Here is a 62763-nt window from a genome sequence, read left to right as displayed (position 1 = left end):
GTGGCTCAGAATTTTGCACAGTACTGTATATACTATATACACTTAAAGTATGTATATCTGGACTTTTGCGTGCTTGAGTTGTCTCTACTGCTGCACCAATGCTGCATGTTTGGTTTTGTCTTTGCCCAGTAAAACACACACACACACACACACACACACACACACACACATTGTATATGTGTAACAATTTTTGTCCTTAAACCCTTCCCCAGTACCCAGATGTCCCCATCACTGTCATTTTTGGGAAAAGACAAAACCAAACACACAACATTGGCGTAACACACAAAAGTCCAAAAGTCAGTGAACTATTAGGTTGCCCAATCTTATCAGGGGCTTCTGTCTGCATGTGTTGTTTGTTTAATTTTCTTTTTTTAAACACCCTTTTTAAGTTTGAGATTTTGAGTTTAATTATTTCCTTATGATTATCAATGGTGATACAGATCTGTCAGAACTACGCCTATTTCCTGTACAAAGATAATCAGGTTGAGTGTCACAATTCGGATGGTTGAGCCAGAAGCAGATGCAGACGCAGATGCAGATAAGGACATTTATTTAAAGAAACGTACTAAGAAACAAATACACTATGACAACCTTGAAACACCCTGTGGCAAGAAACAAACATCGAGACATGAACAACGGGAGTCTAAGACAACGAAAGACAAACTAATGGTGCAGACAAGGACTATTTACCCATGAGTGCTCATTAACCAAAACATGAATCAGGTGCAGGTGGTCATGTGACAACTAGTGCAGTGCAGTGGCTGATGGGAAGTGGAGTCCAGAGTTTCCCGATATGTGACAGAACCCTCCCCCAAGAGCGCTACTCCCGGAGCGCCCAAAATTATACGTCCTCCATCTGGTGGTCCTGGCCCCCTGGAGAAAATGTCCCCCGCAAAACCAGGAGGCCGGGCGGCTTCTACAATGGCACAGGGGGGCTGAGATATTTCCTCAGCAGAGCATGAAAGCAGCGCGATGTCCCCAGCTGAACTGGAAGGCCGAGAGAAGTCCCCCGTGCGGCCAGGAAGAGGAGCGTGGGTCTCCTCGAAGCAGAAGGGGGGAACGCTAGTTGCCATGGAGCAAGCGGGCTGAGCGACGTCCGCAGCCGAACGGGGAGGCTGAGCGACGTCCGCAGCCGAACGGGGAGGCTGAGCGACGTCCGCAGCCGAACGGGGAGGCTGAGCGACGTCCGCAGCCGAACGGGGAGGCTGAGCGACGTCCGCAGCCGAACGGGGAGGCTGAGCGACGTCCGCAGCCGAACGGGGAGGCTGAGCGACGTCCGCAGCCGAACGGGGAGGCTGAGCGACGTCCGCAGCCGAACGGGGAGGCTGAGCGACGTCCGCAGCCGAACGGGGAGGCTGAGCGACGTCCGCAGCCGAACGGGGAGGCTGAGCGACGTCCGCAGCCGAACGGGGAGCCTGAGCGACGTCCGCAGCCGAACGGGGAGCCTGAGCGACGTCCGCAGCCGAACGGGGAGCCTGAGCGACGTCCGCAGCCGAACGGGGAGCCTGAGCGACGTCCACAGCGAACAGGGCAGCGGGACAGCCTCCTCGGCTGTGCAGGGCAGCGGGACAGCCACCTCGGCTGTGCATGGCAGCGGGACAGCCTCCTCGGCTGTGCATGGCAGCGGGACAGCCTCCTCGGCTGTGCATGGCAGCGGGACAGCCTCCTCGGCCTGTCCCTCTGAGGTCGCCATGTTGACCTCAGGTGAGAGCTCCACAGCTGAGACCTCCCCGTAGGCCTCAGGCTGGAGCTCTGCTGTCCTCATTGCCCCCCCCAAAAAAATTTCTGGGCCAGCCTTCACCTCTGGACTGTGCAGCAAGGTGTGCCTCCCCTGCAGTGGAAAGCCCCAGATGCTCAGGTTACTTTGCTGGCTGTGTCGCAAGGCGGACTGTGGCGTGAGCAGAGCTTGGCGATGCGTGTCGGCGGACTGTGGCGTGAGCGGAGCTTGGCTGTGCGTGTCAGCGGACTGTGGCGTGAGCGGAGCTTGGCGGTGCGTGTCGGCAGACTGTTGGCGCAACGTGGCAAAGTACTCCACTAACACTGGTGGCATCCTGATGCCCCAGATATACATCTTGGCGCTCTGCTGCTCCTGATTGTGGGTCTTTCGTTCTGTCACAATTCGAATGGTTGAGCCAGAAGCAGATGCAGAAGCAGATGCAGACGCAGATGCAGATAAGGATATTTATTTAAAGAAACGTACTAAGAAACAAATACACTATGACAACCTTGAAACACCCTGTGGCAAGCCACAAACATCGAGACATGAACAACGGGAGTCTAAGACAACGAAAGACAAACTAATGGTGCAGACAAGGACTATTTATACCCATGAGTGCTCATTAACCAAAACATGAATCAGGTGCAGGTGGTCATGTGACAACTAGTGCAGTGCAGTGGCTGATGGGAAGTGGAGTCCAGAGTTTCCCGATATGTGACATTGAGTGACTGTAGAAAAGAGTAATAATATCATGTAAAGGTAAATGTACACTTAAACAATATTACTGTCTGTATCATATCTAAACAAACATGGACATGTGTGATGAGGAGAGAATTTCAGGGAGAATTTCAAAAGCATCTAAAACAAAAGAAATTTCTTCACAGTATTACATGACCACTGAAGATCCAAACTGACTTATGTATGCATAATATGGTAGTGCAAATACCTATGTTAACACATAAATAGAATTTTTATGTGATTAGATGTTAAAATGGCAATTGCCAATAGAACACAGTCAATCCATATCTGTAATCTGAATTCATCTGCTTTTAACTTAAAAAATAACACCAGAATACACTCACAGTTCCAAAGAATCATATCATATGGTCACATCTCCTTCAGGAGCACTCCATGAGTTTCATGTTTGCTGAACCTAAAATTAATATTTCTTAATTAATCAACCTTAATGACAATTAACCAAATCTCAATTATCAGAAGCCCCTTATTGTCATGTATATCAGAGAAGGAACTCTGAACTACAGTTCTCAGCAGCCACTGCACCTCACCACATGTTCATAGCTTCTTTTGTTATTAAACTCTTTATCTGCACTTGCATCTGTCTCCCTCTCCGAATCGTGACAGAATGTAAGAACTCAACATGGATGTAGCAGAATTTTCAAGAGTCCAAAAGGCCCTATATGAAAAGGAAAACCGAGGTAGGAGAAGATGGGAAAATACTCCCTAATTAAAAACAATGGCTTGACGTGATGTACTCCATTATGGGGTATGTCAAAGGGGAGCCTTCCACCAGGCTGGAACCATCATCACCCCCCCCCCACTATGGATCTGGTTCAGCTTGCAGAGTCGATGGACAACGTTGCTCAGTCTCCCTGCTCATCTGAGGATGGCGCTCAGCATCCCTGTTCAGTTGAGGATGCCGGTCCGCATCTCTGTTCAGCTGAGGACGCCGCTCAGCATCCCTGTTCTGCTGAGGACGCCGCTCAGCATCCCTGTTCAGCTGAGGACGCCGCTCAGCATCCCTGTTCAGTTGAGGACGCCGCTCAGCATCCCTGTTCTGCTGAGGACGCCGCTCAGCATCCCTGTTCTGCTGAGGATGCCGCTCAGCATCCCTGTTCAGCTGAGGACGCCGCTCAGCATCCCTGTTCAGTTGAGGATGCCGCTCAGCATCCCTGTTGTTCCACCTCCTAGTGCAGCCAAGAGCTCTACTTTTCTTTCCTGCTCTGCCTCGGACGTCACTACGCCAGGCTCCGCTTCAGACGTCGCTCCACCTTCCTATTCGGCTGAGGATGTCGCTCCTCCTTCCTGCTCGGCTGAGGATGTCACTCCTCCTGCCTGCTCGGCTGAGGATGTCACTCCTCCTTCCTGCTCGGCTGAGGATGTCACTCGTATTTCCTGCTCGGCGGAGGATGTCGCTCTGCTTTCCTGCTTGGATGAGGATGTTGCTCCTTTTCTTTGCACCGTATGTTGCTCCCCCTTTCTGCTCCACGGATGACATCGCTCCCCCCTCTAGCCTCGCAAAGAACCTTGCTCCCCCCTCTGGCCTCGTGGAGAACATCGCTCCCCCTCTCTAGTTTCATGGGGAACGTCACAGGCTCCACCTTGAGCTTCGTTCCTCCCGTTGGCTGTGAAGTAGCCATCGCTCCGTATTCAAGCCAGGCCAGGGATATCATGTTATCTCTCTGTGGTGCAGAAGAGACCGCTCCACACCTGAACCAGTTCCTGTCTGAAGTCGAAGTCACGGCCGACCAAGTTCTGTTCACGCCAGAGTCTGCTGAAACGGCCGACCGAAGTTCTGCCTTCCTGTTCTGCTGAGGACCTCGCTCTGCCTTCTTGCCCTACTGAAACTGAAGACCCAGCTTCCCACGCCTGGGTGTCTAGCGACCCTGGCAAGCCTGCCTCAACCTCAGGCCTGCCCTGCGGCTCCTTGAGGAGCCTGCTATCTGTTGGACAATGCCTGACACAAGATCCTGTGAAGACATTTTGCCCAGATGGCCAGGACTGCCAAGGGAGGGGGTGTTTTCTGGTGCTCCGGGAGTAGCGCCTTTTTGTGTGTGTGTGTGTGTGGGGGGGACTTCTGTCATGTATGTCAGAGAAGGAACTCTGACAGTTCCTCAGTTCCTAGCAGCCACTGCACCTCACTGCATCAGTCACATGTCCACTTTCACCTTTCACTCTTTCTTGTTAATGAGTACTCATGTGTATATAGCCACAGTTTGCACTGCACTCCTTGTCTTACATTTGTTTTTCTTTGCCATTGTCTCTGTTGCTATGTTTATGGTCTTTGTTTCACGATTAGTTTTTGCCTTGGTGTTTTGCTACATGTTCATAACTTCTTTTGTGTTTGTTTTCATTGTTATTAAACTCTTTTTATCTGGACTTGCATCTGTCTCCATCTCCAAATAGTGACACTTATAACTTTTCTACAGTACACAATTAGAGGTTTTCTTTTTATATTTCTATTGGAGTCAAAGTACAAAAACACTTGTAATTGTAATTAGGTATCAGAAAGAGTTATTGCAGTTAATAAACATTTATCAATCAAATTTGAAAAGACCATGATTTGCAAACCTAAAAAATAGAGCGATTTTTCAGAAAGCATTTTTCATAAAAGTAGCATTTTTTTGTGTTTATTTAAAGAGATTACCATTGTGGTGTTTGGGGAAAATAACTGTAATCATTCAACTACCATAATGAAAACCAGCTAGTGCATTGCATGTTTGCATGTCATGCTAAGCACCCCTAAAAGTCTGATCATTTGTGTTTCTAAACTAAGCTTTAAATGCTGCAGTTTATACATTTACCCTCTGTAGGGCTTATTTTTTTTTACAGAGAAGTGAAAAGAACAAACGTATGGTTGCATCTGTGGTTTTTTAAAATTCAAAGCTTTTAACCAAAACCAAATGAAGAGTTTCTAGGAGGTGGTGGAGATCCTATGGCATCTTACATCCACACTCAACTCTGGTCCACAGTTTATGGTCAAAACACATTTGCTCTAAGGAACCTTTTGTTTGTTCCATTTGTTATTCAATTCAATTCAATTCAATTTTATTTGTATAGCGCTTTTTACAATAGACATTGTCTCAAAGCAGCTTTACAGAAATATCAACATGGTATACAGATATTAAAGGTGTGAATTTATCCCAACTGAGCAAGCCACTGAGTGGCGACGGTGGCAACGAAAAACTCCCTAAGATGTTTTAAGAGGAAGAAACCTTGAGAGGAACCCGACTCAGAAGGGAACCCATCCTCATCTGAGTAACAACAGTTAGTGTGAAAAAGTTCATTATGGATTTATATGAAGTCTGTATGGCGTTAGGAGCAGCCGTAGTCCCAGCAGTCTGGAATTAAAGAAGATTTGAGCTCCATCCAGAGGCAGAAAGGATCTGGATCTCTAGTATCTCCATAAATTCGTGTGGGGCTCGGCAAAAGGAGAGAGGGAGAAAAAAGATAATTATGACTGTGAAGTAGTAGAACAGAATCTAGTCAGGGTAGGCTTGAGTAAACAAATACGTTTTAAGCTTAGACTTAAACACTGAGACTGTGTCTGAGTCCCGAACACTAATAGGAAGACTGTTCCATAACTGTGGGGCTCTATAAGAGAAAGCTCTTCCCCCTGCTGTAGCCTTCACTATTCGAGGTACCGTCAAATAGCCTGCATCTTTTGACCTAAGTAGGCGTGGCGGATCATATAAAACCAAAAGGTCGCTTAGATATTGTGGCGCAAGACCATTTAGTGCTTTATAGGTTAATAAAAGTATTTTATAATTAATGCGAGATTTTACTGGGAGCCAATGCAGTATTGATAATATCGGTGTGATATGGTCGTATCTTCTAGTTCTAGTTAGGACTCTAGCAGCTGCATTCTGGACTAACTGGAGCTTATTTATATTCCTACTGGAACATCCAGACAGTATGGCATTACAGTAATCTAATCTAGAGGTGACGAATGCATGAAGTAGTATTTCCGCATCATGTAGTGACAATATGTTTCTTATTTTAAGAAATATTTCTGAGATGAAAAAAGGCTATCCTAGTAATATTATCTACATGAGCATCAAATGATAGGCTGGAGTCAATAATCACTCCAAGGTCTTTAACTGCTGTACATGATAAAACAGAAAGTCCATCCAGAGTAACCATGTGATCAGAAAGATTACTTCTAGGTACACGTGGGCCTAATAAAAGTATTTCTGTTTTATCAGAAAAAAGTAGAAGGAAGTTAATTAACATCCAATGTCTAATGTCCTTTACACAATCCTCAACTTTACCAAGCTTCTGTCTGTCCTCTGGCTTCGCTGAAACATACAACTGTGTATCATCAGCATAACAGTGGAAGCTAATTCCATGTTTACGAATAATTTGACCTAGGGGTAGCATATATAAAGTAAAGAGCAGTGGGCCTAAAACAGAACCCTGTGGAACTCCAAAAGTAACCTCAGTACGCAGTGTTATGACAACCCCCAAATGCAGTTGACCGTGTCAGCAGCTGTAGACCTCATGTCAGATGAGGAAGGTGGAAGTAAAGATGAATAGTCAGTGTCTATCACTGATGAGTCCGGAGTTATCTGCACTGTTCCTCAAGCTGCAGTAAAGACTGAAGGTTGCATCATGTTGGCCTGTCACGTTTCAAGGTTGGAGTTCGGAAGCAATCACAGATTTTCAAAATAGTTTATTAAACGAACAACAAAACAAAGACACTAAGACAACTTGGAATAATATTGTGGCAAAACTAAACATAAACTAACAAGATAAAGAAACATGGTAACATGGAACACAGAAGTCTACGACAAACGAAAGACAGAAACAGTGTAGACAATGGCTATATACAAGTGTGCTAATTAACAAACGTGAATCAGGTGCAGGTGGTCATGTGGCATGTAGTGCAGTGGCTGATGGGAACTGAAGTCCAGAGTTACCTCCTTGATATATGACATGGCAAAAATAAGTGTGCAACATATGAGTTCATTTATTGTTTTCAGCCTTTTTGAAGCCCCAAGGGCACTTCTCCTGGAGCGCCCAAAAATACACGCCCTCCATCTGGTGGTCCTGGCCCCCTGGGAAAAATGTCCCCAGCAAAACTAGGAGGCTTAGCGGCGTCCACAGCAGAGCAGGGAGGCAGAGGGATGTCCTCGGCGGGGCAGGAAAGCAGAGTGATGTTGGTGGGGCAGGATGGCAGAGCGACGACCTCAGCCGAGCAGGAAGGCAGAGCAACGACCTCAGCCGAGCAGGAAGGCAGAGCGGCGTACTCAGCGGCGCAAGAAGGCAGAGCGATGACCTCAGCTGAGCAGGAAGGCAGAGCGACGACCTCAGCTGAACTGGCAAGCACAGCGGCATCGAGTGAGGGGTTGTTGAACAGAGGGGAGTACTTGGGTATGTCAGGACACGGAGCAACGTTTTCAGCCAACCCTGGTGACTGAGCAGCATCCTCAGCTGAACTGAAAAGCTGAGCGGCGTCCTCAGACAAGCAGGGACGATGACTTTCGTTCTCTGCTGACTCCGTTTGCCAAACTAGATCCATTATAGGGGAGGGAGGGTGGGAGATAGTACTAACCCCGACCACAGACTCCTACTTGTACCCAGACTCCTCCTCCTGTTGGCGTGGCATAGTCCTCTGTGAACATAGGAGGTAAGTTGAAGCCCAGATAATTCCTGGCGACGTGCTGCTTTCGTAGCACCGCTTGGTAATCCTCCACCTGTTGGCGTAGCATAGCAAAGTATTCCACAATCATCGGTGGCATCCTGACGCCCCAGTTCTCCATCCTGGTGATCTGCTGCTTCCAATTGTAGGTCTTTCGTTCTGTCACGTTTAAAGGTTGGAGTTTGGAAGCAATCGCAGATTTTCAAAATAATTTATTAAACGAACAACAAAACAAAGACACTAAGACAACTTGGCATAATACTGTGGCATAACATGGTAGTCTAAGACAAACAAAAGACAGAGAAACAGTGCAGACAATGTCTATATATAAGTGTGCTCATTAACAAACGTGAATCAGGTGCAGGTGGTCATGTGACATGTAGTGCAGCGCAGTGGCTGACGGGAACTGAAGTCTAGAGTTACCTCCTTGATATATGACACGGCTAAAATAAGTGTGCAACATATGAGTTCATTTATTGTTTTCAGCCTTTTTGTTTTTTTTCTCACTTCTTAGGTTATTACAGTGTATTTTCATCCCTAATAAAAGAAAAGATTACATTTTATACAACCAATCAAATGTATGGCCTTTGCCAGACACCCTTATCCAAAGCAACTTACATTTATCTCATTTATTCAACTGGGCAGTTGAGGGTTAAGAGCCTTGCTCAAGGTCCCAACAGTGGCAGTTTGGCAGAGCTGTGATTTGAATTCATGACCCTTTGATCAGTAGTCCAACATCTTAACCACTGAGCTAAGATTTCCCATTGCTGTCATCTGAAAGTAATGAGTGGCCCCATAAAAAGCTGTTGAGTAGAGGTGGGTTAAACTTGAAGGTATCCAATACAGGATGAGAGAAAGGACCAATAAGGGAAACTCTTTAATCAGCAGGGTATCACAAAGGTGAGTAAAGCAATTGTATCTCAGGTGTCAAAATGCCAAGGCAGAATACCACAGGGGATTACTCACTATGGTAACCAATGCTGTTACATGGGAGTTTCCTCTTCAGTATATGTCCTTCTGTAAGTGGTACATAAGACCTATCTAGAGCTTTGCAGACCCATGGAATTAAGAGTTTCTGGGCTACAAATGCCTGGACAGCACTGTAATTTAGCGTTTACAGGTCCAGAAACACCCCTTTTCATGCAGTGCTCCAAATAATATACCAAATAATATATTTCTTAAATATACTTAAAATTTGGCAAAGAATTGCAAGTACAGTAACGTCTGTAGAAAAGCATTTATGCATTTAAAAAAAAGAATTTCTCTAAGTCATGAATTTTTGGGATTTCTTTGTTTTTTTACCAAAAACACTGATATAAAATGTACAAGACTAGTATCCACTTGAGCACACTGTATCAGTGATTAATATCAGAGACACCAAATGTAAATGTTTTATTTTGAATTTTAATACAGTTATTGGTATAATTTGTTACTCCACATGATGAGAACATGCATAGTTTAAAAAAAAAACTATGAACAACTACCCACATATGGCAGCTATATAACTTAAGTAGATAAAAGTTCTTAGAAATGAACAAAAATCGACATGCTTACAAACAATTTTAGAGGTTTCCAATGTTCTAGAACTTTTTTCTGTTTAATTATTTGCAATATAAAAGTCTCAAAATAGTTGCACTAGAAGATGTCATAAAATGAGCACCTTTTGTTAGTGTACTATGAAATAACTATAAATGCAAATGCTTGGCAGTTTTGGTCACTAATTAAAAATACTTTTGAAATGATAACAAATATGGCAAAAATAAAATGATTTGGAGCAATTCTTGTTAGAATCACAGAAATGGTTGGATATTTGTGCTCATTTGTGCAATTATCTAATCAGCTAATCATATGCTGCGACATGCAAATGGAAGGGCCAGAATAATGTCAACATCATAAATCCATGGACATCAGCTTGTTCAGGCTGCTGCTGGTGGTGTAATGGTATGAGAAATATTTTCTTTGTACACATGGGGGCACCTTAATGCCAACTGAGAATCATTTACACACTGATCCCTTTATGGTCACAATTTACGCATCTTATCATTGCTACTTTCAGCATGATAATGCACCACGTCACAAAGCACAAGTCATCTCAAACCGGTGCTATGAGCATAACAATGCGTTCAGTGTACTTTAATGACCTCTCCAGTCACCACATCTGAATCCAACAGATCCCATTTTGGAGGTGGTAGAACAAGACATTCAAAGTGCAACTGACAAATCTGCAGCAATTATGTGATGCAATTATGCTAACATGTATACCAGAATATAAGAGGGATGTTTCCAACACTTTGTGGAATCCATGCCATGAAGAATTGACACTGTTCTAATGCAAAGGTCGGTCCTACTCATAATTCATAAGGTGTTCAATAATAAAGTGGTTGGTGAGGATACAAGTGATGTGTATTGTGTTTTATTACACATTTTTTTTTTTTTTTTTTTTTTTAAATATCTATTTTATTCTATTAGTACTCTTATCTTTTTTTCCTGGCTTAGACTGTTCTCTTTAAAGCTGCTGCCCTCACCAGCACTTCCTTTCTGCAAGGTCAGCATTTCAAGTAGAAACACAGCCAAACAAAATGACTCTGACACAGTTGAAGATTGGGGTCAAAGAAGAGGATCGGTCTGCTCTAGCTGAGGCCCATGGACAGAGATCATGTCATTTATACATCTACCTTGTGCTGAGGACACCATTTTTTGATTTGAGCCACTTCCCTTCAGGAAATGTGAAAGGAAACAAGCTGCCCTGGACCAGTTGTACTCCAAAGATAAGTTTCCTGTTTTTCTAATATTTAGGAATGCTCTTTAGACACCTCTTCACTGTTCTCACACGTGGCTGTTTGTTTTAAATATATTTTGAGAGGACACTTTATTATATATATATATATATATATATATATATATATATATATATATATATATATATATATATATATATATATATATATATATATATATATAATGTATGTTAATCTGCAGCTATTTGTAACTGCTTTCAGGTATTATATGTAGTTTCAACCCTCTTTTCTTTACCATGGATTTCACCATGTAAACAGTCATCTTCTGTAGAACTGGGACTGCTTTGTATATCTGCAGTGTTGTAAGGGCAGTTTTTATTGCTGAGTCAGGTATTTAAATTGCAATTTGAGTGATTTGACATCACATGAAGTTCTATTTTTTTAACTAATCACTGCATATCACAGTAAAATACAATCAAATCCATAACAAAACCCAGTTTCACAATTCAATCAAAAATCAATTTCTGTATAACTAACAACCACACAAAAGGTATTGCTATTTCTATTTCCTTTTATCTTATAGTTTAAATCCCCATGGTTAAATTTTAATAGAGACCTACTCTCACAATAATCATGAATTTTGACTAAATCCTATATAATACGATATTTTCCTCTTTAATATTCTCTTTACCCTTCCTGGCATTTCCTGACCCCTCCCCTGACAACTAGGATGTGTAGTAAGCATATCAGCAGAAACTGGACAGGAAGGATAGGAAGGATGGACAGCACACAGATAGAAGAAGAGAAAATTTTTTCACCCACCACGAACAAACTGAATTGCATGCATTATGTTTTTATATTCTTTAGACTAACAACAATAATTAATAAGCTGAGAAATCTCCAAAACTTAACTTATGCTGAGGTTTTTGATCCTTAAGAATAAACATATTTATGAAAATATAGGTACACATTAAAACAACTACATTATGGGTATTCTGTGGGGTACATTATTTGTACATTAGCACAGATTTGGACGTAATGTTGCAGTGCATTGTGGGACTTAATAAGGACGTGGTATGATTGTACAATATCGTGTAGTCTACTTACATAAAACGACTAAAAGGTGTCCTTGAGCTCGTTGATAGCCTATCATTTAGACTGCTTGTACTCGTTATTTATAGAATTTCTCATGGTTTAAAATTGATCATAGAAAGCTTTTTTTTTTTTTTCCAGGAACAAATTTCTGTCGATTAATTTGTTATAGATCTGATGCATTCAATCCAAATCTGGCAACCAAACAACTAGCCCTATTGCAGCCCTATAAGTACGACACCTGTGGGGGGAGGCGTCGAGTCTTCAAATCAGTGCATCTGGAGGTGTGGGTTAGTTGGGCAAGGTGTCCTGATCTGTGGAAGGTGGCCGTTTTCTGGGTCGCAAACCAGTAATTATTCCATCTGGGTTTGTGTAGCAGCCATCCATTATCATCAGTGTTATATGGAAGTCGGAAACGCCTAAAACTCAACAGGTAAATGGTGTTGCGGCATCTCTGCTACCTTCTTGTAACCGTTTATTATTTTATAAGCGTTAAATTGAGTTTTGTTAAATGTTGGACGTATCATGTGTCAGGTATGTCCTAAACTTCTGCAATGCCACAGTTCAACATGAGTGATTTTAAAGGGGTCCAGAGTGCTTAAGGACTCCTACATTTAAACCAAAGTCATTTCTTTTTGTTCTTGTTTTTTGCTCGCCTGAATTCAAGGTTTCATTAATTCATTACTAATTTCCTCCGGGTATTTCTAACATGCTGGTTTTACTTCACATTTAGTGTCTTCCTGATAAACTACAGCTGACTTCACTCAGTAGCTCATTAACACCCCCTGAAGGTGTTACTGAAGAGAAAATGCGGTGCACATGGAGTTAAGGAGTAAGAATTGGGGACAGTGTAATAGAAACCGCTGCGCAATGGAGAATATTACAATATCCTCCACAGTAGTATCCTGTATGATCAAGTTTATACCTGGAAACTTTAAAGTTAACTAATCCGGTCTGTTGGCTCACACAAATAGCCTGTAATCATATTTAATGTCAAACGATCACCTTCCTATCTCCCATCGTATTTAAAAAATAAAAAATTGAATGGAATATTTTTGGAAATCTAAGTTTATTGTGCTGGTGTTCTCAGGCAGCTTACTCTACACGAGCCACCTTTCTTCAGGACTGCTGATATTGAGTCTAATTTGCCCTCATAAACTTTTACCATACTGTTTTTAATGAGTGTTTCTCCCTTTTGTTTTGTAGATTTTCATTCCACTTGTCCATGTATTATCTTTTAATAGTTTTTCATTTGAGTTGTTTTTGTCTACTTGCAGTGGTGATGTAACAAGTGGCTTTGAGTTATTCACACTGGCTTTTCTGTATTATTGGCTCTAAAAGTATGCTGTGGTCTTCAGTAACATGTATTTCTTCTGTTTTGAAGCATTTGTGATCTCCACTACATTATCTATACTTCTAAAACACCTTGTATGCTTATAATTTTTAAAATTGATGGCGGCAGCAGCAATTTCAGCATTGGTAAATCTGTTAACATGTAACATTCTTGGGTAAACATTTCTGTTTAGCCTGCTGATTCAGAACTGTGGGGTGGTGTTTTATGAACACTTAAACTTTTGCTGACTGCTGCAATTTAATGGAACTGAACTGGTACACATTGTTCATCTTTGTTACTGAACAGCCAGAATGATGAGCCAAGCAGGCTATGCTCAGATCTTTACTGTGCTGTCAACTGGTTAAACAAATGAATTATTGTGTATCAATATACTGTGCATGATTGTAGTGGGATAAAATGTTGAGCATACCATTCAGGCTAAAGTACAATAGTAAAGCAAGTGTCCAAACTAAAGTTCTGGTAAAAAGTGCAGTGCAATAAATGCAAAGCCTGTACGTTATGTATAACTTTGCTACCAGCACCCACTGTTTGCATAATATTAAAATACTAAAATGAGACTTGGACATATGTGGATAAGCAAATGTTATGCATTCTAATAGTTACATTGTTAAAATGGTTCTTGATTTTATTTGTTAGAAATGTATAGCTATTGTGATTTAGAGCAGTTTGTATTTCATAAATGTGGTTATTAATTGGCTGCTTGCTATCTAAAGATACTATGTCTAACCATGTAATATGTAACCTCTCTGATGGACTCAGTCCACACTGAAGAACATGTAATATTTTAGCTATGGTTGCTACTTGCCATCAGATTAATCAACAACTGATGTTAGCAAGTGTATGTACTTTACAGGAGTATTGAAGTAGCACCTAAGGTTGTAACCTGATGCTTATTTTGACCTAAATTTTAGGCTTTCCAGTGTACTGCAAGAATTTCTTTTTGCTCTACTGAGTTAATCATGTTGCTACTTTTAATGTATAATGGAAAAATAAATATGTACTGAGGTACATATTTAAGTTTGTTATTGTGCCTGACCTATGAAATTTTTGTATGTACTTGCAGTGTGTGTGTGGCTGGAATAGCTCTGTCAGGGAACATGTTTTGTCGTAATGTTTGGTATACAAGTTATTGGGGAGATCAATAACAATGTTCTGATTGAATAAAGCTAATAGAAAGTGCCCTGCTATTTCCTTCTGAACTTAATGTTAACATGAGTTCCCTAGTTAGTGTGACACTGATGAATGGTGGTGCTCATGTGATGGAGCAGAAGCCTGGGTTAATGTAAAAGCCACAGCAAATAAACATCACAAGATTTAGACATGATCAGGTTATTTTATGGACCTGTGTATACGTGTTCACCTGCTATTGCTTACTCCTTATGTTGCCTTTAATGATCAGTTGAAGTACATGCATCACATGCAATGTGCTAGTATTTGTGTACAAAGTCATTATCCCTGGACAATTCATAGCCCAATGTACTGTAGTAGTCTATCAGGAAGATACTGACGAATGTAAATGCAAATTAACTTATCAGCTAGTGACTGTCAATAGACTGATTTTGATGAGGCTGAGAATCGGAAGGCAAGTAGTTGGAATAAGATTAACTGGATTTAATTGGCCAACCTTTGACCATGGACAACCTTTGACCATGAAATTCTTAACACTTCTCAATACACTGAACAGCCAAGCACATCATCTAAAGGTAGGTCTTAAATGCCCCCCCCCCCCCCCCCCCCCTTCTAACAGTTATAAAGTTGGTTACATGTTTGTGTAGATGTACTGTACATATTACATGTGTTAGATTTCTAGTCCTTACATGAATTGTTGAGGCTTAACTGACTAGAATTTAACTTATTATTCCATTGTAGCTGGAAATTGTGAAACATTCTATTTTTTTTAAATCAATAGAGGGCATTTAAAGATTCATGACTTAATATTCACCTGGCTCCTATCTAAAATCTATTTTTATCAGTACTGGTCAAAGTGGTATTAAAAGGCTCTGTGATGTGTTTGTTGAACTTCTGTGGAAGGTGGTTGTAATTTTACTGTTTATAAGGGGTTAAACAGGAAGAGACTTTGTCAGCTTTTCCACACATCTATTCTTTGAATCACATGGGATTTTTTTTTTTTCTTCTTCCTTTGCCAAAAAAAGCAGGAAACCTTTTCTTGCTGACTCTAGAAATAAGAGCATGAACTGCCTGATTTCATGCTCACACTTACAAGTCCCATTGCTAAGTGCTGTAGTGTGTGGGGTGTGGTTGGGGTTTTTTTTTTTTTTTTTTTATTAAATCGTCAAATTATTCAACACCGTCCTCTGTTCACATAACTACATACACTACTATAATTAACTTTCTTCTAGGCCCAGTGCTGTAGATGTGTGGTTTAACTGCATGTGTTCCTTTGTTTTGAGGAGCCTTGTGCTTTTTTTTTTTTTTTCTTTTTTCCTTACCCTGAGGTGCCCCTACCATGTCAACAGAAGTACAGCCTGTGCCTGTGGCCCCTGTAGGACCCACTGCTGAGCCTACACTGCCAGCTGTGGTCAATGAAACCAGCACAGTGGTAACTGAGAACCCTACGGCCACAACCGCAGCTTCAACACCAACCGCAAGCAAATTTTTCTCAAGAGAGAAGAAGAGAGGTACACTTAGCTTTGTTTCTTTTAATATCTCATGCAGGAGTCTCTTAATATTCAGTTTTACAAAGTGCTCTGTGGAATCTAGGCACTCATCTGGGTGACTGTCTTCTCACCCTAAATGTTTGTTTTTTTTCACTCACTATGCATTGTTAAAGATTTTCCCATTGATCTTTCTCTCCTCAGCTCCAGAGAAGACTGATGAGTACCTGCTGGCCAGGTTTCAAGGTGATGGTGTTAGATACAAGGCCAAACTGATTGGCATTGATGATGTGCCTGAAGCCAGAGGGGACAAAATGAGTCAGGACTCCATGATGAAACTGAAGGTACAGGTCCAAAATGGCTGACCTAAAATTCTAGCCCTATAATTTACAGATCTAGAATTGAGACTTGGCATCCCAAAGCCAGCAACTTTGCTTTCCATATCAGCATAGTACATATGGACCTCTTTAACCTTTCAGTTAATTAAGTGTATTTGTGTAATTGTTGTATGTAGAATTTCTGTGGCATTGGTTTCTGAGACTGTTTGGGGTGTTCTGTGTGTGTAGGGCATGGCTGTAGCTGCTCGTTCCCAAGGCAAACACAAGCAAAGAATTTGGGTGAACATCTCTCTAGAGGGAATTAAGATAACTGATGAAAAGACTGGGGTAAGAAGCACAATGGAGTTTTGTCACTGAGTTGTTCCTAATATCCACAACTGTTTTTGTGACTGCTCCTGTTGCTGAGGGTTTTTTAAATTTATTTTTTTGTTCTTTCTGCAGGTGATTGAACATGAGCATACAGTCAATAAGATCTCCTTCATTGCTCGTGACGTCACAGATAATCGGGCGTTTGGATATGTGTGTGGGGCAGAGGGCCAACATCAGTTCTTTGCTATCAAGACAACTCAGCAGGTTTGATGGCCCATAAGCTGTTGCATGACCTATTTTATTTTATTTTTTTGGATTTGTTCAATCTCTGTAGTGGAATGTGACCTTAAAACAAAAGTTTGGGCAAACTAAATGTACACAGTCCCAATTTCCTAAATTGTGTTTGGGTTTTAGTTTTGCACCAGCACTAGAAGGATATTAAAGCTAAAGGAAGCTTTTAGCTGCCAGTTTAGCAGTATATCAAATGGCACATTTGCCACAAACTACATTTGGCTTTTATAAACTCAAATGGAATTGCTTATGTGGGTTTTTAAACTTGTATGACATTCTTGGCTTGGAGCAGAAATCACATTTTCCCAAATGCTAGCATCAGCCTCCATTTGTACCAAAGTTAAAATGCTGTGTTCCCATTTTTTATTTAAAATTTTTTTTTTTAATACATCAGCCATAATGTCACAACTACTGAGGTGAAGTGAATAACCTTGATTCTCATTACACCTGTAAATGGGGTGGGATATATTAGGCAGAAAATGACATCAGTTCTTGAATTGATGTTTTGGAAGCAAGAATTGGCAAGTGTAAGGATCTGAGCAAATTTGATGAGGGCCAAATTGTGATTTGCTTGATGACTGGGTCAGATCATCTCTAAAATTGCAGATCCTACGGGGTGTTCCTGGTATGCAGTATTTGGTACCTACCAAAAGTGGTCCAAGGAAGGACAAATGGTGAACTGGTGACAGGGTCATGGGCACCCATGGCTCATCGTGTATGGGAATTGAAGGCTTAATGCTGGCTGAGAGGTTTCAGAACACGCAGTGCATGGCAGCTTGCTGTGTAGCTGTAGAACGTTCAGAATGCCCATGCTGACCCCGGTCCACCACTGAAAGCATGTGCCATGGGCATGTGAGCATCGGAACTGTACCATGGTACAAAGTGGCCTGCTCTGATGAATCGCATTTTCTTTTGTATCATGTGGCTTGCTGGCTGTGTATGCGTTGCTTGCTTGGGGAAGTGATGGAACCAGAATGCACTATAGGGGAGAGTGAGAGAAACCTTGGTTCCTGGCATTCATGTGGATGTTACTTTGACATGTACCACCCACCTAAATGCTGTTTTAAACACTTTCAGACCAATTACACCCCTTCATGGAAACGGTATTCCCTAATGGCTGTTGCCTACTTCAGCAGGATAATGCACCCTGCCGCACTGCAAAATTTGTTGAAGGTGTTGACTTGGCCTCAGATTGAGGCCTTGTGGGATGTGCTGGACAGAAGTCCGATACATGGAGGCCCCGCCTCACAATTTGCAGGACTTAAAGGATCTGCTGCTAACATCTTGGTACGAGATACCACAGCGCAACTTCAGATGTCTTGAGTCCATGCCTTGATGGGTCAGAGCTGTTTTGGTGGCATAAATGACCTACTCAATATTATGCAGGTGGCTTTAATGTTATGGCTGATCTGTGTGTGTATATACAAATTGTCTTGAGGTGATGCTAAACTTGTGGCTATAAGCTTCCCTTACTTATTAGCAACTTTATTCTAGTGACTCCTGTGGGAAAACAAACTTATCTGCAGCTTTTCGCCTACAATTTAGTCAAGGAATAAACAATTTAAGTCTCCAAATTACACCTTCCTGTAGTTTTATTAAAACACTAGATGCATCTCTTGCTGCTTTTCTTCAATGCTTCAGGCACAACCACTGGTCATGGATCTGAAGGATCTATTCCAGGTGATCTTCAACACAAGGAAGAAAGAAACTGAAGCTACACAGAAGGTAACACAGCTTCTAGAACCTGGCAGGGAATGTGTGTTGCAGCTGAAGCGTTTATTTAATGGTGTTAATACCCAAATATAACACAATGTTAATCTCATATTGGCATATCTGAACCTTTTTTGTTTTTTTTTTTTTTAAGCTTAGGTCAGCCTAAATTCCAAGAGTGTGTGGGGGGGGGGGGGTTCCTTTTCCTTTTCCTTTAGTTCCCTCTACCCACTTTGTTGTAGAGCAGAACTTGGCAGCTGTGTGTATTTTTATACATGTGTGTGCAAATTGAGGATGAATATCTTCTCTGCCAATCACTTACTGTGTCATTTTTCATTGTAAATAATGTAAACATAAATTAATATCCATATAGTATCAATTTGAACATTTAAATAGCACTGGCTCTTTTTCCTTTTACGTTCAGGTTACCCATTTGATTTAGCTTTGTCCTTGAATTTCAAAATGTCTCTGCAGCATAAAATGAAAACACATGGACAAACAACTGTTTAATCTTTAGCTGTTTATATCCCCTACAGTAGCTTGTTGCTATGTTAAACTAGTGGCCATCTTGCATGTCAACACAATCCAGAGACTTTAATTGCTTGGCAAAGCTGCTTGTCTCATGTGGCTGAACTTGCTGGCTGCTTTAGTTTTTTTACTAGTTTTTTTACTTCTTATAGTTTTCACATACTTTTTCTTCTGAGTGAGGTCCATTTTAAGAATGTAGCCTGAACAGTAAAATAAGGTTGGCTTCAAAATGTTACACTTGAAAAATGGGGTTATATTGCACTCTAGTGCTTTTTGCAAAAATTGTTTTTAATTAAAATGCATTCTTCTGTATCGTTTTCTCTTTAAAAACTTTAAAATAATACTTTATTAATCCCTAGATGGAGAAATTGGGGAATTAATCTTTCTTTCTTTCCTTTCTTCAGGATGGTACCAGTACCATTGTTGAGGTAGGTATTCTACACTTCTAAGTGGTTCCAATAATTTCAATACACTGGTATTTGACAGGCTATAACTCCTCTCTTTAAAGAATGGAAGTGATGCATTGCTCAGTCTGGATGGTCAGGTAGAGGCAGTAGAAGTAAGATTTCTAAAATTAATAAACAATGAACTTTACTCAGAATAAATAAATACTCCACAATGTCTGTTTTAAAAAGTATGAGGCTGACTAAAAGTATTGATTGTCTCTCTGCATACAGAATGTGGAACAGACGGACCTTTTTGGAGATATGTCCACACCCCCAGATATCAACTCTCCCACGGTAATGCATAGCTATTCCTCATTCATACTCACTAAAGGTGTATCCACAATATGCTCTTAACTGAATCTACGGTTTCACTTCACATCTATGTACAATGTTTGAGGTTGTTCTTGTGTTTTCCTTTTGCTTACATTTTTGTGATCAGGATACTTGGACAAATTACATGGGTAAATCTTTTCTTGATTATTGTATAATCAGCAGGTGTAATGCAAAGCTGCATATTAAACAAAGGTGACAGTTAAAGCTTATCTTTCAAGAAGTTCTGTTATTCCACCATCTTTCAACACAAATAAGCATGTAGTGATGTAATGAAGCATTTGAAAACTCATTCAGGGGTTTTCCTAGGTTTTCAGGGGGCTTGGGTGCTGTCTGAGTCCTTGGGGGTTGTGGGTGGGGTTGAAGTTATTTAAAGTGTTTTTTTTTTTTTTTTTTTTTTTTTTTTGCCCCCCCACATTGTTCTTGAACAATTATCCCATCAATATTTGTGAAAGAAAGCTGCAACACTTCTAGTCCAAAGTCTGCTAATTTCACCAAAAACATGTTTGAGATTTAATGAAAATATGTATTACTTCAACTTGTACACATGGGGAATAATAAACATGTTGAAATGCATGTCATTATTTTGAAAACGCAACCAAAAGACCTAAAGGGGACTGAGCATTTCTTGATTTATTTAAATTGCAAAGATCAGTCCATCACAGAACACTTCACTTTCCTAGTTTTGTTAGCTCTGTAAAATCTTGTGAATCTTTTGTAGCGCAGCACCCCAGGCTGAGGTCCATCAATGGCCACCTTTTTCATGATCTGTAAATCAAATAAGCAGACTCAAGAAACTTGCCCATTAAAAATATGCATTTTTAAATGATTAAGTTTATATATACACCAATCAGCCATAACCACCCGCCTAATGTTGTGCATTGTGCTGGCATAACGGCTCTGACCCATCGAAGTATGGACTCGAAAGGTGTGGTATGAGTATTTATTGGTCACACATGCACAGTGAAATTCTTTTCTTTGCATACCCCAGCATGTCAAGAAACTGGTGTCGGAGCACAGGGTCAGCCATGATGCAGCACCCCTGGAGCAGATAGGGTTAAGGGCCTTGCTCAGGGGCCCAGCAGTGGCAGCTTGTTAGTGCTGGGGCTTGAACCCCCTAACTGTCCGATCAGTAACCAGAGCCTTAACAACCAAGTCACCACCACTGCCCCTACAGTGCCAAGACCTTAGCAGCAGGTCCTTTTAAGTCCAAGTTGTTGGGTGGGTCCTCCATGGATTGGACTTGTTTGTCCAGCACATCCCACAGATGCTCAATCAGATTGAGAGCTGAGGAGTTTGGAGGCAAAATCAACACCCAGAACTTTCATAGTCCTCAAACCATTCCTGAACAATTTCTTGCAGGGTGCAGCATTCTGCTGAAAGAGGTCCCTGCCAAAAAGGGGTGTGCTTGGTCTGTAAGAATGTTTAGGTGGTATGTGTCAAAGTAACATCCACAAGAATTCCAGAACACAAGATTTCCCAGCAGAACATTGCGCACTGCATCTTGGCACCTTTTCCCCAGGTAACCGATGCATGTGCACACAGCCTTCCACGTGAGGTAAAAAGAAAATGATTCATAGGCCTAGTGTACCTTCTTCCAATGCTCCATGACTCAGTTGCTCATGACTTGTATCCAATCTGCTGTTTTATTAGCTTGGCAATGAACATCTGCCCCAGATTAATCACACATTCATTCATCCAATCACTGACTGTTGATTGGCAGGTCATTCCTGTTGCCAGCTTACCTTTCCATTTGAGATCTGATAACCTCTCCTGGGTTGTTGTCAGTGCATAGAGCTCACTGCTGTTTTTACGTTCCGTCCGATATGTCACCAAAATGCCTTTTTACGTTCATTTGACATAAGGTAGTCCACAAAAACACTTGGGTGATGCACTGAAGACTTCCTATGGTAGGGGAAAACTGTTTTTATTACTTGCTATTGTGCTTCAGAAGTAGATTTGCTCTACATTCATGGCATGTTGTCATTCAGTTTTTAGAACTCTGAAATATGCCAGATTTATAAATTAAAGGTCAGGTATGAATATACTGTATACTTAAACGGAAGCTCTCAAAAAGGAAACCTTAAGATAGGCCAGGACTGCAAAGTGGCCTATTTCACAAAGGATATTTGAAGTCAAATAGTTATTACTTTCTGTATGATGCAGCAGTATCACTGGACAACCCATCTGATTTTACCTAAGCAATTACTAAAACATGGACTAACCAATTTTCTTTCTTCTCCTGTACTTTTTTTTTTTTTTTTTTTTTTTTTTTTTTTGTCTCCTCCTCCCTCCATTCTCTTGCCTCATCTTATATTTTCTGATTCTTCTTTCCTAATTCAAACTTGGCAGGACAGTGTTTTGTTGCTGGAACTTGCTTCTGTGATCGATGCCAATCAGAACCACCTTAAAAGCAATCCTTTCATTTCCTATCCGACAGTTCCTTGCAACACACCCAGTGATGCCCCTTTCTTTTCCTCACTAGATATAGTTTTCAGTCCTAGTCCAGTCCCTTTCAATAATGATCCCTTTGCTCCACTTGGTGGCCAGTTTGGCACTTCTACTGCTTCACCCCTGTTGTCCAATTGTGCAACAGTCCTTTCAAGAGGCAGTCAGGAAGAACAAGTTGGACAAAACAGCTTAAGTTGTGACCCTGCATCCAGCAGTCATGTTTTTAATGGACTAACTGATGGTCAGTATCCAAAGAAGGGCATCAATCAACCACTTGAGTTTCCTTTAATGGAGATGAATGGAAAAAGTCAGACCCCTTCTTTTTCCAGCATACTTAATCAAACAAGCCCCCATCTGCCCCAAACTTGTTCTCCACTGTGTAATGGTCTCAGCAACTCTTTGCTTCCTATGTTTCAATCTCCACCCCTCTGTAAACATGAAACCATGCCACCTATTGTGCAAAATGGCGGGTTGATGGCCCTTTGTCCCCCACCACCAAGCTCTAAATGTGGTCGTGTACAGAGGAGACAGAAGGTGAATTTTGTTTTTTTTTTTTTTTTTTTTTTTTTTTTTTTTTTTGTGCACTATAAATTAACGTGTAATGGTGTTTGGTGATGGGTGGTGTTTCACAGTGCTTTTTGTAGAGGGTGCAGTTGACTTCAAAAACCAGGAAGGTGGGAATGTCTTTTACATGCTAATCTGTGGTCATTAATAAGCTTTATTTTGGAGATGGAGGCTCCTTTTCCTACTATTCCTGCATGGGTTTTTAATTTAAATAAAATGTACAATGCTTGAAGGAGCAGCTAGCATTGCTGTCACACTTTTGGTCCTGAGCTTGGATTAGTGTCTGTACAGTATTTTGCATATTTCCCCCATGTCTGAAGGTCTTTCCTCCTTAATTTTTCTCCCACGTCACAAAAACGGGCAAGTAGGTAGCTTGGATACACTAAATTGTCCCTTGGTGTAAATGAGTGAATGTGTGCACCTATGGTGCCCAGTGTAATTTGGGCCCTTGTACCCTTTTCCAGGAGAGAGACACTCATATGCTTCTACATAAGGGGGTTGAAACATTGAAATACTCTATAATGCTTGTTAAAGAGCTTGTTGATGGCCACAGTTGAGTGTATTAATATACCTAATTTGAATGTGCTGTCTGTGTACATATAAACCTAATTTGGCTTTAAATGTGGAACTGTGCTCTGAATGCTTCAGTAATGGGGTGTGAGGTTCTTTTCTACAAACATTTGTATGGAAATTTTTTTTTTTTTTTTTTTTTTTTTTTTTTTTGCTGCAGTTGAAATACCAGTGTAACGTGTGTGATACTTTGCTCCCTCCGTAGTCTCCTGAAAATGAAATGTTTGGGGCCAATATATTTGGATCGCCAGCTCAGGGAGAGGGTCCACATACAGCTCAATCCAGCTCTTCTATTCCAGCAGATCTGTTCAACCCTACAACCACTCTTGGTTAGTGACAAGTTCTAGTTCTTTAGTTGTTAGTCTAACCAGATGTTTTTCATTTTCTGAATGCATGTGGCACTTTACTATAGTAATGACACTAGGGTACAAAGTATCAAGAACAAAAGTTTGACCTTCAGATTGGTCTTAAATTGTTTTATACTGTTAATTCTCATTATCAATTAAACAAACAAATTTAAGATGGTGCTATAGAAGTATGCATACATCCACAACAACCACTAGACTTGATTAATACTATATAACAAACTCATTGGATGAATCATTTCTAAGGAAATTATTGCAACTCGCACTCTACTGTAAGTTACTCAATTTCATAATATCAGTGTATTATCACACTTGGTACTGAAGTGAGATTTGTTCGCTTGAGATCTTTATGGAATTCCAGCCAGAAGAAATAATTGCAGTGGAGTTAAAGAACTTTTATTTACATTCTGAACTGAAGCTTGGTACATGCATCTTTGACATTAAATGGATAAAACACTGCTACTTCGTAAGGTGTTTAGTCTGTGCAAACTGCCAGAACAGCTTCAGTGTGCCTTGACGTGGAGTCCCTGTAATTGTACTGAAGGACTGAACACAATTCTTCCAAAAGATATTTAGCCAGCTGGTGTTTAAATGTTGGTAATGGAGAGTGCTCTCTAACACATTGGTTCTAAATCGCTAAATACTTCTGTTGACTGTGAAGGCTGTAGCATGTGATTTAATGAGCATGAAAATGGTGTAAATCATTCAGTATGCCCTTGTGCTCTGTACATGGGGACATTATGATCACTCTTCTCAGGATAGAAATGTTTTGTGATCTGTCAGAATATGGTTATGTGAACAAATTGGGGGGGAAAGCTTTTTTGATGCATTTGGACAGCAAACATTTGATCATCTTTGAAACAGTGCCTATTAATAAATGTGATTCTTGAACAAAACCACAAGGTTTATCATTTATTCAACAAATATCAACTGAGGTGAAATTCTTCTGTGGAACATATAAGTACACCCTTGGCCTCAGAAGCTAATATTTGCCCCCTTTAGCTGAAATAACTTTTAGGCATTTTGCATAATTGTCCACCAGTTTCCAACATCGGCTTACTGGAATATTTGACCACTATTCTATGCGATGTTCTTTTAGTTCTTGCAGGTTCCAATCACCAGCACCCAATCCTGAACACCTGATTCTAATTTTATGTATTTGAAGGTGTGATAACTGTAGGGGTATACTTACATTTTGCATGTGACCTTTTTTTTTTTTTTTTTTTTTTGTGGCAGGTGTAACTTTGTTTTGATTTGCAGTGACTTTTCCTCTAAGGGGACAAGTGGACCTAAACTATGCTATCAAAATGCCATCCACACCAAAAAAGAGCCACTGTTTATCATCTGTATAAATATTGCCATTGTGGTGGTAGTGATGTAGTACATAAAATATTTCATATTTATTCAGGACTTTATTTTAAACATTGTTCCCTTCCTGCATTTTAGCGTCAATGTCATTGGGACCACCATCTGTTCCTCAAGCTCTTACAACAGGTCCGTGGGGCCAACCAGTCCTGTCACTGTTTCCTCAGCAGGGCTCTGGCCCCCAAGTACCAGTCCAAGGTGCACCTTTAAATTCTCTTCCCCAGCCTTGTGTGTTTGGGGGAACACCAGTACCTCAGTGGGGACAGCAGATGCCCTCTTTTGCCACTCCAGCTGCCACTCAAGCTTGGGGAAAACAAGCAACCACAGCAGCCATGAGTGCCTGGCCCCAATCTGGCACTGTGTCCAACCCCTTTCAGCCCAATGCAATTCCTCCCATGATGACTCTTCCTGGAGGAATTACAGTGCAGGCATCTTCAGGGGTCCCTCCACTGCCTCGCCGGCCACCTCCTGCAAAAGAAGAGGTACCTGCTGTTAAAAATGCTTTCACAGCTTTGGACCCCCTTGGTGGGAAGGAACAGAAAACTGGGAAGGATATGTTCAAAAACTTCCAGATTGCAAAACCTGGAAGTGTCTCCCTGTCAGGCCCAAACACCAATGGCACATTTGAGCAGTACTTTTCCAACAAAGTTGGTTTAGCCCAGGAAGCAGCTGACCATGATGACTTCGACATTAGCCAGCTCTCTGCAACATCGATTGGTAATAACCTGGACATAATTTGACTTGCTTATAGTTTTAAAAAAAACAAACAAAAAACAGAACTACACTTAATGTGGGTTTTTTTTTTTTTTTTTTTTTTTTTTTCTCCCCTCCCAGAGCCTCCTAAACCTGCTCTTCAGCATGCCTCTACAACTACTGCCCCAGCTCAGGCTCAAAGCTTGACCCCATCCTTGGCAGGAGTGTTCCTGGATGCTGCTTTCACTCCTAATTCAGCTCCAACCCCATCAGGCCCAGATCCTTTACCAGCTGCCAATCTTTTTGATGACACTTTTGGAAGCAGCTTTTTAGCACCACCTACAAATACAGTAAATGGATACAGTACTATGTCAAATAAGCAAATCTCATTTAAGTGATAAGCAACAGATGTAATTTAAATAGATCTGGACAATTGGTATAAATGTGTTCACATTTGGCCAGGATTAACCAGACCTAAATTTTAACATTTTAAAGGTAATGTTTTAACGATCAATTTTGTTGAATGTACTGCTGACTTCCTTTTAACAAGACACTTCCTCGAGGGGCTATGTAATATTGTCATCTTTCCTTTGCAGGGTGGTCCAGCTACACAGACCACTGCAAAAGCTGATACTTTTGTAGACCCCTTTGGAGGAAATCCTTTTGCCTAACCTTTCTCAAATCCTGCACTGTTCAGGTATGTAACTCATGTTAAGTGTTGGGAGAGTAAAACAATAAGCCAAAAGTTGCCTGCCATTTTGAGAAGCTCAGGAGGTGTTGAAGTCTGCATGTTACTTCAGAATACCGGTGTGCTGTATATTCTTTAATATGCTTATCTCGGACATTTTTTTTTTTTTTTTTTTTTTTACCAAAAACCTTAGACTTGTATAGAAAATGTTCATGCTATCTTGGTCAATGAACTGCTTCAGTTGAACTGTATATATGAATGTGTATATACACTATGGCCATAAGTTTGGAAACCTGACAATCACACCCATATGTAGACCTGCCCCAACTGTTGACAAAGTTGGAAGCACACAACTTGATAGGATGTTTTTGTATGCTGTAGCATACAAAGGCATGAAGCCAGGTCCAAAATGACCAGGGTTGCCAAAATCCAAGTGTGAAAGCTCCGGTGGCCTGCACAGAGCCTGACCTCAACCCCACTGAACACTTTCAGGAATGCTGACTGCACCCCAAGCTTCGTCACCTGACAGCAGTGACTGATCTAATGCTCTCGTGTCTGAATGGGTAAATCCCCACGGCCACACTAAAATCTAGTGAACAGCCTTCCCAGAAGTGTGGTGTTTATAAGGGCAAAGGTGGTCTAAATCTGGAATGGGCTGTTGAACTATTTTGGCCATATAATGGAGATGTTGGGTTCTTTTTGAGGTTTACAAAGTCACTGAAGATTAGTTTTGGTGTGATTTTCACCCGTGGTGTTGATCTCTTTTTTTTTTTTTTTTTTTTTTTTTTTTGTCTGTCTCCCCCCCCCCCCCCCCTTCCTTCTTTATACAGAAAGTGGGAAACCATCTGCAGCAGTGTCTGCTCCACTGTCCACACTTTTTATTTTTTATTTTTTTCCCCTTTTCTCTCTTGTATCTGATCTCAGGTTGGTTTCTCTCATTAAATTGACTGGATCCATTTCCCAGCATTACAATCGCTTGAAGAAAATACAAATTGTGGGAAATGAAAATGACTGAGGTGATGAGAAGGAGTTGGGTAAATTGGCATAGATCTTATGTTGAGAAATTTCAAATACTTACTGGATGCAAGATGCTGTTTTGTCTGAAATTAAAGTAAGCATGAAATGATGCCTGTCTTTTCTCTTCTTTTGAAAATTCAAAAAGTATTTTTAGTAAGTGCTTTACTTTTAATGTCGGGTTATTAAAATGGTTACACAATGACCGTTTCAGCCCATCTGCTTTTCAAAATGACTGCCTTTTTTTGTGTGAAATGCATTTGTTCTAGGTCTGTTTTTATAATGGCCAAATAATAAGTAAGGAATAAAATATCTGGGCATGCTGTAACAAAACAATACATTTACATACAAATAATACAACAGCTTTTTTTTAAAAAAGGCTTTTCCTATTATTTTTACTCTTGTACAACATGCTTGTCAATGAAAAGGGTTTTATTATTTATCTTAAAGAAATTGCTCACTTATTCCAAAAAATATTTAATGTAAATACAAGCTGAAATTTAACATGCAAAACGGGTTCCTTTTCATCACTTCTGTTAAAGCTGCTATAAACACTCATAGCCTCATCAGTCCATCTTTCTTGACATTAAAATGGCCAAAGTCTGCACTGTCATGTCATGAACTACTGTTGGAGGGTTTTGTTTTTATTTATTTTTTTTAATTCACTCACTATATACTGGTGAATCCTTCCACACATTAAACATCTTGCAGTTGTCTTGCAATAAAACAACTTTAATACCTCAACAGTTGTCAAAACAGCATTTGAAGAAAAATCTTATCTTGGACTATGATCCAAGCTTATGAGCTGTCATCATATTTGAATAAGTGCATTAATATAATCCTGTGCTTTGCAGTTGGGACTGTCAGAGCTGCTTTTTATAGAAATTTAATCAATGCCATCCCACCACTCAATGGTTTTCCCATCTTAATTTAAAACCCCTTTTTACAGTGTACTATATTGCAATAAATATACTAATATTTGAATTAACATTTAAATTTAAGATTTAATTTTTTTTTTTATAAAGTTTTACTATAAACACAATTCCACTATGAATTGCAAATTTCAGTTAAAAACTGAAAGTGGTGCTGAATTGTGTACTGGCATCTTTAGCATTTTCTATGCAGCCTGTGTTTGGCTCTTAATGTTGTTTACAAGGGAAATGAATCCCTTCACTGATGAAGGGTACATACTGTTTCCAGCCAGCTAGGGAAGCATGCAGTTACCACAGTGAGTTAAGAGCACTGAGATGTGACTAGATTACAGAGGCTATTGAGAGAACACCATCACCAGTGTACTTATTGTCATCTGCCAAGAATTTGCCATTATCCCTTCAGAGCTATTAATGCGGGGAGGATTGCGTCGCTGTGGGTATGTCAGACTGTAGCGTCATAGTGAAAACTTTACCTCACCCTTTTGTTGATGTTTGGGGCAGTGTTTGCCCGGGCAAAACAGGCAGCCACAGTATAAAATGAGCATGTTATGGAAAAAAGTTTATACAAGGAGGTGATCCTACAAAAAGCATTACATTATCTTTCTGCTGTAGATCTAGCTGTATTGTAAAATCTGACTAATAGATTTGTCTGATTTAAAAAATGTCTCGTCCTTTATTCAATCGGAACGCTAGCTGGGATACTCTCCGGGACTGGCCGAAGTCAAGTATTTCAGATTGGTGCATGGGAGCACCTTTTGTACTTGAACCAGATGATGGTAGCTGGTTGAACACAGTCAGGAGAACACTGGAAACCTCTTCTTGGCCTGGATTTCTATCATTTCCTTTGGTAACTTCTGTTTGTCCAGAAGTCTCATCTTCATCCAGAGATGGACAACAATTTTCACGTGTGAAATGTGACAATAAGATGTGGAGAATCTCTTTAGATGTCAGCCATTTTTGTCCAAAGGAACTTTGTGTCAAAATAAGCAAGGGCTACTTAGAAATAACAGGTATGTCATGTGCTCTTCACCTTTTCAAGAAAGGCTTTGTGTAGCTTTTAAAGAATGTTTGCAAATGGACTGTTCAACAAATTGTCTTCAGTGCTTAGAATAGTTCAGGATAGGGATTTAATACTGAAATTTTTATTCAAAGGTAAACATGAGGAAAGACACTATGACCATGGGACCATTTCCAGGAGTTTTACAAGGAAGTACAAGTAAGTGTTTATATAATATTATAAGTACTCAGCAAAAAAAGAACTCTCCTCACATTCAACTGCTTTTATTTCCAGCAACTTTCTTAACATGTCTCAATATTTGTATTAACATGAAAAAGGTTAAACAACTGACATATACTGAACAAGTTTCACAGACATTTGATGAACAGAAATGGAATAATGAGTCCCTGAACAAGGGGGGGGGGTCAATATCAAAAGTAATAGTCTGGTGTGGCCATCAGCTGCTTTAAGTACTACAGTGCATCTCATCCTCATGGACTGCACCAGATTTGTCACTTCTTGCTGTGAGATGTTACTCCACTCTTCACAAAGGCATTTACAAGTTCTCAATCATGTCTGAGGGGACGACACATGGTTACATGTAATTTTCCACTATAAGGATGATCAGCTGTCCTTCCTGTCTCCCTGTAGCACTGTCTTAGGCATCTTACATTAGACATTGCAGTTTATTGTTCTGGCCACATCTGCAGTCCTCATGCCTCCCTGCAACAGGCCTATGGCATGTTCACGCAGGTGAGCAGGAACCCGAGGCATCTTTCTTCTGGTGTTTTTCAGAGACTGTAGAATGGTCTCTTTAGTGTGCTAAGTTATTGTAACTGTGACCTTAATTGCCTACCGCCTGTAAACTGTTTGTGTCTTAAGGACTGTTCCGCAGGTGCGGTGCAATAATTGTTTATGGTTCATTGAACAAGCATGAAAAACATTGTTTAAACCCTTTCCAATAAAGATCTGTAAAGCTTATTTTGATTTTGCTAAATTATCTTTAAAATGCAGTCTCCTGAAGAAGGGGATGTTTGTTTTTTTTGTTTGTTTTTTTTGCTAAAAAAAAAAAAAAAGGATTAGCTATAATCCTGACAGAGAAAATAATGTGAGCTCTATGAAGATTCATAGAGAAAATTGATTATCTTGCTTTTCATGTTACAGGCTGCCTCCAGAAATTGATTTGCAAAAGATGAGCTCTTTGCTTTCTCCAGAAGGGGTTCTCTTGGTTGAGGTACCTGTTGGCATTTCTTCCAACAGATGTCCCACAGAAACTGTTATCCCAATACAGATGAAGGAAAAACATTAGGTTTGTCAAGTATATACACGACATTTACTGCTTGTAAATGTTTAATATTGTAAGTTTCAGTGTGTGAATTCTATTTCTTTTACTTTTTTCACCGCCAACAGAGTGCATTCACTTTTTTTCTTAGGAGTTTTCTTTCATAAGTAAATTTTATCAGAAGTTGTTGATTTAGCTGTTTCTATGTAGGTGACAACAATAACTATTGTGCAGTTCAGAATTATATACATTTCCATGCACTTATAAAGTTACAGTTAACTCTTCACTCTTACTTGTACAGGACTACTTACAAAATCAGTAATTATTTGTTATCCTTGTGCCTCTTTATATCAGTAACTATTAATGCCAACTATATATATTAAATAAAAATTGATTTGCAGCTTTATCATCACATTATCAAAAACATACCTGCTGATTATTGTATAGTGCCTCTTTTAAGCTCCTGCTCTTTGACATCAGTAATATCACCACCACCATATTTGTATTTTGCTGGAGTGATAACTTTACACAGTTAAGTATATACACTTATTTCCCTAATTTTCGTCATGCTGTATTTGTAACTGGATGTGTTCAAGCTTAACATGTCAACCCGCCATGGTAAAATTTTCTGTTACTTAATACAGTTTTCCAATATTAAAATATGTTTGTGAAAGAGTATGAGGTCATTGAACAATTCAGTACTTTGCTAACTTTATCTGAAAGTCAACCATTTGTTATACAATCCTGAAGGCACCCTATACTGATACTGATCCTAACATCTGATTAACAGCTTTGCAACCACGCGGTCTGGCACATGGCAAAATATTGCATTGACCAGCAGGGGTCAGGATATTACCAAGCTTAAAGCTGGATCCAAAAATAACTCCATAAATCAAAAAGTGTAGTTAAATTTTGTCACTTGGCACTTGAGTTGTCTGCCAAGACATTATATTATGTTTATTGGGACATTTGCTTGTTTGAGCACAGTGAGCACTCAATCTATGGACTGCAACTAGTTTAAATATAATTCAAGTCACATTAGACCTACAGTATATTATTACGGTGTATATACACCAAGTTAGTGGCCTGTATGGTACTTTGGTTTACATAATAAAATCGTGAATGAATATGTTTTATATGAAAACAAATTTCATCAAATAATTCATGCAAATACTAGCTATGTATAGGCCATACATAGTTACATATTACCTATAATCTGACTCAATGAAATCAGATGGAAGTCCTCACCAAACAAATGCACAGAAAACTTTGAGCATGACCCTGACCATACATTATTATTTATTAACTGATAATGGGTCAGTAGCTTTTAACAGCACAAATCTAAATGTAATTCGAGCATGGCTCTTTATATACAAGTTTTTTTTGTTTTTTTTTTTATTTTATGAGGACCCTGCCGGCCATCTGGTTGTTAAACAAAATGCTTATGTCAAAATTTCCACCATTTTGACGACCATATCTGGATGATCAGACACATGGGCTGCAGGGTGTACCTTACACACATACTGAATTATGACTGACAAGCTATTTTTGTAAATATTTTAACTATCTTTCCACTCCTACCTTGAGGAGCTGAGCACCCGATGTATCAACAAAATGCAATAGAATTTGGAGAATAAATCAAGTTTTTAGACAACCGATAATTTTGTGAAGTAATGTAAAGTTGTTAAACATTTTTCAAAATGACATCCAAATTCCACTTAATTAGCATCATGAAACTTCTTTAACATTAGCTCTATTCACAATAGAAAAAAATAAATTCTAGATATCCTAGATCTGTTTCATATTTCTAAACTAACATGCCTAATATGACTTTTAGTTAACATATCAGTTAATACATTCCAACTTCCACAATCAGTGGTATCTAAATATATCCATGTCCATACATAAGGAGCAGGGCTATGGCCGGGTACACTAAAAAAAGAACACCCCCACCCCCCCCAAAAAAAAAAAAAACACAAAAAAACAAGTTGGATGAACATGATTTAATTGAGGGCAGGATTTCCATCCAATAAATATGTATAGCCCCAAATAATAAAAAAAACTGATTCATGCAATAAGATGAAATTGAGTTGGGCCAACTTAATTTGATCAAATACAGTTTAAATGAAATGGATACATTTATAAAGTTACACACTTTATGCTTATCAAACTAAAACATTTAATTGGAAAATATATTAAGTAGGAATCCTTCTAATTTTATTCCCCCTATATAGAGATAAGAGACAGAACTTGGTTCAGATGTTTTTATATAAAACGCATAAAAACATGTATAAAACAGGTATACAATTTGCAAACTGTCAAACAACCATAATATCAGAAAAGGGAGAAAGAAAAAAGTCAATATGCTACATAAGCATTTGCTGTTTGTTGGTGACTTATTGTATTTAAACTATGAAAGTATTTAACCATACAAGCTAGTAATTGTGACAGTGAAAGCACACATTTTTATATATATATATATATATATATATATATATATATATATATATATATATATATATATATATATATATATATATATATATATATATATATATATATAAATAAATAAATAAATAAATTTTGGTCTTGAAATTTGCATTTCTCTGTATGAACGACACATGAACAGTCAGTGGAAAGCCAAAGTTGAAGTAACTTGACCATCACTAATAATACAAAAACAAGATAAACTTCACCATCAAGAATAAAATTTAACAAATACAGTAGTGCTTGAAAGTTTGTGAAGCCTTTAGAATTTTATAAATTTCTGCATAAATATTACCTAAAACATCTTCAGATTTCCACACAAGTTCTAAAAGTAGACAAAGAGAACCGAATTAAACAAATGAGACAAAAATATTATACTTGGTCATTTATTTATTGAGGAAAATGATCCTATATTATATATCTGTGAGTGGCAAAAGTATGTGAACCACAGATTAGCAGTTAATTTAAAGGTGAAATTAGAGTCAGGTGTTTTCAGTCAATGCAATGATAATTTATTTAATAAAGAGGGATCTATCAAAGTCTGAGATGGTTCTTGAGTCCACCATCAGGAGAACACTGAAAAACAATGGTGTGCATGGCAGGGTTGTAAGGAGAAAGACACTGCTCTCCAAAAAGAACACTGCTTCCCTTCTGCAGTTTGCTAAAGATCACATGGACAAGCCAGAAGGGTACTAGAATAGTGTTTTGTGGATAGATAGACCAAAATATAATTTTTTATTTAAATGACAGTCATTATGTTTGGAGAAGGGAAAATACTGCATTTCAGCATAAGAACCTTATCTAATCTATGAAACATGGTGGTGGTAGTATCATGGTCCACGGCTTAATTCGATTAGAGTTTACTTCGAGTATGACTTTAATCGGATTAAGGTAATAAAAAACCTGTTTACATGGTACTTTCTTAATCACAGTATTGTCTTAATCTGGTTAATATTGGATTATTGTTGTCCATGTAAACATACTGATCGATGAAACAATGAATTCTGAATTATACCAGTGAATTACAAAGGAAAATGTCAGTACATCTGTCCATGATCTGAATCACAAGAGAAAGTTTGTCATGTAGCAAAATATGTTAAACACACAAGTCGTTCTACCAAATAATGGTTAAAGAAGAATAAAGTTAATGTTCTGGAATGGCCAAGACAAAGTCCTGACCTTAATCCAATAGAAATGTTGTGGAAGGACCTGAAGCAAGCAATTCATGTGAGGAAACCCACCAACATCCCACAGTTGAAGCTGTTCTGTACTGAGGAATGGGCTAAAATTCCTCCAAGCCAATGTGCAGGTCTTATCAGTTACCCGAAACACTTAGTTCAGTTATTGCAGCACAAGGGGGTCACACCATATACTGAAAGCAAAGGTTCACATACTTTTGCCACTCACATATATGTAATATTGGATCATTTTCCTCAATAAATAAATGACCAAGTATAATATTTTTGTTTCATTTGTTTAATTGGGTTCTCTTTATCTACTTTTAGGACTTGTGTGAAAATCTGATGATGTTTTAGGTCATATTTATTCAGAAATATAGAAAATTCTTAAGGGTTCACTTTCAAGCACCACTGTAGATGTATGGCCTAATGATTTTTCTATGTATTAAACGTGCATGGGCAATCTGTGTATGGACATGGATAGCGATAACTGCCCCTAAAACACACTGTCTAAAATGCTGCAGCAACAAATACCATCTAGCTAGTTGCATTCTTTACACTGCCACATTCACAATCCTAAAAAGAAAATAAAAAAGTATTATTAGATACCATATTTAACAAATAAGTAAATCAGATTATTTGATCAGATATGACTTACTATCACTAGGAAGTTGTCACATTCACATGGTGACATTCATCAAACTGTGAAAGAGATGATTTATATTATAAGTGGGAACAAGTACTTGAAAGTTTATAGACTTCCAAAGTGCATTTGAACACTCATATGAAAACAGATGATTTTGTTTACATGGTTCTATTTTCCCCAACTCTATATTCACTTAATATGACACACTTTACACTTCTCACAAATAATTAAACTGATTTCAAACGAATTTAAAAGGTTTATTTGGTACCATTGTCGGATCAATATTAAGCCGGGGATTGGAATAGGGAGAAAAACACAACATATATTCTTTTGCCTTTTATGTGTGTTTATCTGTTTTTAATATATTTTATGTTGTATTCAACTGTTTTTGAACACCTTTAATATTTATTTAGTGATTAACAACTTTATTGTGCTTGTGCATGTTGAAGATCATTAAAAAAAACTACAGTTAGATTTGGTTTATCATGTTATTCTGTTGAATTTCAGCCTCCTTCAATGAAATTTGTTCTTTTATTCAAATGTATGTTAACTGGTGTACTATACAGTAAAAGGTATCACACTGGGCACAAACACAACTGCAGGTATATTACTAACGTTTAGCACCAGTATGTTTTTGTGCATTACTATGCATGCATTTAGTGAACAGCACAACATGATACATATTACATATACTCCCCCATAATACATATAGAAAATAAATGAAAAATGAATTACACAAAATTTCACAGAAGAGACAGATCAATCACTTTAACAACTAACGTGTTAAATTTTAATATGTTGGGTTTGCAAGGTTACTGTATAAACTGGCGAGAATACCACAGAACTGGCTAAGCTGAAGTGTGCGGCACGGAGGTTGATGAGCCAAGTGGCTGTCCAGCTAGCTAGTTTTACAAGTTGGAAAAAGGTGCTGGAACAAAATACGAGGCATACTCCCTTAGACTCTGACATCTTGCTAGCCAGAAATCAATCTGTATTACTAACATTTGTCCCCTGGGATAGCAAACTTCAAAAGTTGAACCGAGTACTCACTGACAATGCTAATTTGCACTTTGAGTGAGCCTGAATTTAAGCAAAGGGAGGCTTGGAACAATTCACCTCTTAATTCTCTCAGCGCTGTTGGATATTTCGCTCAACATTATGATATACACATTCTTTGACAGCAAGGTCAATGCTTAACTACAATCGAATACTTACCAACAATGAATATCCAACAGCAAGACCATCAGCCGCATCAGTCCCTTAGAGACAGCATGAGAAAATAGCGGTCACACTGTGAGCACGGTGTCTGAGCTTGTCTCGCCCATGCGCAAATGGCGCCCCCCATGAAACTAATTTGTGTTAGACAAATTGAAATAAATCTCATAGATGACACTATGTTAGAGTAGTTAAATATACATACGTATTACTCCTAATTAGATATGCTTAAATAAAGTGAACAAAAATTTAGTGTAGTAGTTATTGTATATTCATTATATGACACCCATTCTCTTTGGAAAATTATCATCCATTTAGATACTCAATGCATATTGAACACAATTATATTTAGGAAAAACTTAAGTGAGCGCAAGAAAAAAAGTATATGGATGTATGCAACTGCCAAAAATATAGCCAGGAGCCTCTTTACTTACATGACAAGGCCAGTTGTCGAAGAGAGAGGGAAATACTGGGAATGCTTTCAGCTGCAGGGTGCCTCACTCTCACCATGTATGGAATGAGCAAGAGGCATGATCAAAAGATTTACAGCACCAATAAAATCTGAAGCTATAATCTGTAAACAATACCACATTAAACCATTTCTGTCCTAGGAAGTGTGGATGTCTCCTAGGAAATGAAGTAAAATTATCACAAAGAATGTACTGAATGAACAGCCCATTTAATAAATCACCTAACCTGAATTCCACTTACCACTGCATTTAAACTATGAGGTGCAGATTTCAGACAGACACACATTTAGTTGGTATTTTTAGGCCTCTACAATGAGAGGAATATGTAACCACAAAAAGTCATTTTCACATAATAATCTTAATAATAATTTGAATATCCATTCACAGTAATTTAATTTTAATCCAATATACTGAGTACTCAAAATAACACAAACTGTTCTTTAATAATAGTCTTTACAGCTTTTACAGAAATTGCCCTGTAATAGTTGTGGTGGTAAATACATATACTTATTAAACTGAAGTTTCAAAATGCATATGCGAGATAGTGTGTTAAATGTTTATATTACTTAATTTTATGTAGACAAATAACTTTAGATCAGCAAATCAAAGAATAACAGGTATATTTTGAGGGGAAAAAACTTTGGGAAAATGAGCAAAAATGATCTAAATATAAACACAGAAGAGAGCTATACATATCAGCATCTAATGTTTCATTTCTAAGCCATATTAATGTGACTTGACCATATATAACTTTTGCTTGGCTGGCAAGATCATTCCAATAAAAGCAGCTGTAAGGCCCAGGGGGAGACTGCAGTGAAGATCAGTCAAGTCCTTGAGTGTGGTGAGATGCATCTTCATTTATTCTATATTTAAAAATTGTATTACATAAGCTTTTAGCTATTAGCTATAGCTAAATTAAAGAAAAAATATATATATACAAACTTTTAAATAAGTGCTATATAATGCTACTGTAGATGATAAGCACAACAAGACAGTAGGGACCAAAAGCTTGAAAATGTGAAAATACTTCTTAATAATTTTGCATTATTTTTTTAAAATAATAATTAAAAAATTCATTACAAATTATATTATCAGCAACAACTTGAGTGAAAGGTAGTATCTAAGAAATATTTACATGAATTTAAGGATTTCTTAGTATTTTTTGCTTTAATGACAGTATGCATTCGAGAGATGATTATTATTATGGTTATCATATTTTATCTTTTTATCTTACAGGTTTGTTAGAAAATTCTTCAGCTTTGGGAGAAGAGACAGGTAAATTGAAAACTAACAGCTAAGACGTTCTAAACAGTGCTCCAGACTAACATTTGTGAGGGGTGGCACTGGCCCTTAATTTGGTAGTACCAGTCGCAGGGTGGGGCAAGGAAAAACAGAAACAATGAAATTACACACAAACATGTTTAATGCATTAATAAATACATTACAAATAAATACAGATATTTTTGTTGTTTATCCATAACAAAAATCACTTTACCTGTAATGTACTCTTAACACAACTTACAATTACTTAATATTTCTTAATATTACATTATTCAAACAAATGTCTGAAATTAAACAACAATATCCATTGAATACACACTTTCTGTTTACTCATCTTCTCATTATTTCAACTACAATAACTTTAAATTCCATCGTCTTATAAAATAGCTTTACATAGATCTGTACGGAGGCACATTAGAACATTTCAGCAAATTTATATTTATATATATATATATATATATATATATATGTGTGTGTGTGTGTGTGTGTGTGTGTGTGTGTGTGTGTGTGTGTGTCAATTTTTGTCAACTTCAAAAAGGTCGCAATGGCAGGAAAAATGCTCACAAAATGCAACCATTTGGTCACAGTCTGGAGCCCTGTCATTCTCAGGGAGTTTTTGTCTTTCCGATAAGAGAATGCAACACAATTTTGCATGGATAACTATAATTCCTTTTATAGTAAAATGGATGCTAGAATTTGAACTTTTATCTTTAAAGACATGACATGTTTTCTTGTTATTAGAAGAGTTTGGTGCCATCATATTAAACTAATATTTTCTATACAAGTTGTACATTTTGTATTATGTTAATGGTTTTTATTTATTTATTTTTTACTACTCTGATATATTGTCTTCCTTGCAGTGAGCTGCCATCATGAGCACGGACGCAGAGATGGCCGTTTATGGCAAAGCTGCCATTTACCTCCGTAAGCCTGAGAAGGAGAGAATTGAGGCTCAAAGCAAGCCCTTTGATGCAAAGGCCGCCTGCTATGTAGCTGATGACAAAGAGCTATACCTTAAGGCTACAATTAAGAGCAGAGATGGTGGCAAAGTCACTGTTGAATTGCTTGAGAGCAAGGAGGTGATAGTTAATTATGAAATGCATAACATTCAAACTTCATAACAATATATATATTTCATTCACACTAAATGTTCATTATTTGAGTCTCTTATAGTCAAGAACAGTTAAGGAGGATGATGTCCACCCGATGAACCCTCCTAAGTTCGATAAGATTGAGGACATGGCTATGATGACTCACCTCAATGAAGCCTCTGTGTTGTATAACCTCAAAGAGCGTTACGCAGCATGGATGATCTACGTAAGTTAAGCGAAAGTACTACACTACATAGTAACTTCACAAGCTAGTAACAAAAGTGATTATTTCTTCCTATGAATTTATGACCAAAAGCTGCTTACTTGATAGGATTATAACACTTCTTTAGAAAATCTTGTATGTAATCATCCCTGTCCATATCTACTTCAGACCTACTCTGGACTTTTCTGTGCTACTGTGAACCCCTACAAGTGGCTCCCAGTGTACGATGCAGAAGTGGTGGCTGCCTACAGAGGCAAAAAGCGCATGGAAGCCCCACCTCACATCTTCTCTGTGTCTGACAATGCCTATCAGTTTATGCTCACTGGTAAGACATATGTAATAATTAAGATATTAGATTATACTACTAACTGCTTTTTTAATATAAATTATATGGAATTTGATTTTATTTTATTTTCATCTCACAGATAGGGAGAACCAGTCTGTCCTGATTACGTAAGTACCTGTGAGTACATAGAAATAATTAAAATTCTCTTTTTTAGTATCATTAAACATTTTATTTAATGTATACCAGTGGAGAATCTGGTGCTGGAAAGACTGTGAACACCAAACGTGTCATCCAGTACTTTGCCACAGTTGCAATGCAGAGTGACAAGAAGAAGGATCAGACTTCCGGCAAAATGCAGGTATGAATTGAACTCCATTCTCAATCTTCACGGCACTCCTTTTTTGAGGGTTAGGATTTTTCGGGTTTTTATATTCTTTGTCCCTCTAATTAAAACGGAATGTCATAAAAAAAACACATTTAACACAATCAAAATTATCTTGTTGCAGGGATCTCTTGAAGATCAGATCATTGCTGCCAATCCTCTGCTTGAGGCCTATGGTAATGCTAAGACTGTGAGAAATGACAACTCTTCTCGTTTTGTAAGTTTGATTCTATTAAACTCAATACACTTCAGCTACACTATTATATAAACTGTGAAGTTTATATACAGTTTATAACATGTTGATCTCATGATCATCTCATGTTGATGCTCTGATTTCTGGTAAAACTGACACTAAATCATTTGTTTTGCTAAACCAGGGTAAATTTATCAGAATTCATTTTGGCACATCCGGCAAACTGGCTAGTGCTGACATTGAGACATGTAAGTTGACTAATTAATACATCAGTGATGGTAGTTCTACTAGTCTACCTTTTGTAGATAACATGGGCACATTTTCCTAACAGATCTGCTGGAGAAGTCTAGAGTATCATTCCAGCTTCCTGATGAGAGAGGATACCACATCTTTTACCAGATGATGACGAATGAAAAGCCTGAGCTGATTGGTAAGGAAATATAATATAAATGTTGTCTTTGCTCAGCCTACACTAGCTGAAAATTAGTTTTAACCACCATCCTTGTTCCACAGAAATGACGCTCATCACCACCAACCCCTACGACTTCCCCATGTGCAGTCAGGGTCAGATCACAGTGGCAAGCATTAATGATAAGGAGGAACTGATTGCCACAGATGTAAGGGATTCTTGCTAATAGGTCTTACGTTGAAATACTTTAAGAATCCTTATGGCTCTAACTATTGTCATTATTTTACAGACTGCTATTGACATCCTGGGTTTCAGTGGTGAAGAGAAAATGGGCATCTACAAATTTACTGGAGCTGTTATTCATCATGGTAATATGAAGTTCAAGCAGAAGCAGCGTGAGGAGCAAGCTGAGCCTGATGGCACAGAGGGTGAGACTGACCTATATTCAAGAGTTCCATTTATTATGGTCTCATAAATGAAAGCTCTGGTCCTGTGATTCAAAACACACAACATTTCAGCCATATTTTTGTCTTACTTAGATTAAAGTGTATGTATAATGTGTATAATTTTGCTACTGTTAACAGAGGCTGACAAAGTCGCTTACCTTCTGGGTTTGAACTCAGCGGATATGCTGAAGGCCTTGTGCTACCCCAGAGTAAAGGTTGGAAATGAATTTGTGACAAAGGGTCAGACTGTGCCACAGGTACGTAATCGAAAGCATTAAAAAGCTTTTTGTAAATGACACAATAGGGTCAGTAAAAGAAAGCTGATGAACAATTTGTGCTTTTAGGTATATAATGCTGTGAACGCATTGGCCAAATCCATCTATGAAAGGATGTTCTTGTGGATGGTCATACGTATCAACCAGATGTTGGACACCAAACAAGCCAGACAGTTCTTCATCGGTGTGCTGGACATTGCTGGGTTTGAAATCTTTGATGTATGTGTCACGTAATTTTAAAATGTTCACTTAAAAATTTGTTTGAATCAGGTTGAAAACCTACAAAGTGTTAACTTCCATCTTTCCAGTTCAACAGCATGGAGCAGCTGTGCATCAATTTCACCAATGAGAAACTGCAGCAGTTCTTCAACCATCACATGTTTGTCCTGGAGCAAGAGGAGTACAAAAAGGAGGGCATTGTTTGGGAGTTCATTGACTTCGGCATGGACTTGGCTGCTTGCATTGAACTTATTGAGAAGGTGTGGTTTCCATGCAGGTCATTATGTCTTGTACGACATTTGCAATATCTAGAATGTCTCCTCAAAACTACTTTTCTTGTACTGTAACAGCCCATGGGTATCTTCTCCATCCTTGAAGAAGAGTGCATGTTCCCCAAGGCTACAGACACCAGCTTTAAGAACAAGCTGTATGACCAGCATCTTGGCAAGTGCAACGCTTTCCAGAAACCCAGACCTGCCAAAGGCAAAGCTGAGGCCCACTTCTCCCTGGTTCACTATGCTGGTACCGTGGACTACAACATCGCTGGCTGGCTGGACAAGAACAAGGACCCACTGAATGAGTCTGTTGTGCAGCTGTACCAGAAGTCTTCTGTCAAACTGCTTTCCACCCTATACCCACCTGTTGTTGAGGGTAACTTCTTTTATTTTAAATACAGACTTAGACTAGTTACTTAGATGTATGCTTAAAAATGTAATTGTGTTTCTAATTTAATGTGCACAGAGAGCGGTGGTGGCAAGAAGGGAGGCAAGAAGAAGGGTGGTTCCATGCAGACTGTGTCCTCACAGTTCAGGGTTTGTTACACTTATAGTTCTTTAATATCAAGTTAATTCCATTTTAAAAATGAATACCAATAGTATGTTTACTACACAGGAGAACTTGGGCAAGCTGATGACCAACTTGAGGAGCACCCATCCTCACTTTGTGCGTTGTCTGATTCCCAATGAATCTAAGACTCCAGGTAAAGTTTGAAACCTAATGTCTAAAAGATAAAACTGGACTGATGTTATTGAATATTAGCAGAACTACTCCAAAGAATTTCAATGTCAGTATACCCAGTGTGAGCTGTGCAAACAACAAACACTATTGACTTGATAATTACCCCAATTCCTTTATGGTCTTTATCAGGTCTTATGGAGAACTTCCTCGTTATCCACCAGCTGAGATGTAACGGTGTGCTAGAGGGTATCAGAATCTGCAGAAAGGGATTCCCCAGCCGAATCCTCTATGGTGACTTCAAGCAACGGTACAAAAAAAACCCCCACCATATTATTAGTGTGTCTAGTTGTTTTTTTTTTCTTGTCTTATAATGTTGAGATGATACATTATATTTTTACAGATACAAAGTGCTGAATGCCAGTGTTATTCCTGAGGGCCAATTTATTGACAACAAAAAGGCCTGTGAGAAACTTCTGGGCTCCATTGACATTGACCATGACCAGTATAGATTTGGACACACTAAGGTGAATATCCTTAAGTGCCCAAAAAGAGAGTGCTTCATTTTCTCTATCTGTACAAATTTAAAATAAGAAATTGAGGGCCAAGTGATACAATATCCTGCCATTTAATTCAGGTGTTCTTCAAAGCTGGTCTGCTGGGTACTCTTGAAGAGATGCGAGATGAGAAACTGGCTTCTCTGGTCACAATGACTCAGGCTCTTTGCCGTGGTTTCCTCATGAGAAGAGAGTTTACAAAGATGATGGAGAGGAGGTATTTTATAATGTTATCCATACCTTTGAATAATAACTATTTATTGTACTGTTAATGTCACCAGAAACTGTTTTACACTATAAAAGTAAACAATTCATACACACATGTACTTCTGTGAACGAAACATGTAATTATTCGGTAGACCCTCTTTTTTTTTTATCCCAATGACTTTTAAATCAGATATAAATTCAGATAAAATGTAGAAAAGAACCATTTCTATTCTCCAGGGAGGCCATTGACACCATCCAGTACAACGTCCGCTCATTTATGAATGTCAAACATTGGCCATGGATGAAGGTGTACTACAAGATCAAGCCCCTGCTGAAGAGTGCTGAAACTGAGAAGGAGCTGGCCACTATGAAAGAGGACTTTACAAAATGCAAGGAAGATCTTGTCAAGGCTGAGGCCAAAAAGAAGGAGCTTGAAGAAAAGATGGTGGCACTGCTGCAAGAGAAGAATGACCTGCAGCTTCAAGTTGCATCTGTAAGATTTTTCATTAATCTGTGAATTTAGTTAACAGTAAGTTATGTAAGTCTAAGGCCATTTTACTTCCAAAATGTTAGGTTATCTAATGAGAATTTTTTATATTGCACAATATATAGGAGGCTGAGAATCTCTCAGATGCTGAGGAGAGATGTGAGGGTCTGATTAAGAGCAAAATCCAGCTTGAAGCTAAACTCAAAGAGACAACTGAGAGACTGGAAGATGAGGAGGAGATCAACGCTGAGCTGACTGCCAAGAAGAGGAAACTGGAGGATGAGTGCTCTGAGCTAAAGAAGGACATTGATGACTTGGAGCTCACTTTGGCTAAAGTGGAAAAGGAGAAACATGCTACTGAAAATAAGGTTTGTACTATTTGTACAGACAGCATAAAAAATAAACTATTCCCACTTTGTTGTTCTAATTAAATGATTTCTTGCAAAAACAATAATTATGTTCTCAAAAATGCAGGTTAAGAACCTCACAGAGGAGATGACCTCTCAAGATGAGAGCATTGCCAAACTCACAAAAGAGAAGAAAGCCCTCCAAGAGGCACATCAGCAAACCCTTGATGATCTTCAGGCAGAAGAGGACAAAGTCAACACTCTGACAAAATCCAAGACTAAGCTTGAACAGCAAGTGGATGATGTAAGTTACTTGATACAGAATTGCAAAATTGGTTGCTCACAAGTGATTCTGCACCACTTAAATAAATATTTTGTGTTTTTACAGCTGGAAGGTTCTCTTGAGCAAGAGAAAAAACTCCGCATGGATCTAGAGAGAGCCAAGAGAAAGCTTGAGGGTGACTTGAAACTGGCTCAGGAATCCATCATGGACCTGGAGAATGACAAACAGCAGTCTGAGGAGAAGCTGAAAAAGTAATTATATAGCAAATTAGAAGCACTAATAGCACTAATAGCGCTATCATCTCGTATTTTATATAATATATATATATATATATATATATATATATATATATATATATATATATATATATATATATATATATATATATGAGAGAAAGGTATGATGAAGGCAATTTAAATATTTTATTTGATAAATTTAATATATATTAATTTTATATAATAAATTTAAACATGATAAAGGCAATTTTTCACGCTATCAGCCATAGGCCGATAGTTTAAAAACATCCGATAATCAGGGCCAATTGTATCCTGTCAATCAAAAGAGGGTGGGAAAACACTCCTGTGTTGAAAGATGACAAAACTGCAGTTTGTAAGCTCTGCACTGCTAAAATTTTACACCAGAAGTGAGTAGCAGTGAAGCAGGAGTTTCAGTGTCAAGTCTAATTTTTTTTTTCTCGCGCTGAATTTAAGGGCCAGTACACCATTGAAAGATTTAATTGAAGATGAGTTGACAAAAAGTATATATTGCACAGAAAAGTATATTTGTAAAGTAGTATATTTCATATCCAGTTAATGTTAATATATTAAATGTTTATGTTTATGAAATATTTTTATGTATGTATGTATGTATGTATGTGTATATATATATATATATATATATATATATATATATATATATATATATATATACACACATACACATACATACATATATATACACACACACACACACACACTGTATATATTTATTTTATATATATATATATGTATATATATGTGTGTCTGTGTGTGTGTGTGTGTAGAGAAAGAGAGAGAGAGGGGATATATTGCTATGTACGCTGAAACAAAGTTATTGTTTAATTCTCTCAGGAAAGACTTTGAAGTAAGCCAGCTTCTTAGCAAGATTGAGGATGAGCAGTCTCTTGGTGCTCAGCATCAGAAGAAGATCAAGGAGCTTCAGGTATTTAAAAGTCACTGATACAAAACCAAATGAAATAAGTGTGCAGCCAATAAGTAACTCAATTACCTCTACTTCATTATATGGTTCTTTACAAAGGCGTGGTTTTCTGTCTATAATAGGCCCGTATTGAGGAGCTGGAGGAAGAGATTGAGGCTGAGCGTGCTGCTCGTGCCAAAGTTGAGAAGCAAAGATCTGATCTCTCCAGGGAACTTGAGGAGATCAGTGAGAGGCTTGAGGAGGCTGGTGGAGCAACTGCAGCTCAGATTGAAATGAACAAGAAGCGAGAGGCTGAGTTCCAGAAGCTACGTCGTGATCTTGAAGAAGCCACATTGCAGCATGAAGCAACTGCTGCTGCCCTTCGCAAAAAGCAGGCTGACAGTGTGGCAGAGCTGGGAGAACAAATCGACAACCTGCAGCGAGTCAAGCAGAAGCTTGAGAAGGAGAAGAGTGAATACAAAATGGAGATTGATGATCTCTCCAGCAATATGGAAGCTGTTGCTAAAGCTAAGGTTGATACTTTTATTCAATATGTGCAATACCAAGGTTACAGATTGGAATGTCCAGACAACTAAAAGTAAATTTGTCAATAGGCAAATCTTGAAAAGATGTGCCGTACCCTTGAGGACCAATTGAGCGAACTCAAGACCAAGAATGATGAGAATGCACGCCAGGTTAATGACATCAGTGTCCAAAAAGCCAGACTACAAACTGAAAATGGTAATATTGTTTCATGGGTTGGCAATATATTACTTCACCCAAATGTCAAGCTACCTTCATGGGAATCCACTGTCAAATGTCTATTACATGTTAATTACCCAGAACAATTACCTTTCATTACATTTAATTACATGAATCTAAAAAACATAACTAGTTTAAAGTTTGATCTGCAATCAAACAGGTGAGTTTTCACGTCAACTGGAAGAGAAGGAAGCTTTGATTTCTCAACTGACCAGAGGCAAGCAGGCATTCAATCAGCAAATTGAGGAGCTCAAGAGACAGCTGGAGGAGGAGGTTAAGGTAAACATGTAATGAAATTCTTCCACATTACATACATTACAGGTGTTATGCATTTATTAAGGAATAATGGACAAATATATTTTTCGTCACAGGCAAAGAATGCCCTGGCCCATGGTTTGCAGTCTGCCCGTCATGACTGTGATCTCCTCAGGGAGCAGTTTGAGGAGGAGCAGGAGGCAAAGGCTGAATTACAACGTGGAATGTCCAAGGCCAATGGCGAAGTTGCTCAGTGGAGAAATAAATATGAAACTGATGCTATTCAGCGCACTGAGGAACTTGAAGAAGCCAAGTAAGTTCAACACAAAGCGTTCATAATACTGAAAGAATGGCTACAAAATCACACCTAAGACAAAATGCAATTCTTAACAGGAAGAAGTTGGCACAGCGTCTGCAGGAGGCTGAGGAACAATGTGAGGCTGTGAACTCCAAGTGTGCCTCTCTGGAAAAGACCAAACAGAGACTGCAGGGTGAGGTGGAGGACCTTATGATTGATGTGGAAAGAGCCAATGCCTTGGCTGCTAACCTTGACAAGAAGCAGAGGAACTTTGATAAGGTAAACAGTGACTTTTGTTGAGAACTAATTGAGAATTTTCACATTTCCATTGGTTGTCTTTATATAAGCTTTTACTAAATAACTGTTGCATCTGTATCAAAGGTCCTGGCAGAATGGAAGCAGAAGTATGAGGAGGGTCAGGCTGAGCTGGAAGGAGCCCAGAAGGAGGCTCGTGCTCTGAGCACTGAGCTGTTCAAGATGAAGAACTCCTATGAGGAAGCTCTTGATCAATTGGAAACACTCAAGAGAGAGAACAAGAATCTGCAGCGTATGTGAAAACAATCTTCATTGTCTCAATGCCAACAACTCTTTCATTGTCACTAAACACAATTTTTTAAAATCTTAGTTATGCCCAGATCCTTTGTTTACAATTTTGTGCTCCATATTTTTTTCTTTCAACAGAGGAGATTTCAGACCTGACTGAACAAATTGGTGAGACTGGAAAGAGCATTCATGAGCTTGAGAAGGCCAAGAAGGCAGTAGAGACTGAGAAGGCAGAGATCCAGACTGCTCTGGAGGAGGCTGAGGTATACAGAGAATAGCACACATGAGGACAGTTGATACCACTTAAAGATTTTTTGTCAACAACTTGATTTTGATGATCATAATTAAACAAATCTCTTATATCTTACTTCAAGTAAATTTTATTTCATTTCATTCACAGGGCACACTGGAGCATGAAGAGTCAAAGATTCTTCGTGCCCAGCTTGAGCTTAACCAGGTTAAGAGTGAGATTGACAGGAAGCTTGCTGAGAAGGATGAGGAGATCGAGCAAATCAAGAGGAACAGCCAGAGGGTGACTGAGTCCATGCAGAGTACTCTGGATTCTGAGGTTAGGAGCAGGAATGATGCTCTGAGAATTAAGAAGAAGATGGAGGGAGATCTCAATGAGATGGAAATTCAGCTCAGCCATGCCAATCGCCAAGCTGCTGAGGCACAGAAACAGCTGAGGAACGTCCAGGGACAACTCAAGGTTAGATTAAATTAGTACAATTCAGTGCTTTATTAAAACTCCACATATATGAAAAATGACATAATTGTCTTTGCTTTCAGGATGCCCAACTGCAACTTGATGATGCTTTGAGAGGACAAGAGGATATGAAGGAGCAAGTGGCCATGGTGGAGCGCAGAAACACTCTGATGTTGGCTGAGATTGAGGAGCTCAGAGCTGCACTTGAGCAGACAGAGAGAGGCCGCAAAGTGGCTGAACAGGAGCTGATTGATGCTAGTGAGCGTGTTGGATTGCTGCACTCTCAGGTATTACAAACTAACTTGTTTTTAAAAATGTGTATGACTGCTTAGGAAAGATAATATTATAATTTATACTTTCTTTGCAGAACACAAGTCTGTTGAACACCAAGAAGAAGCTTGAGACTGACCTTGTTCAAATCCAGAGTGAGGTTGAGGACACTGTACAGGAAGCAAGAAATGCAGAAGAGAAGGCCAAGAAAGCTATTACTGATGTGCGTATTGGTACAATTTAGAATGCACATAGCCAGTAGATTCTAAATGTTCAAGGAGAAAAAAATCTTGCAATTTCGCACTAGGCTGCAATGATGGCTGAGGAGTTGAAGAAGGAGCAGGACACTAGTGCTCATCTGGAGAGGATGAAGAAAAACCTGGAGGTCACAGTCAAGGACCTCCAGCACCGCCTGGATGAGGCTGAGAATCTGGCCATGAAGGGAGGAAAGAAACAACTTCAGAAACTGGAGTCCAGGGTAAGTCTTTTTTTGTGTGTGTATATATATATATATATATATATATATATATATATATATATATATATATATATATATATATATATATATATATATATATATATATATATAATTTTAACTAAAAAGCTTTTCACGATGTCCATGTCTCAGTGGCCCATTTTTGACACAGAGCAGGATTTGTATGGCAAGGAATGTCTCAGAATTTTATATATGAACTCTTCCAGGTTCGTGAGCTGGAGAGTGAAGTTGAGAGTGAACAGAGACGTGGGGTTGAGGCTGTTAAAGGTGTCCGCAAATATGAGAGGAGAGTAAAGGAACTCACGTACCAAGTATGTATAAAGTATGTCAAATGATAAGAACACTGTTCATATTAAAATGTAAACTAATAAAATAATTGTGTAATTTATAGACTGAGGAGGACAAGAAGAATATTACCAGGCTGCAAGATCTGGTTGATAAGCTGCAACTGAAGGTCAAGGCTTACAAGAGACAGTCTGAGGAAGCGGTGAGGCAAATCTGCCTAAGCATATAAGTGAGGAACGTAATGCCATTTCTAAAATATCAAGAAGTATAACTATCTATAACTGTTTGTATTTAGGATGAACAGGCCAATGCCCACCTGTCCAAACTCAGGAAGGTGCAGCATGATTTGGAAGAGGCTGAAGAGCGTGCTGACATTGCTGAGTCTCAAGTCAACAAGCTCAGAGCTAAGAGTCGGGATGCTGGAAAGGTAAACATACATGTTAAAAAAATATTTAGTATTCATTATTCTTTACATTTGGTTTAACAGGTAATTAGACCAAATAATTTTACTAAACATGCAGTAATCTCTCTCTCTCTCTCTCTCTCTCTCTCTCTCTAGGGCAAAGAATCAGCAGAGTAATCACCAACTTAGTAATGTTTTACTTATGGAAACAAACTTTAAATAAAGGCATTCTTCAAGAAACTAAATTTGATTCTTTTTTATTTATAAAATACCTGCAGTTTTATTTATATATGTATGTGTGTATATGTGTGTATATATATATATATATATATATATGTATATGTATATATATATATATATATATATATATATATATATATATATATATATATGTATATATATATATATATACATACATACATATACACACACACACACTCACACACATATACATAACACTGTGTTCTAAAAAAAGTGTGGTAAACATCTTAAAGCCAGGTATACTAAACAACAGATAATAGTGGAAAGTCACAACTGGGACATAGGTTAGAATGTTTACTATACAAGGTTACAATGTTTACTATAATTACACAAGTTTCCTATGTCAATATCTGCAAAAAGGTTCTTATGCCAGATAATATGTCTCAGGTAATAAAAATCAATAAAATTTTAATCCATGTCCAGTTGGATTGATTTGGATTACAGCTAGTAAGCACTCATGGGGCAAACTTATTTGATTTTGTTGTGATGAGCTATGATTCTTTTCATTTGAGTTTTATTTGAAAATGTACTACTTATTTAGTTTTAGTAGTTAGCATATGATTAGCAAAACAGATGTCAGAAAGCTGTTTGAAGGCAACCAAAAAAGCTTCAGTTATCTCTATGATTTGAGTAGTAGTAACTATTATAGACTCCAGTACATAGTAATAAATCTGAAAGTGAAATATAAAGGATATATACCTGCCTTTAATCTGTACTAAAGACAATGAGTAAAACACAAACCCATGCCTTCCCTGAATAAAATAACAGCATTATCTTCCTGTAATGTCTAACATGGTTGCAGAGGACTCTTGGTTGCATAAAAGTACACGCTCCCTTATACATGTGGGCTTCACTCCGCAATACAATACATGTTGTCAGCAGGGTTCAAATCTGAAGTCTTAGACGACTGCATCCAGGGTTTAAGCCCATTCCCAAGGACCACCCATGCTGTGTTAATTATCCCCAATAAGGCATATGTGAATATATCCATATCTAAACCTGACTCTATAATCACAGCAGCTTTTGTTAGGATCCTCACGTTAGAAAACAGTCCATTATAACAACCCATGCGATCTCAATGAATGGACACTCCTGCATTTGTATCTGCATCAGTACCCCTCGTTGCATCAATGTCGAGTAACATTGCAGAAGAGAGAATGAGGCCAATAAATGTTTCGTGTGTTGTAATTTAATGTTGTTGTTTTTTTCCAGATTGACTGCTATGCTGTCCATGGTATGACAGATGACCAGCTAATTAAATACGTGCCCAAAATTGGAGATCGGATAGCTATTCGGCAGTACTGCAGAAGAGAAATGGCTGCACTGGAAGGAACCACCTCAACTATCTCTAAGGCTACAGAAAGCCTGATGGCAAAAATAAACTAAAGACGGGCCTCCAAGAGAATTCATGGGGATGGTCATTCCGAAAAATTGTCAGGTAACTCTTATGCTCTCAAAATGGATCGTTCTTTTCAAATGGGATTGTTTGAAGAAGTAGGGGGCTCTTGTATTCAGGTAAAAGAGAAAAGGGGAGGAGGGACCAGACATTTGAAAGCAATGAAGACTACTACAATGGCACAGCTGTTGGAGACTGGCAAAGAACTCTTTTTTCCAAATGTAAAATAGGCAATGCCAATGAATTTGAATTCACCATGCAAGATTTTACTGAAGATGAGCTGGATCCATTGACCACACTAGCTCAGCAACATGAGAAAAGAAAAGTTAAATTGTTGAGACTGTATCTATCTGGCAAAAAGACTGACATTGAAGCAACTGAAACACTGAATGCTGCTACCTCACCTGGTGAATCACAAAATGCATCAGCCCTCACAAGTGAATCATGCTGTGCAGCTGCTGCTTCACATGGAGCTGTTTCCATAATTGGATCTCCCAGTGGAACTGCTTTCACAACTAGAACTCCAAGTACAAGTGAATTTGCCAGTCCGATGTCTAGTGCAATTTTGAATGCGGTAGCTTACGTCTCAACAGAGAATTACATGCTGGATAAGGAGGATTTGATTATTGTACCAAAGGCATCAATTTTAATTGATGAGGAAATTGTGCTCGGGATATGCTTTCTTGATGATTGCCAGGATGACCTTGATGATACCCTTCCAATGGACCCAGTGCAGGAGGAAAGTTCATTTACAGGACAGGAACTTCGTCAACCACCAAAGGCTAAGGTTTCACAGGGGAAATGTTTTCAATGGACTAAATGCTGCTTTTACAAATGGTTGTGTGTTTGTAAATGAGTCTCTCTTCGAGATTGAGATGGTCTTATCCAATGGTAACACAGTGAAAGGAGAAGACAATGGTGGAGTTTTGCGTGATGCGCTAAGTGAGTACTGGAAAGACCTTTATTATGAAATGCACTGCTGGAAACTTACTTAAAATGCGAATACCATACGTAGCTAAAGTCATGGTCCTAGGCTGCAAAATGGTGAAGTACTTTCCCATTGTGCTGGCTTAGCCCTTACTCTCTAACTGTCTTGCACTTGAAATCATGGATGATGACCTTTTTTTAACATTCTTAGAGACAGTTCCTATTGAAGAAAAAGAAGTTGCCGAGCAAGCGATGAAAGACTTCCAAACTATATCTGGAAGAGAGGAATGGATGGATTTCCTTGAGGCTCATGATGTCAAACTCCTCGTCACAGAAGCAAATGTCAGAAAAACCTTACTTGAAGTGGCACATAAAGAAATAGTTCAGGATCCTGCATATATAGCAGAGTGTTAGAGCAGTGTGCTGAAAGGGCTGAAACTGCCCCCAGGAGAATTGGAAGAAGTGCTGGCCAGCCTCACTCATACACCCAGGAAGGTTGTTGCCATGCTACAACATGAGATCCTCAACAAGAGAGAAAATCAGATTCTTGATTTTCTCAAGAAGTTTATAAGGAATTGTGATGAACTTCGGCTGCGGAAATTTCTCGGGTTTTGTACGGGTAATCGTTTTAATTGATTACAAATATTTGATCATATGGCTTCACATAACAGAAACATAGTTAAGAGCTAAAGAAATACTCTTTTCACCAATACAGCAATAATTAACAAAATTTGTAATCAATGAGGTATCTAATCAAACAAATCCAAATTTGTTATATTTTTGTCCTTTTAAGGGGATAGTTTGGATTTTTGTACATTTAAGTGGTAATACTCACCAGTAATATAGTTGCTGCTGTAATAATGCCATCAATGTAGTTGATGCATAAGAATTACTTTGCTTACCAAGTCCCCTGGTCAGAGTTCTGTTCGGGTTCCAAGTGAACTGAAGTTGGCACTGGTATAACTAATAACTTTAAGCTAAAAAGTCTTAGCTGACTGAGACCTTCAGTAAAAAAAAATAAATAAATAAATAAATAAATAAATTTAAAAAAGGACTAAATCCATAAGATTTAAATAGTCACATTATATTTGTCAGGTCTTCAACAGGCACAGACCTCCTAGTTGCCCAGAATATCCAGGTCTGATTCATGGAGCCGGAGAGTATGTTTACTAGAACACCCCAGGCCCACACATGCGGCTGTGTGTTGGAAGTCCCAAAGAACTATACATCATACCCAGGGTTGGCTGAAGAGTTCATTAATGTTCTTGATGCAAACATGTGGGTCATGGACATTATTTAGTGGTAAGTGACTGGTGCGAGTTTAAGTCAAAATTACATTTTGTGAATTTGATTGGGAAACCCATCTGCTTGTGGCCAGCTTTGTAGAGAGATAGAGGGGATATCAGGATAAAACATATTGTCATACATGCGGCATATATAGATGACATGCATGATTCCATGAAACATAAAAGATGGTATGATACATAAAAAAAGGGAGGTTGGATATAGGCCTGTAATTTGCCGGGTTATAATGATCAAGGTTCGGTTTTTTGAGAGATGGTTTGATCACTGATATTTGACAATTGTGGTACATATCTGGGATTTTTAAATACTTTAAAGGGCTCAGCTTTTCTGTCTTTTTCCATTACCTTTAGTGTGTTATATATCTTGTTGTGCATGTAAACGGTCTGCACAGTTACAAAGCCCAAAGTACACTCCAGAGGGAGTAGCTCTCTCCCGCAGAAACAATTTTCTCAGTTGCCTGAAAAGCCTTTCCTTCCACTTCTTCTATGACATGATGATGCAATCTCATAACACTATTAGTGTGAGCTGACCAAATCAGAGCACACTGGGCTCATCAGAGGTGGGGTTTTAAAGACACAGAAGCAAAAGGAGCACTAACAGTGTTTCAGACATAGGGTGGATAGAGATATGCAGTACGAGGAAACATACGGTATTTTGGGAACACTGAAGCATGTAGATCTATTATAATAGATGCCCCAAATAAAATTATAAATATTGAACATGAGCATACAATGGGCTCTTTAATTTGTTTCATTTTATAAGGGCAGTGCATGCATAAGTAGTTTAGTAGGAATGGGGTCTAGTAGGCATATCGATGATCTAGACGAGGATGTCAGGGAAGTGAGTAGTATAACAACTGAGGTGAAGTCAGTGTAAGTATTGGATTTGTAAGATAAAAGGGTAAAGCAATCAGCAGTGACACTAGACGCCATGCCATGTATGGAGAGCCTCTTCAAAACTCCAAACCAGGAAGTGCTTATCTATTACTCAGGACACCAGCACAAATTCCATCTGCAGGAGACACAGGTAGCACAAAGAGAAAAGGAGGAGCTAGGCAGGGCTGTGACAGTCCATACATCTGTACTTTCATATCCATGTCTTGTTTGTCTGTTGTAGGTGGTTTGATGCCTGGGGAATCTCTGAGGGACAGCATATTTATATTTGTTTTTCTATGTTTGTAAATGTTAAAAGAGATAAATGAGTTATTTAGCAGTGATGGTTCTCAATTTCTTCTTGTTCCATGTTTTTTTTGCAAAAAAAAAAAAAAAAAAAAAAAAATTATATATATATATTGTCGCGACGGGCAGAGATCCGGCGCACACCAGAGGGAAAACGCTCCTTCTCCGACTGCCGCACCGGCATGACGTGGGCAGCTTCCTGCCGAACATTCCGCCAGCTGGAAGGACCGCCGCGGCAGGGCGGGGCTGACGCGACTCCGGCCCGCGATTGGCGGATCCAACGGGGAAGTCCCACCACTCAGGCGACGACGGAGGAGGATAAAAGAGCGCGCTTCCGGCCGGGAAGCGGAAGAGAATATCGTGGCGTCAAAACGGACTCCGTGCGTGTTTGCAGCGATTCGCAACCTCCGATCACGACGGTAACCTCACGCCTCACGCTAAATTCTTCTCTCTCTCTCTCCCTCTCTCCAGGAGTCGTAAGCGCGGACGAGACCGCCGGATAGTGAGAGTCGCACACACGGAGGACGCCGGCCCGGGAAAACCCCCGCCCCGCCTCGGGAATCCCGCCTCCGCCACGAGTCGACTCCGCCGGCCGTCACGCCTTCACAAACCCCCGCACTCTTCCATTTATCACACGTTCACCTCACCCTAGCCACAATAAAGCACCGTCTGCAACCACCCTTTGGTCTCCTGTGGGTCTGTACGCCGCCCTTCCCCGGGCTAATTCCTCACAACTGGTGGAGGATGCAGGCATAGTACAGACCCGCCTACTGCAAAGGAAAAAAAAAAAAAAAAAAAAAAAAACCCCATCAAAAGAAAAACACAAAAAAAAAAAAAAAAAAAAAAAAAAAAAAAAAATGGACCCCACCCTGCAACACTTGCTGGAGACCAGCCTCCAGCAGCACGCCGTGACGCAGCAGCTCGCCGAAAGCCTTCAGGTCGCCACACAGACACTGATCGCCATGAGGACTGAGACCCCCGCCGCCTCCACGCCTCTCCCCGACGCAACCAGCGAGATCCGCCGCCTACTACCCCCCCTTGGCCCCGAAGAGGACCTTGAGGCGTACTTCGAGACCTTCGAGAGTATCGCCTGCCGGGAGGGGTGGGACCGTGACGACTGGCCCCGTGCCCTTGGTCCCCTGCTCACGGGAGAGGCCCGAACAGCCTACTATGCCCTCGACCCGGAGGAGGCTACGGACTACCTGGCGATGAAGGAGGGAGTCCTGGCGTGGTGTGGCCGAACCCCTGGCCGGGCCGCTACTGAATTCCATCGTTGGGTTTATCGAACAGGTGCTCGACCACGTTGCCAGATGAACGCCCTCCTCCGGATCACCAAACGATGGCTCCGACCGGATCGGCATACCGCCTCGGAGGTGGCGGAGAAGGTGGCGGTCGACCGTTTCCTGAGAGCGCTACCCCGGGCAGAGAGACAAGCCGTGGGGGCCCACGCCCCAACTACGCCCCAGGAACTCCTGACTGCCCTGGAGCGAACCTTGGCCACCCTGGAGCTCGACTCCGGGGAGCAGCAGCACCTCGATCGGCCCCTCGGTGCCCAGGGCCCCCGGTCTGACCGCCAGACCCGGCCCCGCATCTGGAGGAACCCACAGAGGGCGCCCACTTGTGAACACCCCCGAGACGAGCCCATGCCTACAGAGCCGGAGAGGGAAGCCGCCCGGCTGCTTACAAAACCATGGCTGGCAGGCTGCGCCCTCCATCAGCAGCAACCGCCGGAGGCGCCCTCCGTGACGGTGTGGGTCGAAGGGAGACCGGTAACCGCCCTACTGGACACCGGGAGCACGGTGACCCTTGCCCAACCCTCCATCCTGCCTGAGGGGCGCCGACCAAGCGGGACGCTTACCGTGACATGCGTCCATGGGGACACCCGGGAGGTCCCCTCAGCTGAGGTCCAGATCCGGAGCGAAGCCAGCACCTGGCCCCTCCAGGTCGGAATCATCCCCGAACTCCCCGTGCCCCTCCTCCTGGGACGAGACTGGCCAGGATTCCGGGTGGTACCGAGAGCCGAGTCCTGGAGACCGCGGCGGCGGGGGATCCCAACCCGGCCGGCCTACCTGGCCCAGGGCGACGGAGAGGCCACCTCAGAAGGTAAGACCCCCCAAACTACTAACCCTCTGTCATCTGTCTTTCCCCAGGTAAACCGGGAGGGAAAGTTCGGTCGGGAACAGAAGGAGGACGACCGACTGAAGCACTGCTGGGCCCAGGTACGGGTGATAGAGGGGGTCGACCAGAGCCCAGACCTGAGGCTCCCCACATCGTACTTCCTCGTCCGAGGGGGGCTTCTGTACCAACGGGCCTGCCGCCGCGGGGAGCAGGTGGACCTACTGGTGGTGCCCCGAGCCAAGACAGCCGTCTTATTACACCTAGCCCACACCCATCCCCTCGGCGGCCACCTGGGGGCCCGAAATACCCTGGAGAAACTGCGGGACCGCTTCGTGTGGCCCGGGATGGACGCGGAGGTCCGGACCTTTTGTCAACAGTGCCCGCAGTGCCAACGCACGGCCCCGCGGAGGCCTCCGCCGGCGCCCCTGATACCCCTGCCCATCATCGGTGTCCCGTTTGAGCGAGTGGGCATGGATCTCGTGGGGCCCCTACCCAAGTCGGCCCGGGGCCATGAATACATCCTGGTCCTGGTCGACTACGCCACTCGGTACCCTGAGGCGGTGCCGCTCCGCAAGGCCACCTCGCAAAACATCGCCAGGGAGCTGGTACTCCTCTTCAGTCGAGTGGGGATCCCCAAGGACGTGTTGACCGACCAAGGTACGCCGTTTGTCTCGAAGCTAATGGCGGATTTGTGTCGTATGTTACAGGTGAAGCACCTCCGGGCGTCCGTCTACCACCCCCAAACCGACGGACTTGTTGAAAGGTTCAATCAGACCCTCAAGCGGATGCTGCGCCGGGTGGTGGACGAGGAGGGGAGGAACTGGGACCTCCTCCTCCCCTACGTACTCTTCGCCGTTCGGGAGTGCCCCCAGGCGTCCACGGGCTTCACGCCCTTCGAGCTCCTGTTCGGGCGGCGGCCGCGGGGATTGTTGGATGTAGCCCGCGAAGCCTGGGAGGAGCAACCATCCCCGTTCCGCTCCGTCGTCGAGTACGTGCAGGACATGCAAGCCAGGATTGACAGGGTGGGCCCCATCGTCCGGGAGCACATGCTGGCGGCGCAGGAGGAGCAGAAGAAGGTATACAACCGCCCCGCACAGCCCCGGGAATTCCAGCCGGGGGACCGGGTCCTCCTGTTAGTGCCCAGCAGCGCCTGCAAGTTCCTCGCCCGGTGGCAAGGTCCATACACTGTCCTCGAGCGCCGGGGCCCAGTCAACTACCGCCTACAGCAACCCGGTAAGCCGAAGGACGGGAAGCTATACCACATAAACCTGCTGAAAAAGTGGGTGGAACCAGCCCCGGTGGTGTCGGCGTTCGCAGTTCAGGACTCGGACCGGGGCAAGGGTACCTTGGTCGGCTTCGGGGAGGACCTCACCCCCACCCAAAGACAGGAGCTTACCGAGCTGACCGACCAGTTTGCAGATGTGTTTTCGGCTGCCCCGGGAATGACTCAGCTGGTCCAGCATGAAATCAAGACTCCTCCCGGTGTAGTGGTGAGACAAAGGCCATACCGTGTCCCCGAGGCCCGGCGCCAGGCCATCGAGGAGGAAATCAGTCGCATGCTGCGGGACCACATCATCGAGGAGTCCAGCAGCCCCTGGTCCAGCCCCATCGTCGTCGTGCCGAAGCCGGATGGGAGCATGAGGCTATGCAATGACTTCCGGAGGCTGAACCAGGTGTCGGAGTTTGACAGCTACCCCCTCCCCAGAGTGGACGACCTGATTGAGAGGCTGGGGAGAGCCCGATTCATATCGACCCTGGACCTCACCAAAGGCTATTGGCAAGTGGCGCTCGCACCGGAGGCAAGGCCCAAGACAGCCTTTAGCACGGCCACCGGCCACTGGCAGTACCGGGTTCTCCCCTTTGGGCTGCACGGGGCGCCCGCCACGTTCCAGCGGCTAATGGACATCCTCATGCGACCCCACCGACAGTTTGCCGCGGCCTACCTGGACGACGTGGTCATACACCCCTCCACCTGGGCCGACCACCTGTTCCACCTCAGGGAGATCCTGAAAGCCCTCCGGGAGGCCGGCCTGACGGCGAACCCAAAGAAATGCCACCTAGGGCTGACGGAAGCCCAGTACCTGGGATACCGCATCGGACGGGGGATGCTGAAGCCCCAACAAAAAAAGATCGAGGCTGTGAAGGACTACCCACGTCCAACGTCGAAAAAACAGGTACGTGCCTTCTTGGGATTGGCGGGCTACTATCGCAGGTTCGTGCCTAACTTTTCTGCTGTAGCCTCTCCCCTCTCAGACCTTACAAAGAAGGGCCAGCCAGACCAGGTGAGGTGGACAGCCGATGCAGAAAGGGCCTTCCAGGCCCTAAAAGAAGCCCTCACCAGCGCGCCGATACTCCGCAACCCGGACTTTGACCTCCCGTTCACTGTACATACTGATGCGTCCGAGACCGGGCTGGGTGCCGTCCTCTCCCAGACCTTCGACGGGGAAGAACACCCAGTCCTCTACATCAGCCGGAAGCTGTCCCCGGCCGAGAGGAAGTATGCGGCGGTCGAGCGGGAGGCACTAGCAATAAAATGGGCCATCGAGGAGCTGCGATACTATCTGGCGGGCAGGCACTTCATCCTCATAACCGACCACGCCCCCCTGCAGTGGATGGCCAAGGCGAAGGACACCAACGCCCGGGTAACCCGCTGGTTCCTCGCCTTACAAGACTTCTCTTTTCAGGTTAAGCACCGGGCAGGGGCCCAGCATGGTAACGCGGATGGGCTCTCACGACGAGACGCCCTCTGGGCCCACCACCGAGCGGCAGTAGGCTCGGAGCTGAGGGGGGGGTACTGTCGCGACGGGCAGAGATCCGGCGCACACCAGAGGGAAAACGCTCCTTCTCCGACTGCCGCACCGGCACGACGTGGGCAGCTTCCTGCCGAACATTCCGCCAGCTGGAAGGACCGCCGCGGCAGGGCGGGGCTGACGCGACTCCGGCCCGCGATTGGCGGATCCAACGGGGAAGTCCCACCACTCAGGCGACGACGGAGGAGGATAAAAGAGCGCGCTTCCGGCCGGGAAGCGGAAGAGAATATCGTGGCGTCAAAACGGACTCCGTGCGTGTTTGCAGCGATTCGCAACCTCCGATCACGACGGTAACCTCACGCCTCACGCTAAATTCTTCTCTCTCTCTCTCCCTCTCTCCAGGAGTCGTAAGCGCGGACGAGACCGCCGGATAGTGAGAGTCGCACACACGGAGGACGCCGGCCCGGGAAAACCCCCGCCCCGCCTCGGGAATCCCGCCTCCGCCACGAGTCGACTCCGCCGGCCGTCACGCCTTCACAAACCCCCGCACTCTTCCATTTATCACACGTTCACCTCACCCTAGCCACAATAAAGCACCGTCTGCAACCACCCTTTGGTCTCCTGTGGGTCTGTACGCCGCCCTTCCCCGGGCTAATTCCTCACAATATATAAAATATAAAAGCTGTCAAGCTGTCTAGGGATAAAAGACCAGAGGAGTTATTTCACAAAGCAAATTTTCAAGATAACTTACACTAAGCAATTGTCATTTTGGATTTGAATATTCCTGATTTCAGAGTTATTAACATTCATGTTTTCATCTGCCACTACATGGACAGTTTAAAACAAACAAACAAACAAACAAACAAACAAACAAACAAAAAAAACAACCAGTCAGTGTAATAAATAAGTATTTTGTTGAATAGGGCTCAGTGCTGGACTTGGCTAAGTTGCCTGTTTAACTGCCGACAAGTAGATTGAACAAGTTTCAAAAAACCTCTGAATTGTGACGTCACACCTGTTTGAAACCACAAATGGTTTCAGCAGGTCTTTGAAGCCACCTATGAAACTATAGGCAAAGGAGTGTATTACCAGGCAACATTTATATTGTTTTCATAAAAACACACTCCATCATTTTTAAACATTATCAGGTGATTTACACCTTATCCCACAAGTTACTGTAATAAAGACAGACTCTGACACAATGACATTTAAAAATGCCCTGTCTGAGGAGGACAGATGGTTGTACAATTTCACAAGTAAGTAAGGGTATGTATTGGAGACACAGCAGGAATCACGTTTACTTTCTTCTTGCAAAACAAGCATGCAAATTCAGACCCTGTATGTAAAGGCAGTCAATAACATTGCTGCTTTGTATAGGTTTATAAAATAAATTAAATATGCACACATGACCTACGTACAAACAAGCACATGCAGGGAGTATTACCACCTTGTAAAAGTAACTACAGGCATAAGAACTATTGAAAAACAAGCAATGCAGTGAATACCAATGTCACAGTGTATAGCTTTGAAAAAGCAACTCTAGACATTTAACTGTGTACAAATAGGGAGTTGGTAGGTGCAATGCTGTTGAGTATACTCACAAAAAACAAACAGGCAAAGCAATGCATACTAATGACAGTGTAAAGGTTTATAATGATAGAGTCTTTATTGATCACATATACACTAGAGCACACAAATTATTTTCTTCACATACCAGAGCAGGTCAGGAAGCTGGGGTCAGGGCGCAGGGTCAGCCATGATACAGCGCCCATGGAGCAAAGAGGGTTAAGGGGCTTGCTCAAGGGCCCAACAGTAGCAGCCTGGCAGTGCTGGGGCTTGAACCCCAGAGCCTTAAAAGACAAGCCACCAATGCCCCCGGTGGGTATGAAAGGAACTATAGACATTAAACTAAGTCACACCTTAGTCACACCTTAGTCACACTAAGTATAGCGTACCAATCCTCTGGGGAGTACAGGAGAGGGGTGTTTAATAGTGTAGTCAGTTCCTTTCACAAGGAAAAGCAGAGGTCAACGGCAGTGTATGCATTCAGGGGAACACAGATTGTTTTGAGCCATTATGTAGGTGCAGAGGGTGAATAAAACATTATCACAAGCAATGTCATGGTGGTGGATGCAGTTACCTTCGCACCAGATACATTCTTCCTCTGACACTTGGCACAAATAGTCCACTGTGTCAATTCCGGGAATAGTATACATGACATCAGGCCGACCATGGGGAACACGTTCATTCATTGATGGACGTATCAGGTGGCTGTTCCAGGCCTCCTTGGTTGAATGCAATTCATCCTGCATAGGTGACAAAAGTAGATGTAAAGTCATTAAGTTTACAGCTACGGTTACGTATTTGGCAGATGCTTCATATAATCGATCGATTGAGGCAAGAAAAAGTATGTGAACCTTTTGGAATTTCATGGTTTTCTGAATAAGTTTGTCATAAAATGTGATCTGATCTTCAAGTAAGTCAAGGGTATTAACAAATAGTGTGTCTAAAATAATAACAAAAAAGAAATTCTGATTTTTCATGTCCTTATTGAGAACAAAAATAATAAAATAAATAAATAAAAAACAAAACAAAACAAAAAAAAAACCTCATAGTGCTTGTGGAAAAAGTATGTGAACCCTTGAGTTAATGACCTAAAAAAAAAGCTAATTGGAATCAGGTTTTAGCACAACTGGAGTCTCATTAAGAAAATGAGTTTGGAGGTGTGGACCACAGCTGCTTTGACTGATAAAAACCCCTCAAACTTTTGGAGTTTGCTCTGCACAAGAAGCACACGCTTATGCGAGTCACGCCTCACCAAAAAGAGCTTTCAGAGGATCTACGATCAAGAATTGTTGATTTACATAAAGCTGGCAAGGGTTACAAAGTGATTTCAAAGACTTTATAAATTCACCAGTCTACAGTTTGGCAAACATTCTACAAATGGAGACACTTTAGGACTGCTGCTACCCTACCAAGAAGTGGGTGCCCAGTCAAAATGACACCCAGAGCACAACGAAGACTCAATGAAGTAAAGAAACAACCCCAAATGACAGCCAAAGATTTGAAGGCATCATTGGAACTGTAACATCTCAGTTCATGAGTCTACAATATGTAAAACATAGAACAAGGCGGTATCTGTGGCAGCACACCACAAAAGAAGCCACTGCTTACTAATAAGAACGTTGCTGCACGCCTGAAGTTTGAGGTACACTTACCCTTAGATTGAA

At 40.8% G+C, this 62763-nt stretch overlaps 4 protein-coding genes and 1 long non-coding RNA gene across 8 annotated transcripts; 4 read left to right on the top strand and 1 right to left on the bottom strand.

Annotated features, from left to right (window-relative positions):
• The first annotated feature begins 11313 nt into the window (after window positions 1-11313).
• dab2 (DAB adaptor protein 2) lies at window positions 11314-27669 on the top strand. Of its 4 annotated transcripts, none has more exons than XM_047151815.2 (15): window positions 11314-12359; window positions 15758-15919; window positions 16100-16239; window positions 16462-16560; window positions 16675-16806; window positions 18475-18558; window positions 19476-19499; window positions 19580-19630; window positions 19749-19811; window positions 22200-22832; window positions 23638-23761; window positions 25244-25879; window positions 25997-26205; window positions 26452-26552; window positions 27374-27669. In XM_047151815.2, the coding sequence occupies exons 3-14, from the start codon at window positions 16210-16212 to the stop codon at window positions 26524-26526; spliced, it is 2160 nt and encodes a 719-aa protein (XP_047007771.1). In that variant the 5' UTR covers window positions 11314-12359; window positions 15758-15919; window positions 16100-16209; the 3' UTR covers window positions 26527-26552; window positions 27374-27669. The 4 variants fall into 4 exon arrangements, with proteins under 4 accessions (XP_047007771.1, XP_017315973.1, XP_017315972.1 ...); XM_017460484.3 differs by having other exon boundaries at window positions 11325-12359; window positions 15737-15919; window positions 27468-27669; XM_017460483.3 differs by having other exon boundaries at window positions 11328-12359; window positions 15737-15919.
• Window positions 25414-36600, bottom strand: LOC108259717 (uncharacterized). Its single transcript, XR_006981302.2, has 2 exons — window positions 36295-36600; window positions 25414-25630 (listed from the first exon to the last, which is right to left on the bottom strand). It is a non-coding gene; the product is annotated as an uncharacterized LOC108259717 (long non-coding RNA).
• Window positions 27792-33224, top strand: hspb15 (heat shock protein, alpha-crystallin-related, b15). Its single transcript, XM_017460486.3, has 3 exons — window positions 27792-29499; window positions 29642-29705; window positions 30651-33224. The coding sequence occupies exons 1-3, from the start codon at window positions 29151-29153 to the stop codon at window positions 30793-30795; spliced, it is 558 nt and encodes a 185-aa protein (XP_017315975.1). The 5' UTR covers window positions 27792-29150; the 3' UTR covers window positions 30796-33224.
• Window positions 36601-37493: 893 nt separating the features above from the next.
• On the top strand, window positions 37494-49843 carry LOC108259776 (myosin heavy chain, fast skeletal muscle). Its single transcript, XM_053676852.1, has 41 exons — window positions 37494-37605; window positions 38001-38039; window positions 38906-39124; window positions 39219-39362; window positions 39528-39684; window positions 39785-39812; window positions 39892-40003; window positions 40152-40244; window positions 40405-40468; window positions 40552-40650; window positions 40734-40837; window positions 40919-41057; window positions 41214-41332; window positions 41420-41569; window positions 41659-41829; window positions 41920-42220; window positions 42311-42381; window positions 42461-42548; window positions 42716-42833; window positions 42927-43050; window positions 43161-43297; window positions 43525-43780; window positions 43900-44142; window positions 44249-44425; window positions 44510-44655; window positions 45514-45604; window positions 45724-46113; window positions 46195-46321; window positions 46503-46621; window positions 46714-46910; window positions 46991-47174; window positions 47277-47442; window positions 47577-47701; window positions 47839-48147; window positions 48228-48431; window positions 48512-48637; window positions 48722-48892; window positions 49117-49221; window positions 49302-49397; window positions 49491-49622; window positions 49755-49843. Exons 3-41 carry the CDS (start codon window positions 38918-38920, stop codon window positions 49773-49775), a joined length of 5811 nt encoding a protein of 1936 aa, XP_053532827.1. The 5' UTR covers window positions 37494-37605; window positions 38001-38039; window positions 38906-38917; the 3' UTR covers window positions 49776-49843.
• Window positions 49844-55463: 5620 nt separating this feature from the next.
• Window positions 55464-60144, top strand: LOC124628585 (uncharacterized). The gene is made up of 2 exons (XM_053677184.1): window positions 55464-59844; window positions 59936-60144. Exons 1-2 carry the CDS (start codon window positions 55523-55525, stop codon window positions 60114-60116), a joined length of 4503 nt encoding a protein of 1500 aa, XP_053533159.1. The 5' UTR covers window positions 55464-55522; the 3' UTR covers window positions 60117-60144.
• Window positions 60145-62763: the final 2619 nt, after the last annotated feature.

This window comes from Ictalurus punctatus, chromosome 28 (assembly GCF_001660625.3).
Source record: "Ictalurus punctatus breed USDA103 chromosome 28, Coco_2.0, whole genome shotgun sequence".
Lineage (NCBI taxonomy): Eukaryota > Metazoa > Chordata > Actinopteri > Siluriformes > Ictaluridae > Ictalurus > Ictalurus punctatus.
The sequence above is the reverse complement of the archived record's forward strand: the minus strand, read 5'-3'. Positions and strand labels throughout refer to the sequence as shown.

Coding starts and splice junctions, on each gene's coding strand:
- LOC124628585 (XM_053677184.1), top strand. CDS start 55,523: ATGGACCCCACCCTGCAACACTTGCTGGAGACCAGCCTCCAGCAGCAC. Junction 59,845..59,935: donor GTGGCGTCAAAACGGACTCC/GTGCGTGTTTGC, acceptor CCCTCTCTCCAG/GAGTCGTAAGCGCGGACGAG.
- hspb15 (XM_017460486.3), top strand. CDS start 29,151: ATGTCTCGTCCTTTATTCAATCGGAACGCTAGCTGGGATACTCTCCGG. Junction 29,500..29,641: donor GGGCTACTTAGAAATAACAG/GTATGTCATGTG, acceptor TTTTATTCAAAG/GTAAACATGAGGAAAGACAC. Junction 29,706..30,650: donor AGTTTTACAAGGAAGTACAA/GTAAGTGTTTAT, acceptor TTCATGTTACAG/GCTGCCTCCAGAAATTGATT.
- LOC108259776 (XM_053676852.1), top strand. CDS start 38,918: ATGAGCACGGACGCAGAGATGGCCGTTTATGGCAAAGCTGCCATTTAC. Junction 40,651..40,733: donor TGAAAAGCCTGAGCTGATTG/GTAAGGAAATAT, acceptor CTTGTTCCACAG/AAATGACGCTCATCACCACC. Junction 48,893..49,116: donor TTCAGAAACTGGAGTCCAGG/GTAAGTCTTTTT, acceptor GAACTCTTCCAG/GTTCGTGAGCTGGAGAGTGA.
- dab2 (XM_017460484.3), top strand. CDS start 15,748: ATGTCAACAGAAGTACAGCCTGTGCCTGTGGCCCCTGTAGGACCCACT. Junction 15,920..16,099: donor CTCAAGAGAGAAGAAGAGAG/GTACACTTAGCT, acceptor TTCTCTCCTCAG/CTCCAGAGAAGACTGATGAG. Junction 25,880..25,996: donor GCTCTCTGCAACATCGATTG/GTAATAACCTGG, acceptor CTCCCCTCCCAG/AGCCTCCTAAACCTGCTCTT.